This window comes from Mytilus galloprovincialis, chromosome 6, assembly GCF_965363235.1.
Source record: "Mytilus galloprovincialis chromosome 6, xbMytGall1.hap1.1, whole genome shotgun sequence".
NCBI lineage: Eukaryota > Metazoa > Mollusca > Bivalvia > Mytilida > Mytilidae > Mytilus > Mytilus galloprovincialis.
The window spans coordinates 58,278,529-58,350,617 of record NC_134843.1 but is presented as its reverse complement, the minus strand read 5'-3'; the positions used below and the strand labels follow the sequence as shown (position 1 = coordinate 58,350,617).

The 72,089-nt window shown below is 31.0% G+C and overlaps 1 protein-coding gene and 1 pseudogene across 4 annotated transcripts; one reads left to right on the top strand and one right to left on the bottom strand.

Moving 5' to 3' along the window:
* Window positions 1-8,766: 8,766 nt before the first annotated feature.
* Window positions 8,767-12,922, bottom strand: LOC143078631 (uncharacterized; annotated as a pseudogene).
* An 11,637-nt stretch (window positions 12,923-24,559) lies between these two features.
* LOC143079974 (uncharacterized) lies at window positions 24,560-61,407 on the top strand. Of its 4 annotated transcripts, none has more exons than XM_076255604.1 (4): window positions 24,560-24,736; window positions 51,144-52,257; window positions 57,993-58,135; window positions 60,636-61,407. In XM_076255604.1, exons 2-4 carry the CDS (start codon window positions 51,157-51,159, stop codon window positions 60,772-60,774), a joined length of 1,383 nt encoding a protein of 460 aa, XP_076111719.1. In that variant the 5' UTR covers window positions 24,560-24,736; window positions 51,144-51,156; the 3' UTR covers window positions 60,775-61,407. The 4 variants fall into 4 exon arrangements, with proteins under 4 accessions (XP_076111719.1, XP_076111718.1, XP_076111721.1 ...); XM_076255603.1 differs by lacking the exon at window positions 24,560-24,736 and adding an exon at window positions 50,562-50,645; XM_076255605.1 differs by lacking the exon at window positions 24,560-24,736 and adding an exon at window positions 50,806-50,957.
* The last annotated feature ends 10,682 nt before the right edge of the window (window positions 61,408-72,089 follow it).

Here is a 72,089-nt window from a genome sequence, read left to right as displayed (position 1 = left end):
GCTAACATAAAGTTATTTCTGATTTTAAAAGGATAAGACTATGAAGATTATATAGCTGGTTTTGTTAAATTTAATTACAAATTAAGTAAAACATGAAAATCTTTATACATGAAATTAAGAAAGTAAAAATATCTTTAACTTCTAAATGTCATTCAAATAACGTAATGCATTGTATAATGGTAGTCACAAGGGAAATTTCTAAGATTCGGAATATTGGAATTTTTTACTTTAATAAAAATTAATGGAGACCCATCTGAGTTTGTCAGATCGACTGTCATGGTTATTTTTTAGTTTTCTATGTTTTGTCATGTGTACTATTGGTTGTCTGTTAGTCTTTTCCATTTTAAGCTATGGCGTTGTCAGTTTATTTTCGATTTATGAGTTTGATTGCCCCTTTGGTATCTTTCGTCCTTCTTTTGACACGAATAACGGTTGTGTGACTTCATGAACACGAGACGGAAAAAAAAAGCAAACAAGGAAAAAATAAAAATAAAAATGATTAAACTACAAAAGGAAAATAAAGCAGGCAGTAATTGTGATTAGTTGCTATTTGTATACACAAGCTGTAAAAACCGTTTGAATGCCATGCACTTGTTATATGAATCAAATGGATGTTTACCATTAATAAAATCCTGTAATGATAACTATTTAAAAATACAACTCTCAAGCTAGATTCCATGGTTTTAACGACCAATTACAAAAAAATTATCTTATTTAACATGATATATAATAGGCAACCACGACATCAAATATGCAGGAATCCCCGGGCTTATTAAGTCTATAGGGTAGTTGTGTCTTATCAACTAGATAGCACAAGTCATGAGTAGGAATAAATTTATTATCTGGAGTTAAAAAAAAAAATTATGCTACTGAATATTTTATGTATTTTGTTCTTTGTCTAAAGTGCGCATGATGAAGGTACATAACAAACATGTAAAATAATTTACATACAGAGACATGGTATCACCTGTCAAAATGTGAAATAATTCAGGATAAAACCAACTTCTTTGTATAAGATACAAACCGATGGCTTATGCTAAAACCGTTGAACGAGAAACGAACACCTTAACATACAGCAACCAAATACATCAATTCTTGTCATTTAATTTTTTTTTTGATAATATTCATATATGAAACTGTTCATATGGGGAATGAACCGAAAGGTGTCATTGCAGAAAAAAAGAGGAACGAAAGATACCAAAGGGACACTCAAACTCAGAACCTATTTCCGTCACTTGTAAAACTGACAGCGTGTTAAATTGTTGACTGATACTGTACGATACTTTAAACGTTTCGTTAAATCAATTGTAACATACAGTAGAGATTAAAATTAAGTTATTCAATCTTAATTACTAATAGTAATGTACGTGTAATACTATCATATATCACTTGGTTTAGTAATAATAAGGAATTTCATAAATTAGAAGAAAAAAATACGTGTTTGCACATGAAAGTTTCACATAAGAATCCAGTGTTATTAAAATACAAAAAAAGTATTTTTTTACATAACGCAAACTCCAGAGAAATGTTGTAATATCGTCTCTCGATGCTGGATAAGCCAATCAAAATTAACGCAGTTATCGTACGAGAAATGTCATCATGGAAGAAACATAGGTAACATACCACAATCATAAAAGCATATTCATTTGAAGTTATTTGGATTTTTGTATGGCTTTAATGTATCTAAACTTATTGGTATATGGAGTGCATCTGATTAAATGACTACGGACAACAAAGATATGCACCTTCTTGAAAATTCAAATGTAGAAACTGGATTTTTAAGCAAAAAGAAATGCATTAAAATTGTTCAAAATTGTATTGAAAAGATATTTTTAAAGCGAATATTATAACCAGTGTTCTCTTATAATGTATCAGAGATAAAATCGTGACCTTAATTCTGATCTAAGTGGATTGAATTATTTATTCTCCCTAAACACCGGCACTTGTCTCTGATAAACACAATACCTATTAACCTTATATAGATATAGGAAGATGTGATGTGAGTGCCAATGAGACAACTCTCCATCCAAATAACAATTTAAAAAAAGTTAAACCATTATAGGTAAATGTACGGCCTTCAACACTGAGCCTTGGCTCACACCGAATAACAAGCTATAAAGGGCCCCAAAATTACAAGTGTAAAACCATTTAAACGGGAAAACCATGCTAAGGTATACATTAGGTATTTTGTTTACCAGATAGCAAGTACCCAGGTCATGAATGAGTCAGACAAATAAAATATGTTGTTGATGTACCATTATTGTAGATGTTTAAAATTGATAGTCTGTATAAGTTTTCAACATTGTTTAACATGTGGTGATTTAGGGCGTGACTCGTTGCGTTGTTGTTTTCTCTCGTTTTCACATGTTATATTGGTGGACACTGTATGTTTAATTTTAAAGGTTGGTGTCACTTTAAAATATACCCGACATTTTCATCCATTTATAATATGATTGTCAAACCTTTTTTATCTACTTGATAACTAACTACTTTCTTTCGTCATCATATCGATAGCACATATTTTTTATTTACTTTGTTTTTCCCAACTTTTACCGTAACTCAAATGACTTATGTCTCAGGTGGTACTAACCTACATGTATCAGTTGATCAAAGCGGCAATTAACATGTTTAATGACATATCGTATTTAAGTCTTCCTTATGTTTGATGAGCAAAATCACCATTCTCAGGTAACGTCAAACAATTGTGTTATTATTTACAAATATTTATTTGCAGTTAACACTTTATTACCGATTAAGGTAGGCTTTCTGAGAGAAATCAACTCATTTTGTCGCTATGTCATTAACAGATGTCCCCTATCATTCCAATTTTGACCCCTGAGTCCTCATTCATTTAGTACATGTATGAGAATATCGCAATTAATTCATATATTTAGATACAGTTATTTCGTTTTGAAATTGTTCTGATTGTGGACATCTTCGATTACAATACTTAATTACATCCAAGAATCTACACTCATTACAATGTCATAATTTCTTTTGATGTGAAGACAGGTAAGCGGTTGTTATTACACAGCGGAAATTGAATCTTTGACATTTTCAAGATTGTGGTTTCATGTGTCAAGGTAATCTGTTCACTTTACATATTGTACTGGAGCTTACACATACGTTAAACTTTAGACTTGCATTGCATTCATAAAGTACCTACGGAAGTTTATGAACTGATAACAGACAAACACATGTTTATCTAGGATTGAACTGTTGGTCAATCATCATCACGGTAAGTTTTTACCAATTTCTACAGTATGTTATGTATTGCCACCTAAAAATAGCAGTAATAATGTTACATCTGAGCGAACAAATGAATGCCTGAAATCTAATATTGTTTCACCCGTTTCATTTTATGTTGTAAACAATATCTTATTTGGTTAATAAATATTTATTGAGGGGACATAGATATTCTATGGGAAATAGGATTTCATTTTACGAATCAAGCTTTAATTTGTTAATACTGAAAGAAATTTGATCAATGATAAATGTTGTACACTTATGTATATGGAACATGTCTATCATAGTAATATGCATTTAAATTGATGTTGACCTTCAGATTATTTCTTTTCGAATTTAACATTTTTTAAATGATTTAATATTTTCTACCTTAGGCATAGATTACCTTAGCTGGATTTGGCAAAACTGTTAGGAATTTTGGTCCTCAATGCTTTTCAACTTCGTTTTTTATTTGGCCTTTTAACTTTATTGGATACGAGCGTCACTTATGAGTCTTTTGTAGACGAAACGCGCGTCTAGCGTATATAAAAAAAATAGTCCTGGTATCTATGATGAGTTTATTTTTATTTCAAAGACAAAATTATTGATTCTATAAAGACAACATTATATTGGTTTTGTTCTGTCACTGTCATCCTGACATTTATAGTTTAATACTTTCTCTGATGATATCGCAGTGCGCTGCATACAAATGAACACCATTTATATCTAGCTTATGGACATAATCGTTTTGTGAAATTGGTGTCAATTCTCGAAAGATAAGCTCTGCAGTATTTGAAAGGCCGTTCAACTGTCTACGAATAAATGATTTAAGATAATAAGTAGATGGTATATATATATTATTGTTTGTTGCTTAACATCCACTGACAATTTTTTTTTGCATAGTCAGGACAAAAGAAAGCGTTTACACAAGATCGAGTTCGAGGCCATAAAAATCTGTGGTACTCAGAGAAAAACAACATGATTTAGAAAGATGTTATTTAGAAACAGGAATATAATATTAGAAAAAAACATGCAACGAATAATCAAAATGATCTATTCTTCAACTGCATTGATAATATTCCAAAACGTGCCATGTGTTTAACTATTCCGATTCCACAATTTTTTTTTAAGTTAACTCAATCTTTTAAAAAGTATCACCATTGCATGTGTCTTACTTCCGTAGACATACTGGTGTACCCGGCTACCATAGAGTCATAGGACATTAAAAAACTTAAAATCAAACTTCTGAATAGTTTTTATTTTGCGTCTACCAACGTAGGTAGAGGCCTCGGTGGCCAAGTATCTAAGATGTCGAACAACATGTACGGTATGACCAGCTTGTCGACGCTGAAGTTGTAACTACAAATCCCGTATGCAGCAAGTGCGCCCAACTCCTGTCCTAATTAACTATGATGATCAGTTTTCTTACCGAAAGCGGTATGTTTTCTCCGGAAAGACCTGCATCCTTCGCAAATATGAACTGACCATCATGAAGTAGTAGACTAGTGCTGTAAGTGGCCTTTAAACCATTTAATTAATCAGTCAAATGAGGAAACCGTTTTGACGAGTTTTAATTGTGCAATTAAACATTTTTTGATTACTTAATACTTTTTTTCAATTTTTGCCCGACAAACTTATAAATTGTAACGATTTCAATAATTTGTTTCGAATAAAATCAGTCAATACCCTGTCAAAATTGATACACGACGGGTTGTCGCAATGTTCCGGAGAGAACGCATTCGTTCTTCGTGTGATTTTTTCCTCTTTGCACTTACAAATTCTGTTACGTTTGGTGATGTCACTAGAAAAGAAAAATTTCGATGGGATGAATTTAAGTTACAATTTTGAAACTTAATACAATAGAATCCTTGAAAACAGAAACCTTTTTAAAATGTATAATTGTAGAAATCGCCAATACTGTTATATCGTCTGAAAAACATGAATTTCTACTGCGTCTCAATAAAAAGAGGGTATGTTGCAATTGAATAAAGAACAACGTGTTGTCCTTTTAACATGTCCCTCTGCTTTGAAATATTACAGTTGTTGCACGATTCTCTAAAGTTCATTGGGACCATAGTGATCCGTTAATGCGGTATCGGATGTCGCAGAATTAACACAGCCAAACAGACACCCTTCTTGAGCATACGTTCAACAGCTGAGCAATTGAAACAAGATGCATATCAGCTTTCTTTAATATATTTTATACGTAAAAAGTATTATTCTAGAAATGATAATACAACAATTTAATCAATGTGAGAGTAGTGTGTCAGCAATTATATATATATAAAAAGTTATTTATTTTAAAGTTACATCCTTGTTGAAGTAGAAGAAGACATATAGAATTAAGATTATTTGATCCCTTGAGCAGAAAGGAAGTACAAATTTAATCTTCACAAAGAATAAATACTATTGTTAAATGAGGGCAATAGACAAGAAACCAAATAAAAAAATATACTGAAAATGAAGATATATTATTTTATTTAAAACTCATTTATATTCATATAATGTAATTCCAGCTGTCAGTTTTTAAAATATTTATTTTATTCTCTTTGTTGACCTTTTGATCATTATTTCATGAATCATTTATTCATTCATGATTATATCACAAATTTAAACTTAAGAATTTTTTTATAATATTGATCTCGCCAGCTGTCAACATGTATTTTCACTTTTCAAATCTATGTAGTTTGTCTATTCGAAATATATAAGGCAGATTTTAAGAAAGTATAACGTGTTCTTTAATAGCATACCATCAGCTAAACTATAGTAAAACCATGGATGTTTAAATTTATAATAAATACTATTTGAAAATAAAATTGCTAGTTGAACGTTAATTTTCTATTGGAAGAAATTCACTTCAGATAATTATATACTTATTGATTTGTATTCAATTTTTATCTTTTTTTTTTTTAAACAAAAACTCAAATTGCTCTTATTCAACTGTTAAGAATTGAAAGTCAAGGATCTAAATATTTTAAGCAACTTTATAGATACAAGAGTAAGTAAGCTTTGTTAAAAATACGTTATTGTTGTGAAGTTTTATTCTAGAAGCTTTTTCTGTCATTTGTAAAACTAACAATGTGTTAAATTGTTAATGTATCTGACGTTACATGTACTTGTATAAGTAAAAACACAACGTTAAATAATTTCATGCGTCTGAAGAGCTTTTCTTGATTTACTTTCAACATGAAAGATCAAAGCCGAATATTTGAAAGCCAATAATTTATAAGACCCGAACCAGTTGAAAAGCTATGTGACAGAAAAATTCATTAAAGAAAAGCAAAATCCATATAACATGTTTAAGGTCAATTTTGCCTGAGGAATTTGGGACCTAATTTCAAAATTAATAAACGTAAAAATTTCCGAAAGGCTTGTTATAAATCATGTTAGTGCCGACGAATTCCACCAGAAGAGGTTTAAACCAACTACTGTATTAAAATAATTAAAACAACAAAGATCATTTAGATCAATTGTACTTAACTATCAAGATTTAAATCAATTTTATCAATCCAAATTGCTTGAAGTATTGTAATTCTATCATATCTTGCTGTGTTGATAAATTGCTGATGAATTTCAAAAAATGGAAAATACTACATGTATGTGATGGCGTCAGATTCCACCCAGCTCCTAAAATTGCAAACAAATCTCTGACAAATATTGTTCGAAATATAGATTTCAGCCAAATAAATCGTTGACTTAGTCGATGAAAAATGTGTTGACATAAAAATGAACATGTTCCATTTCCATTGGTTATCTACCAAAAAGTAACATTGCTAAAGTCTAGTTTCATATAAAGTGGTATTGTTCTTACCTCATATAAAGGATTCAATTAAGTAATACATTTGTTGTATTCTTCATCAGGATACATGTTCCTCGGATATTTATTTTTTAAATCATATTGAAATTTCCGCCCATGAACATGATGAACCTTATAAAAAGTAGTTTCTATATATGATGTAAAGAGGAAAAACAAAAAAAAAAAAACACAAACAAATAATTACTAGTTATTTCAAGAATTTGATTGTTTTCAGGTTGAAACCTATTTGTATTAATCTAAAATGTGTTAGCTACCAAGAAAAACATAATTCTTATTGAACAAGTCCTACAAATAAATTATGTTGATGATGAACAATCATGGCATATCTTTCAAATTGATTTTATCTTTGAATTCCCACGATTGTTTAAGGTGGCTCGGGTGTCTTCCTCCATCTTGGATTTTGAAGAAGCAGATAACTTTGGTCTAGATATTTGATGAACTGTTCAACATTTGAGAGTTTTAAGAAATTTATGTAAAAGACTTTTGATATAAATATAGGAAATTGTGTGTTTTATCATAATTACAGCTATAATTTCTCAAAAACATTTTTTTTGTGTTTGATTAGATTTTCAACCTTGCCAAATAAGGTGAGATAACTCAGATAAAGTAATCTTTACAATAGAAAGTGTTATGAATTTACTTATTTTAATATATAGCAAGAAAACAAGTTCGGTGACCTCAATTTATTCTTTTTCTTATCTGAAAGCATGTTAAAAGAGCAATCGTCTCACAATTTATCTTAAAGTTCTGATAGTACGTTTTCTTTTTATCACAAAACAATTGATCATCAATGCATAATCTATACAGCCTGTAGCGTGAAAAAAAGGTCCGGTGCCCCATACTTTTTTATATATTTTTGAACAAAGCATGATCAAAACTTCATTTTGACAAGTTGTGAAAATATTCCATCAATTTTAATTAAGACTCCCTAGCCACCTTAAAATTGTTTGGTATTAAAGTGTGATTTTTTGTATTTGTCGCCGTTCTTTTTGGGGACGATAATTTATTAATTATATTTGTGCTGATGCAATGCTCTCATTTTGACGTATACCCTACGTCTTCGTTTTTCGTTCGAAAATCAATAAACATGTGTTATTTTACCTGCGTGATCTTAAATTACTTTCTTGCATCATCATGTCAATATCACATTCTGTTTAATGACTTTGTTTTCCAAACGTTTACCATAACTTAAATGACTTATGTCTCAGGTGGCCATAGATAAAAACGGTATTTAATGACATCTTGTATGGCAGTCTTGCTAACGTTTGATGAGCGAACTCATTATTTTCAGGTAACGTCATACAAATTTATTTAAGGAATGACTGTAATATATTTTCTGTCTATGAAGAAATAACATAACAAAATTGGTGCACACTGAATAACGCGCGTAGCCATGGTAGCGGGTGGTTATTTAACGTGTGCACCGCATTTTTTATGGTTTTTTTTTCAAATAGACAGATAAATATTACAGTCATTTCTTATAATTTAATTCCAAATTCCATTTCAAACCGTAGAAAAACATGAAAAAACGTTGATGACGTCACGGTCACATGTCTAAATTGTGTCTATGGGCTGAAAACAAAATAACGTCAGCCAATCAGAAGACGCGTTACATCCAAAAATAAATTATTATCATTTAAAAGCATTTATTTACAATAAACACATGTTTATTGAAACTAAATTTATTTTTTTGTAATATATATTTTATTATTTTCATATCATTTTCAAATCTCATCTACAAATAAAGATGCACAAACAGATTATTCTGCTATAACTCTTAAGCATATAGTTAACCATACTTGTTACAAATTATAAAATACAAAGTCAATAACAGAATGCAGAATACATCTGCATTGAGCTCTATTTCTTAATAATATTATCAATGTTTGACCATTTTTCTTTTATTTTTTTTGCTTTATTGGTAGAGCACAAACTCATAGAGACCATGTCAACCCTATAATATTAGTTAAGCCATTAAATTGCTTCAGCAACAGATGGGACTGTAAATCTAACTCTACATAAATAAACATATCTCTTCAATATCAGAATACATGTATTAAGAATATCTTTAAATAGATGATATTTAACACCCAAGATTATACTTGATAAGGTTGGGAGAAAGCTTACATTACATACATCTTCTGACTTTTGAAAAAATTTAGCCAGAATGTTCGAATATATCTACATTCAAAAAAGAGATGTATGTATGTTTCTTTAGTTTCTGTACAAAAAGTGCATAGTTCTGTTTCACTATATTTACACTTCATAAGTAAAATATTTGTTCCTAGAATTCGATGGAGTAATCTGTATTGAAATGCCCTTAATGTGGGATCTTCAGTTATAAGTAAAGGAAGGCTAAAAAAATAATTCCATTCTTCGGCCACACAATCTATTCCCAATTTTATTTTCCATTTTTCCTGTATGCGTGATGGGGTTTCCTTTATTTTATCTAGAAAAATTTTATACAAATGTTTTGATACTTTATCAACTGTTTTTATGGCGGTAACAATTTTGTGACCGACAGTATTAAGTTTGAGAAATACTTGAGAATGAATAACATTCTTCCATTCCTTTGGAAGTGCCAAGATTAGTCCATAGATCTCTAGGAAAGTTGTTTTTATATTATAATTTCTAATAAATTCATCATAATTGTAAAATTCTCCATTTTCCTTAATGAGATCATTTATGAAAAATACATTGTTCTGTATCCAACTTTTAAAAAAGCTGTTTTTCCATCAATAATAATATTTTCATTTAAAAATAATGATTGAGACAAGATGTCACTTGGGGCTGTGGTCAGAGGTTCACACAGTGAGGCCCATGATGAGATTACATTTTGCCAAAAAGGGTTACATTCTTCTTTAATTTTATTGAGTGTTGATTTTGATAAATGCCAAATATTTTCTCCACCATTCATTTCAAGGTGATCTGCCAAAAGAACCTTCCATGATGAATAGTTTGTGGGGTCTAAAACTTTTTTAACCCAGGATAACTTAAGTGATTTTATAAATGATTCAATATGTGGCATTTTTACACCACCATCCTCGTAATTTGAGATACGTATATTTCTTTTAATTTTGTCCCCTTTACCGTCCCACACAAACCTGTATAGCATACATGTAGCTTGTATCTGCTTTAATATATCTGGGGATGGATCTGGTAAAACAGTAAAACATTGAATTAGAATTGGTAGGGCAAGAGTTTTCACAACTACAATTTTCCCATTTATAGTAATATTTCTGAATGACCAATCACTTAAAAGATTTTTTACTTTTTGATTTTTTTCTAAATAATTATCAACACATATATCAACTTTTGACAAACAATATTGAATGCCTAGGAGTTTGAAATTTCCTGAATGGTTCCATATTATTTTTTTATTTGTGTTTAGCTCCTCACCACAGCCACTTTTTGCCCCAATCCATATATCTTGGTTTTTTTTCAAAATTAGCCTTCAGACCAGAGCATGAGTAAAACAAGTCTATCTTATTTAGAGCACTATTGAGAGATTCTTCACTATCATCCAGGATCAAAGTCGAATCATCAGCATACTGGCTGAGTAAAAATTCAGAATTTTTAATCTTTATACCATTAAGGTTGTTGTCATATTTTATTGATGCACTAAGCAGTTCCAAACATAAAATAAAAAGATAGGGAGACAATGTATCCCCTTGTCGAACCCCCCCTCTCTATTACAAAAAAATCAGATATATAGCCATTATTTTGAATGCAGCTTTTTGAATTGTAGTAAAGGGTTGTGAACCATTTCACTATTGTGTCACCAAAACCTAGAAATTTCAAGGTTTCGGATATAAAGTTCCACTCAAGAGAGTCGAAAGCTTTTTCAAAGTCAAACAAGACAAGCAAGCCAGGAATATCTTCGTAATCTACTTTTTTCAAGAGGTCATATATAAGCCGTGTACACTCACCAATATATCTGCCTTTCATAAAACTAGTTTGAGTTTCACTAATTAGGTGATCAAGGACTTTTTTTAATTCTATTTGCAATACATGTTGATACTATTTTATAAGCTACATTAAGTAGTGAAATAGGTCGCCAATTTTTTAGAAAATGTTTTGGTTTACCATCTTTGGGTAGACAGGTGATAACACCTAGTGTTTGTGAAATTGATAATTTACCTTCTTGAAATGTTTCTTTGAAAGAACGCAGTAGGAAAGGATTAATGTCGTGCCAATTTTTTTTTTATAAAACTCAGTTGTAAACCTATCCAGACCAGGAGATTTGCCATTTTTCATATTTTTTAATGCATTATGAATTTCTGAGCTTTTTAGTTCCCCTTCTAAATTAATATTTTGTTCATCAGAGAGAATTTTGATAAATGGGTTTTCCAGAGAAAAGAAATTAGCTCTGTGTGTATTATTTATAAGTGTTTTCTTGGATGAATATAGATTCTCATAATATAACTTTTGTTCTGCACGAATTTTTGCTTGATCAGTGATAGTTTCCCCATTATCTAAAGTTAATTTTTGTATCACTTTTTCAATATAATTTCTTTTCTCTAGATTACAGAAATATTTCGTACTTCTCTCTCCTTCAATTTGCCATTTTGCTTTTGCTCTCATTATTGCCCCTTTTATTCTAGATTCTCTTAACGACCTTAACTGAAGTTCAATACGTGTAATTTCTTCCCTTTTATCATTGATGTTTTCATTATTGTTCAAATTGTTCAATTGACTTTCTAGTTCTGCTTCTTCCCTACTGCGTTGTTTCTTTTTAAAAGATGAATAAGATATTGTTTTTCCTCTTATCATCAGTTTTAATGTTTCCCAAAACAGTTGGTCTGAAATGGAAAATTCTATTTCTTCCTTATTTTCAGAACCAACTATTTTATATTGATCAATACAATCAGCAATACAAGTTTTAGTATTAGCAATAAATTCTTTGTCGTATAATAAAGCATTGTTAAATTTCCACGTCCCTTTGCCTTTGTCATTTGTATTTAATTGAATGGACAGAAATACGGGTGAGTGATCAGACCTATATGCAACACCAATATCACACGAGGTTATCATTGGTTGAAAATCAGATGAGACAAGAAAGTAGTCCAGTCTTGCCTGCTTTTTGTTAGGTCCTCTCCATGAAAACCTCTTTTTCTCTGGGTATAATTCCCTATACACATCAACCAGATCTATTTCTGACATCATTTCATTAACCTTTTTTTGAGCTTTAGGATTATTTTTATGCAAATAATTTAAAGTATCCATATCATAATTTTGTGGTAAATTCCAATCACCCCCCCCCCCCACTATTACTGAAGTATTACCAAACTTTTCAATGTCTCTTTGGAGTATTTCATAAAAAAAACTGGTTTGTCCTCATTGGGTCCATATATCACTGCTATTGTCATTCTATGATTAAATTTTTTTATATCTAGAACTGCTTAGTTCCCGTCTTGATCCACTTTCTGTCCAAAAATTTCAAAAGAAAAAGTGCTTCTAAACAAGATAACCACACCCCTACTGCGCGTGGTATGCGACCCAAATATTATTTTATACCCCCATTCTGCCTGCCAGTACTTTTCAAGTTCTTTTTAACAGTGAGTATCTACCAAGAAAACCATATCATAATTTTCTCTACATTTACTAAATATATCTCTTCTTTTTATTTTATCAGAAGACTAAATTTAGGTTTTCTGTAAAAAAAACTTTTTTTTTCGGTCGCTATGTCACGAAAAGGTGCATTCTTCTATTTTCGTATTGGCAAAGAGTCCGCATTCATCCGTTACATATATGAAAATATCACATTAAGTTCCTATATTTAGAAATAAGTGTTTTATTTCAAAATTGCCCTGATTGTGACATATTCGATTAAAATAATATAATAAGTTCCAAGAAACCACACTGCAATTACAAAGCCATAATATCTTTGGAAGATTAATATATGATTAGAAATTCATATACAATTATCTCGATTATACTGTTAATCAATGTTCCTCACGGAAAGTTTGTTCCAGTTTCTACTGTAGCTTATTTTTAACATAAAAAAGAGCATCAACAATGTCACATCTCAACGTACAGATGCTGTGAAATACATTTGATTTCTTTTTTCAGATAATATCATGATTGTAATTACTAAATAATTATTCACATGACATTAATATTTTATGGAAGATATGATTTCATTTTACGAGTTAATCGTCATTTCAACATGTCAAATAACTCCAGTTAAGTAGTACTGAATGAAAGTTGATAAAACAAATGCTATGTATAGGACGTGCCTTACCTACAAATTGCTATAACAGTTGCGTTGACTTTGCATTATAGTTTTAAATGAATCAATATTCATACGTCAGAATTACTGATCCTAGTTTTATAAAATTACATTGTTTTTGTTGTGTCACTCACTGTTATTCTGACTATAGTTTGATACTTTTTTCTGCTCAAGCTGCACAGTGCGCTGCATACTAACAAACAATTTTGATCAAACTGAGAATAGAATGTATATACTCAAGTTTAATCATTATATGAGAAGAAGGGGATGTATGGCATTGCATTTTGTTTTTATCCCTTGAGCACAAATGAAGTACAACTTGTGCTGAACCATGGATAAATATTATTGTTGAATGTGAGCAATAGACACGAAACTAAATATTGAAAATTGAAAATGAAGATATGTTATTTGAAACTTATGCATGTGTTCAAATATCTGAAATTGCAGCTGTCAATTTTCAAAATATTTATTTAATTTTCTCCTTACTTGAACTTTCGATCGTTATGATCATTAATTATTTAATAATTCTATCACAAAATTACACTTGAGAGTATGATATTTTACAGTATCGATCTGGCGATTTGTGAATATGTATTCCGTCTTCTCACTTCTTCCTAGTTGGATTATTCCAAATATATGAAGGGGATTTCTATAAAGTACATTGTAGTCTCTAATACCAGATCATCAGTTTGAACAATAGTAAAAACATGGATGTGCAATGTTTTAAAGCATAATATTGGAAATCAAAATTGTGAGTGGAATATAAATATTTATATCTGAAGAAAATCACTAAGTATATTAATTAGTATTTTTTTTTTAATATTTATTATGCATCACCTACAGTGACGAATCAAAACGGGGGCAGGGATTAAGTGAGTAAAATCGAATGTATGTAACGTAACTTTTTACCCGATTCATTTTTACGGATTCGGAATCTATATAATGAAGGTTGCTTGATGTTTAAAAATAAGGTATAACTCTGATAAAATGTATAAATTTCTTTAAACATCATACATAAGTGCATTTAGTCTTATAAACAAGAAGATAGGCAAGTTTGTATCTACAAATCAATTATGAGTTACAGTATTCCTCAAAATGTATCTTATCTTTTCATTAGCTAATAAAACGCTATACATTCTGTATGTATCTGCCTGTCCTAAGTCAGGAGCCTGTAATTCAATTGTTGACGTTTGTTGATGTGTTACATATTTGTTTTTGTTCATTTGTTGTACATAAATAAGGCCGTTAAATTTCTCGTTTGAATTGTTTGATATTTGTCATTTCGGGGCCTTTTATACATCTTATAGCTGACTATGCACTATGGTTTGTGCTCATTGTTGAAGGTCGTACGGTGACCTGTAGTTGTAAATTTCTTTGTTATTTAGTCTCTTGTGGAGAGTTGTCTCATGGGCAATCATACCACATCTTTTTTTTATATAAGGAATACTTTCTACGATGTATTCAAATCATGGAAATAATAGCTTCTGTCTAGAAAAGGGGCATCGATACATAATGCACTTAATTGGCGATTAAAACTACTGCAAGGTGTTAGAGAAAACAAACATTCAATTAAAATTTCATATACCAAATAAGGCATGTGCATACTTTATTCATAATAGACGCTTTTATTTACTCATTAATCTTTGGTTATAGTTTATCACTGTCACTGATAAGTCTAATCAACTTAGTCATATTATGTCTAAAATTGGTATTGGCATTATATGTCTATAGCAGTATTCGTAATAAGATTACAGATAAGAGGAGTTGCGATGTGACAAGAACAGGACTGACGGACAGACGGACGGGTCAAAAATATTATACCTTCCGCAAATTCGTTGCAAGAGGTATAATACATAAAATGTAGTGATTATTCAAAAGATGTACATTTATAAAAAAAAAATCTTATGTTTTAACATCCATATATCTACATGTATGTTTTAAAAAGTAATGGAATATACGTTACTTTAATAGCGATAATAAAACCAGAAAGACCTCATACTCTTAATTCTATTGTTAGTAGGCATTGATCAGCAATTTTTATGCTTTAAAAACTTTTACATTCTAGTTAAAACGCTTTTGAATGTTTGTTCAGAATCTTAGTGGGATTTTTTTCTTAGATTAAACGCAGTTATATTTCTCTCTATGTATAATCTATGTTAAAAAATTTAAACGCTTGATCCCGCCATTTTGTCCTCAAACAATTCCATCAAATTACATTATGATTCTTGTGAATCCCGAGTGTGTATTGTTACTGTTAATGTCTATATTTTTTTTGTAATGGTCTGAATAATTTAAAACATTTTAGTACATTTTATTGAATCAATAATATTACAGAGATACTTATTATACTAAGCTGCTCAAACAAGAAGATTCAGTGTCATTGCATTTACTGAATTTATTTAGTTTAAACATATTTTATTTGTTCAAATACAAATTGGATAAGACACAAGTCAAACAGACTTATGAAGTCTTCTCCATTTAACACTTATCGCAATATAATACAAGAATATATGTATGAGCATTCATATATAGAATGGTATATCTATTTAATATATGTATATATAAATATGGATCAAAAGACGGAAAATTGAAGAAAAAATAATATAATAATAATACAGAAAAAAAATATGAAGATTTAGAAAACAAACACAAAAATAAAATTTAAAATTTAAAAAAAAACCGAAAAGAATTTTACTTAGATGATGATGTGTGTGCGATCAAGGTTAAACTTGCTATCTAGACAATTTGAAATCTTTCCGAACATTTAATAAACTGCGAAGACATTTTTGAAAATGGTTTGATTTTGCTCTAGAGAAAAAAGACAACTTCCCGAGGTTAGTAGTTCTATGTTAATTTTACAATCATTTGGAAGTCAGCGAAGCCTTTCAAACATTTTATTTCGTATGTCTGAATATAATATAAATTTAAAACAGAAATGATAGGAATCTTCACGATTAACACCACAGCGACAAAAAGGGTCAGAAATTATATTGACCCTTTATATATCATACAGTAGTTTAAGGATGATGCAAAACATCGAAGTTGGTTGAGAATTATATTTAATTTTCGAATTCCAAATTCATATTGCTTCGGTATAAATATGTTACTCTGAGGATAACGGTCTTTTAGTTAAGTTTTGAATTTATTTATTGATTCCACATCACGAGTTGAATCATAAAGATTATTCCAAAGACGTATGGTTGATGGAATAAAAGAATCATTAGTTAATGTTAGTCTTCAGAATGGAACATTGATGTTATTTTCATTACGTAGAGGATAGACCGTCATACTTTGTATTTTTTGGGGAATTAAATGTGACAAATATTCTCAGACTGGAACATTATTATTTTGAATATTATAAAACATTTGGATTTTTCTTCTCTCTCTTCTTTCAGCTAATGTTTCCCATCAAAAGTCTTCATAAATAACCCTTGAGCTAGTGAATATAGGTAACCCCGTAACTATTCTAGCAGCTTGGAGCTGTAATTGCTCCAGTTTTTTTTACATAACCTACCCCAATATTATCCCAAACTGCACTTGCATACTCAAATAAAGTCCTTATAAAAACTAAATAGAGTTTTTCTAATTTTTTCCTGCTCAGTTTATATTTCAACTTCCTTAGCATATCTATATGTTTAGACGTACTTAGGATAATATTATCAGCGTGGGCATTTCATTTTAGCTTCAGTTCTAAATTTAACCCCTAAATGTTTATGAATATTTGTAATTGGTATATGTTTATCATTGAGTATAAAGTTCATTCATGTTATTTGCATCTATATAAAAAAAGTCGTATTTTAATGGTAACTATGTTTATTTTAGCGAAATCAGGGAAACGCCAATATGTTATTATGGGTATTGTGTGTACCAAAGAATGAGAATTTTGTTGTAGAAACCGGTTTCAATCTCCGAATCTCTTAATAAAAAAGTAAATTCACAAAAATGATAAAATTATAATCATGTTATGCAAATATCGTACTTTTAGTAGCATTTTTAACTTTTTATTCCAGCGTCGATGATGAGTCTTTTTTTAATCAAAACGCTGGCAAACGTGATTTTAATTCGTGTATATAGATGAGTTTAATGTGTTACAAACTGAAATTAAATTGCAAAATGAAGCGATTTCTAGACAAAGGTCCACAATACATTCTTGATAGTTGCTTTACCATGCATTCAGTTTCGTTACACTATGTAAATAATCTATAAGATTATTAAAAGTGCAGTGTAATTGTTTACGATGAATAGAAAAGTATTGGTAATATGACACATTGCAAATGTAATAATTCACGAAAGTAATCATTACAAATATTTTTTGCTAATAATACATGATATTTACTGTGAATTAAATTGGCAAAGCAAATAAAATTCGAAAGTTAATGATTATTTCGTGGACCATAATTAAAGTTCTGCACTCAAGTTAAATTTAACCAATAAACTACTACTAACTGCATTTAACAGTTTAGAAAAGGTTCGTGCGTGAGAGATTTGCATGTGAAAAATGTAATGCATTGATTTTTAAGTAGCTTGGAAATCAAAGCACTTAGACATGTACGCACCTTGGATAGGGTGTGTTAAAATTTTTCACCGCTTTAACAATTTAAAACTTTGAAAGTTAATGCCACTACAAGGCGACATTCGCACTTAAAAAAGTGGAAAGGGATTATTATAAGTTGTTACTAGAACACACGTGAAATCGCTGGTCCGTGACAGAATTAAAGTATATAACTTTAAGTAAGCCTTATTTTAGCCTTGATATTTAGTACTGATATTGTCATCTAAATAAGTCATGCTGATTATAAGATGCACAGTTTTCTCTACTTTCAAAATCTTTCTGTTTGAAACCGTCGATCTGGAACTTATCAATTATTGGTTATATTAATTATTTGAAAAACAATAGGTCCTGGAATGGAGTAATTTTTTATCAACAGCATTGTCTAATATTAGTAATAAACAAAGTTGATTTGTTTCTCTGTTTTGCGTCATGTCGGCTAACAAATTGGACACTGTACCTATACGCCTTATTTTAAAAAAAGTCTAGATTTTTAGTTATCGTATTGTCATCTTTTAAAGTCATACTGATTAAATTACTACAATAAGAAACAATGTGACAATGGTAGAATTAAGTAATGTCATCCCTGTGATTATGACCCATGTAAATAGCAAATCCTAAATACACCATTTGTTGGTGCACCTGTCAGATGCGGAACGTACAGATAAGGTATATGTATCATGTGAATATACAATGTACTATTGGTATCGGTATCGGATTCGACCCGGAACTTGTTAATTATTGGCAATATTAATTATAGGGAAAACAAAAGGGTCTGGAGTGGTGAAATGTTTAATCAACACCATTGTCCTATATTAGCTATATATAAAGTTGAATTCTTTGATTTGTCATTTTACCCCGTGACGGCTCACGGACCTCGTTATTTTAGTATTGATAACTTGTCTCAATCAACTTTAAAAAAAATTGTTTACACTAAACGTTGATGAAGTTATCATCGTGACAAAGTTGTCAGTACATAATTTATGAGTTATATTTTCAATGTTGTATTTACGGAGTTTATTGAAGTGTTTAAATTAGGCCTTTCAGGTACAACTACCCTCTTTGTGGGTGAGTTGGGTAAGTTAATGCATCAATACACTCTTTCAAGTAACGTTTATAACGATAGATGTATTGTAGATAGGCAATTCGGCTGTCTTGAAAAAAGACATTTGTCAACTTTCTGACCACCAGAGGATTGTTGAATAATGGAAAAGATATCATCGAGACAAATTCACACTATAACCCAGACATATTAAAATACAGATTTAATACCTTGAGTGTAAATGGAACTATTATGTGGGGTGATATGTTTTCTGAATGTTAGGTGTCTTCGTGTTTGGGAACTTTATTGGTTCAATTCTTTTTTGTTTTATCTTTAATTTAAGAATACATTGCACTGCATATTAACAATAAACTGGTCTCAAAAAGACAATTGATGTGATACGAATCTAGAAAATTCAAAAACGAAAAATAGATTCATGAAATATCTGCATTGATACTAACGACATAACTTGTGTACATAGTTTTAGTCAATATATGTACGTTTATACTTAACGGAAAAGTTTGTTGACCATCTTTTTGTCCTGCTCTTCGGGTCGATAGTATAACTGCAATTATATCGTTAAACAGAATTGCTAATACATTGTAGTCGCCGTGTCTTAATCTAACAATCAGAAGGAATAGCATTAATCATACCATTTACTTACTTCATTACTGATTGAAGACTTTTATTTGACAGCGGCTTCCTCTTAAACGGCTGAAGTTATCTACATGTATAATAGTTTTTTTTCTAAATAAAACGAACACAAAGGTTGTTTTACAATGTGTCATTTTTTATTAGTAACTAATAACTAAGATGATTTATTTCTTCCATCCTTTCTTATCAGACATTACACTTTACGTGAGATATTAAGTTCATGAAATGTATTTGAAAATTAAGAATAGTTATGAAGATTTATACCATAGTTAATTTTAAATAATATCAACATATACAGAAAACTATGTTGCTTAATGTTGCTAGGTTGTCTTCCTTCATCTTGGATTTTGAAGTAACAGATAACAAATTGGGGTACATTTTTAATGACTTATTAACATTTGTTGAGTAGTTTTATCAAATTTGGAGTAGGTCCGGTAAGGGCCGATTTTGGCCTCAAATTTCAGGTTCATCTTACGAAAGATTTTCAACACTTTTTAAACACTTCAGTGTCTATTTCAACTGATTCAATCAGTTTATGTGAAAGATTTTAACTGATATAGTCATTACATTTCAATATTATGAATGAACACAAATGTGGCCACTTTAATTTAAGACGGAAACCGTCTAACATTTAACTAAAATGCTAAAATTGTGAAGATTTCAGTAATCTAGCATGACTTAATGATGCTAGTATCCGATATATGTGCATTGTATTGCCAAAAACAACCCATATTTTTGTAGCAGAAGCATTCTACTTTCCAGTAAATAGCTAAAAGATTACATTTTCACGATTTTGTAAATCTGCTATATTTTGGGCCAAAAAGGGGTCTTACTGAACCTATTTCTTTACGGGTGTACAGAATATTTCTGTTTCATTCACTTTTTTCAACTTTGTCACACGAGGGCAGATACATATATATAATAAAAAGTGTTGTGAATTTACCTTTTTAATGCAGCAAGAAAAAAAGTCCGGTGACCCCTTTTTGTCTTTTCTTTTCTGAAAGCATTTTATAAGAGCTATTTTTTTCACATTTTATCTTGAAATTCTATTGTGTAGTTTCTTTTTATCACACAAAATTGGATTTTCCATGCATAATCTATACACAGTTTGGTAATACCTGTAGCGTGAAAAGATCTGGTGACCAGTGCTATATTTGGAAAAACAGATGATGAAAACTACCTTATGACAAATTATTAAAATATTCTGTGGGATTTAAATTAAGATCCCCATCCACCTTAATGTAGATATTCATCTATCTATAATGTATCCAAAATAATTATGATGCACTCATGGTGATCTGGTCAGGCATGTGGCATTTAGGACTGGTTGGCTCGGTGTCCAGCTTAGCGTGTCGGTCCTGTACAAGGCACTGTCTATATTTATATCACTTTTTTTATGATCTCGTCTTGAATATGCATTTAATTTGCAAGTGGACGTCCAATCACGACCAAAGTGCACTTGTTTTTCTTAGTATTTCACATTAAATCAGTTGAAAAAACATAATAAATGGTAAGTAATGCTTGTGCCGAGGGATGCACATTTCTTGGATCACAATATCTTTTTCAATTAATGACCATAAAAGTCAACTATTTTTTTCTTTTACCCGTACTTATCAAATGTTATCATAATGCTTGGTTTGATGAAATTCAATCTCGGAATTGCAGTCTTCAACAAAACTTAAAGTCTTGTCAATATGTCATGTTCTAAAATCGTCCCGATATATTATAGGCTGTGAATAATCTTAAAAGAAATCTTCGAAGATCTGTATTATACCGATGTCTCCAAATAACTATTAACATTAGCATATGAGTCGCTACAACTACTGACTAGGTTATACGCATAATAATGATATCACGGTCAATGTTACACGATAGCACTAAGGAAATAGTAAAATTGGCAAAAAGAGCATTGGTGAATGCTCTTACTGCTCTTACTGAAAATCTTTTGTACCTTACAGAACAATCGCTAAATAATGAGCGTGTTTACAGCATCTGACTTAAATGTTCAAAAGAAAATCAAGTTAAACGAGTACGACTCAAAATGTAGAATAAATTTCATATAAATCCTTTTATTATCGTTTGCTAACATAAAGTTAATTCTGATTTTAAAAAGATAAGGTTATAAAGATTATACAGCTAGTTTTGTTTACTTTAATTACGAATAAAGTACAGCATAAAAATCTTTATACATGAAAAAAAATCTTTAATTTCTAAATGTCATTCAAAAAACGTAATGTATTGTATAATGGTATTCACAAGGGAAATTTCTAAGATACGGAATATTGGAATTTTCGACTTTGATAAAAATTAATGGAGACCAATCTTTGTTTGTTAGATCGACTGTCATGTTAAATTTTATTAGTAAGATTTCTTTTTTCTTTCCAAATGAAAATGCAAATAACAGTGTATAACATGAAAAGAAAAAGCAAAAATCGAAAAATGGCTAAACTTTTTTTTTTAATAAAAGCAGGTACATGTAGTGATTAATATTATTTGTATATTTACGGCATTCTGGTTGTGTTACTTTGTATAGACTGAATGGCAGACATGTTAAATAATCAAAATAGAAATATTTCAGTAACAAATTGCTGTCATAACCGTATTCCTACTCGTAACTGGTGTTATCTAATTGCTATAATAAAAGAATACTTTTAATGAGCCTAGGAATTCCTGCTTATATGATATCGTTTATGCATCTTTAATACCTTTATAAGATATTGGATTCGTTTAAACTTCTATAAATTTTTTGATTTTATATCTACGTATATTTTATGTATTTGATTCCTGGAGCTTGTTTCTAGTGCGCATGATGAAGGTAAATCACAAACACGTGATTTAATTTACAGATTGAAATTTGCTATCGCATGTCAAAATGTAAAATAATTCACAATAATGATTATGTGTGTGTCATGTGTGTGTTTATCGTCCGTCTATCCTGTCTAGATATTGCGGACTAATGTTCCTATTTAGAGATTTGGATCTGTCTGTTTTTTTGCTTTCATCTTAATTCGACTGCGGTGTTGTGGCTGGTACAGAGTATGCGGCAGCTCTGCCAGGATGGCTGCTTGCATTGCCTCTTTGGATTCTATGCTGACGGGCGATGTATGTGTTGGTGTGGTCAATAGGTCAGGGTCGTTGATGTCGAACCCTTTATCGAAGTCGATCCTACTGCGCTTGCCTGTGTCTGTTCAAGGTTTAGTATATCAGGCGATGACATGCCTTACTTTAATTAAAAATAAAACCATCTTCCTTGTATTCATATAAAACCAACGGCTTGTGCTAAAACCAAGGAACAAGAAACAAATACCTCGACATACAGCATGTACAGCAATCATAGATATTTTTTCAAGTCTGGAAGACTATTCAACAGACACGTGTCATACCACTGAAATTGATATTGTATGCTGATGAATCGACAAGATTTTAAATCTTGTTGATAGGTTTAAAATATAAAACTATCTATTTCGAAGATTTTATCGAATGGTTTTATTTTCAGAAGTTATTTCTATCACTTGTAAAACTGACAGGGTGTTAAACTGTTGCCTGCTATTCTATGATACATTCATTTGTGCTAAATAGTAAAGATTAAAATTAATTTTATCAATCTTAATTACTTACACATGTTACAGTATTGTACATGTAATCCTATCATGGGTTACTTGGTTTAATTAAAATATGGAATTGTTTGAAATAGAAAATACTACATGTACTGGATAATATCACAGTTTCTAGTATACATAAATGCAATATGAAATAAAAATAAAATAAGTTATTGACTTAATCAATAAAATAAGTTTGGACAAACACTGAGGTAGCTCTTTTTCTCAATTTCAGCGGTTTCCTACCAATAATTTACATTCTAACAAATATTTTAACATGAAAAAAAAATAATGTGTTCAAAGTACACGGATGCCCCACTCGCAATATCATTTTCTATATTTAGTGGAGTTACAACGCCGCGTTTTACCTAATATATCTAGGGTTGACGTCAGTGCAGGACGTAGCCTTACCATTCAGAATATATATGAAGTAAACATGACACAATTGTATTTTTTATCTGCTATTTAAACTACGGTAATTGATTTAGACCCGATCGTCTGATGTCTCTTTCGGTATGATAAAACACTTACTGACTGGATATTCGTGAAATACTCTTCGCATCAGGGCAATAGTTCCACCTCGGGACAATAAACTTCCTTTTGCACTCATACCCAGTTAATAAGTATACAATATACTAGGTAATTCATATTAACTAGGTTCTAAATGAATACAACTTAAATGTTAGTCGATGGAGCATATGTGTAGATCTTTAAATTGATGGGCTGTATGAGTTAATGTATTTTTTTTTAAATTGTGATGATTTACAGCATGACTAGCTGGTTTATTTGCTTTGTTTTCACATGTTTTATCTCTAAACACTGTTTGTGTCGAAAGATTGCTGTCACTTGAAGTATGCTCGACGTTTTCATTTATTCACAATACGTTTTGAAACATATTTTTATCTGCTTGATCACTAATTAGTTTCTAACGTCATCATATCAATATGACATTTTATTTACTGACTTTGTTTTCCCAAAAGTTTACCGTAACTCAAATGACTTGTGTCTCAGGTACTTACTTACATGTTACAGTTGATAAAAGCGGCATTTAACATGTTTAATGACATATTGTATTTTAGTCTTCCGACCGTTTGATTAGCAAATCATTATTCTCATTTAACGTCATACAACATGTATCTACAGTTAACACATTATTATCCGAACTTCATTTAAGCTTTCTTGAAGAAATTTACTCATTTGGTCGCTGTGTCAGTACTATATGTCCCTATTATTTCAATTTTGACCCCTGAGTCTTCATTCATCCCATTTATGACAATATCGCAATTAATTCATTTATATATAGACATAGTTATTTCGTTTCAAAATTGTTCTAATTGTTGACATCTTCGATTAAAATATTTATTAGATCCAAGAATCGACACTCATTACAATGTCATAATTTCTTTTGATATGAAGACAGGTAAGCGATTGTCACCAAACAACGGAAATTGAATCTTAGACATGTTCATGATTGCAGCCTCCCATGTTAATGTAATCTGTTCAGTTTACAAATTGTACTGGAACTGGCACAAACAGTAGACTTGCATCGCATTTATACAATACTTCCGGAGGTTTAATAACTGATACATGTGATAGTAGGCAAACAATAATCCTCACAGTAAGTTTTTATGATTTTCTACTGCCATTTATTGATATCCAACATAAGCAGTAATAATGTTACATCTGAGAGAACAAATGAATGCCGGGAAATATAATAGTGTCTCTCTTGTTTCATTTATTTTCTAAACAATATTTTATTTGATAAATAAATAATTATTCAAGGGGACATATATACTCTACATTTTTGTTCTATGGAAGATATAATTTCATTTTACGAGTTAAGCTCTAGTTCAGCATGACAAATAGCTTCACTACAGTAATATTGAACGCAATTTGATCATAAATAAATGCTGTACAATAATGTATATGGAACATGTTTAACATACTAATATGCTTTTAAATTGATGTTAAAGGATTAATGTTCGAATCTAACATTTTTTAAATGATACAATATTCATATTTCAAAGACAGAATAACTGATTCTATACCGATACAATTATATTGGTCTTGTTATGTTTCTGTCATCCTGACATTAGTTTATTACTACTCTTTGAGGATATTGCATTGTGCTGCATACTAATGAACACTATGTAGGGAGTTTATGGACGTAATCGTTTTGTGAAATTGGTGTCAATTCTCGAAAGAGAAGTTTTGCAGTATCAGAAAGGCCGTTCAACTGTTTCCAAATAAATGATATTATAATTCAGTAGGTGGTATGAATATTTATTTTTTGTTGCGTAACCACTGACAAACATCTTTTGCATAATCAGGACAAGAGAAAACGTTTACACAAGATCGGAATCAAGAACTTAAAGTCTGTGGTTCAGAGAAAAAAAAACATGAATCAAAAAAATGTTACTTGGAAACAGGAATATACTATTAAAAAAACAACACATGCAACGAATAACTCAAAATGATTAATGACCTATATTTGACTGCATTGATAATATTCCAAAACGTGCCACGTTTTTAACCAATCCGATTCCACAACAAATTTTAAAGTAATTCAATCTTTTACAAAGTTTCACCTTTCCATGTGTCTTACTTTCGACTTGGAGAAAGCAAAGTAGACATACTCGTGTTCCCGGCTACCATAAAATCATAGGATATTCGAAAAATTAAAATCAAACTGTTGAAACACATTATACGAAAATGCGAAAAAAACAAGTTAGAGTAGTTTTGCAATTTTAATGTAAATAGGGACGTCGGTGGGCGAGTATCTAAAATGTCGAGCTACACGTACTGTATCACTAGCCTGTCGACACTGGGGTTGTCAGTACGATTCCCGGATGTGATAACTGCGCACAACTCATTTTCTAATTGACAAGGATTATCAGCTTTCTAACCGCAAGTTAGAGGTTTTCTCTGGTCACGTCAGCTTCCTTCACCAATAAAAAATGACCATCAGTAATGAGCACAATAGAGCAGTAAGTGGCCTTTCAATCCATTTAAATAATGAGTCCATCCAACGTAAGCATGTGAAACCGTTTTGGCGAGTTTTAACTGAGCCAATTATATTTGTCCCCGACACACTAATACATCGTCGAGATTTCAATAACGGATCATTTGTAAGAAGTACAGTTTGTTTAAAAGTTAAAACTTCCTCACCTTCATTCTGCTTATGATAATGAACTTATTTGCTGCATAAAGAAAAGGCATCATGCAAAGAAAAAGAATGCATGTTAGTAACTCAATATAAAATGTTCAGCAGAACAAATCAATCCTCAAAAGCTTAATGAATTCTTGATATAGCTCACGTTTCTTCCTACAAACACTAAGCATATTCTATGAAATAACATTTGTCACTTTGTAATAACACTACATAAATTGGATTTACATTTTAAAAGGATGGTACAGAATATTTTATATTGATCTATATTTGATTTCAATTGCAATTTATTTTAAAGTTTGCTTTATTGAAAACACTATACCTGAAACAAAAGTAAGATTTTCACTTAGTACTAAATCATCCCATGACATCTGTGAACTTATATTCACAAGGTATAAACAATACAATGTATTCATTCATTTTTTAATGATATGAAATGACGAAACTTGTTTTTATTTAAGACATTTGAAGGAATACATTTTGTGAAAGATGGACGGGTTCGTTATTGTTTTCTGAACATACGATACCAATGGTATTATTTCATGCGTATTCAAGACGAAAAAAAATCGGATTCGGACGAGAAACAGTTTATTTCAATACTATTAAAGACAAAACGCAATCCACAAAACCTATATTTATTAATTTCTGTGTCATTTTGGTCTGTAGTGGAGAGTTGTCTAATTGGCAATCATACCACATCTTCTTTTTTACAGCACTAAATATTAAGCAATACAAAAGACTAAAACTCGATGGCGGTATTCCTAATTATAAATTGGTAAATATTTCTAGCTCCATAGTATTCATAATGGCAAGTAAATATTTTGTTCAAGTTATTTTAGGAAAACAGGAAAGTGGCTATGGTCTAAATGTCGGATGAAGGTCACGTTTCTCGTAGCTTTGTAATATTACATGTACACTGTTGCATCTTACATCATGCAGTATAGGATTTAACAACATGACACAGCTACCTATACTCTTCTGTAGCAAAAGTTGACTGATATAAGATAATGAGATAAGATCAGGAAAGTGTGATTCTAGCAACAATAATACCACTTGTTTAATCAATGTGAGGATAAGCTGTCATCACTAAATGAGTTAGTTATTTACATGTTAAATCTTTATTAAATTAGAAGAAGAAGTTCATGTGATCCCTTGTGCACAAAGGTATTACAATTTTTCTTTACCATGAATATATATTATTGTTAAGTATAAGCAATAGACACGAAACCAAATACTGAAAATGAGGATACATAATGGTATTGGATTAATTCATATTCATTTGATGTAATTGGTGTTTTCAAATATTTATTCTTTTCTTTTCATCGTTGAGCGCTCGATTGTTATTCTCGTTAACTATTATATATTCTATCACAAAATTAAGTATGACATTTTTCACTGATGTAGCCGTCAATTTACATTTATCTACTCTCCCACTTCTTCCTAGTTGGGTTATTTCAAATATATGAAGCGGATTCAAAGAAGTTCTTAATTAGCAGATAATAAGTATAAACAATAGTTAAAACATGGGTGTGTATTTTTACAAATAAAAATATGTTGGTGTAATATTAATATTTCTATTCCAAGAATATCACTAAGTATGTATTAAATTTTCATTTTGTATATAAGTTATGTTTTTGCTTTATGCATCATATTTTATGCATGTGGTCCTTCAAATTTCACAAGTAGCAAGATGAATATTAAATAGAAACAAGTAATTTACAAACTGAAGTTTGGTAACGCATGTACTAATTTTTAACGTTTTACCATAACTATTCTTCGTGATTTCCGATGTTTCTATTCGCCGAAGCCCCATAAGCAATACTAAATGAATATACAACTAAGATGATGTGGTATAGTTGTCAATGAGAAAACTATCCACCCGACCACTTAGTCAAAAATCAATAACCTTGTTAATGCTTAAACCAATACACGTGAAACAAGCATCATGACAGACACCAACAGAGGACAGCCTTAAATGCTACTAGTAGTAGAAAGACAAGTGTGGTGCCACAGAAATTGGTATAATACAGTGATGTTTAAACAAAAATTTGAATCTTATTTACAGTTTTCAAGATATCAAAATTCCTAGTTCGTCAAATATATCGAATGGTTTCATTGCAGAAGATGATTCCATCACTTGTAAACTGACAGCGTGTTGAATTGAATCTGCTATTTATAATACTTTTAAAACACTTGTGAGATCAGTTGTACTCAACAGTAAAGATTACAATTAATATAATCAATCTTAATTACGAACGGTATTGTAATCCAATTATAGATCACTAGGTTTAGTTTCATAGAATCGAAAATACTAAATTTGTGCGATTTAGAATTAAAACAAGTATCAGATAGTGTTTTTAAACAAAAATCATTCAGGCAAATAAATCATCGACTTCATCGATATGTTGTAAAACAAAAATGTATAAACATGCAATTCTGTTCCAAATTGATATCGCTTACCAAACCATTTTACAATTGCCACATTTGTTATTTGAAAGTCCATAATGTTCTGACCAGCAATGTATCGTTCAATGTAGTAAGATTCGTTTTCGTGATTTCTCAGAATTGATATTCGTACATAAACCACATGTAATGGAGTTACTGCTTGGGGGTCCGGGGGGACTTATATACTTACCTGATAGGAGGTGCCAATGGGGTTTTGTTAACCTACCCTTTTCATATAAATTAGATTTTGAAAATGTACACCTTTTCATATATTGCGTATGTAACAATGTTATATTTCCCCATATTGTTTGGGTTTCGTGTTAAAAGTGGAATACGAATACGTCAAAACAGAGAAAATGTTTTTATAAAAACAGAGCCAGATTGGGAAACATCAACAACGATGACAGACGAAGAGGAAATGGGAACTTTATTGACCTTATCATATATTTCTGATAGTTTCCCGACTTATTCATATATTTTTTAAACTTGAAAAGGTGACCTACTCCACGTCTTATCCCCTTGTATACAGGAAGTGGATCCCCCCTAGTGTTACTGTAATGTGATACAAGACGACGAAATGAAATACATTGTATGTATTTATAAATAGGATGGTTGTTGATGTGTATTTATCCAATTGTATACACTTATTCTAGGTTTAACGACTGATGTCTCAGGTAGTATAAGATAAAAGCGGTCTTGACATATCGCATTTTAGTCTTATGAAATTTTAAAAATGTCATGCAATTTCATTACCATTTTAAAGCATTTGTTTGCAATTTACACTATTCAATTCGAGTTGATTTGAGTTTATGAAAGAAAGTCAACATAAGCTGCCCCAGATGTCTTCTTTGTTCTCATTTTTACTCCAGAGTACTCATTCATTTGTTTTATAATATATAAAATTGGCATAATTATATATAATATTTTCTCGTTTCGTCTTTCTTGTAAAAGATATTGGTATGTCTCTGATGAATAATATATTATTCAAAGGACATTGATACTTATGGAAGATATGGTTTCATTCAAATACGACAAATAGCTTCAGTCTGAAAATACTGAATAACATATGATCATAAATAAGTGCTATGCATGAAACATGGATGCCATTTGGTTATAATTAATAATATTGAAAATAAAATTATGAGTGAAACGTTAATATTTTTATTGGAAGTAAATCACTTCGAGTATTAAATACTTATTGGTTTTTTTTTTTTATTCAATATTTATCTTTTTTCAAACATGAACGAAAATTTGTCTTCTTCAACGGTTAAGAATTAAAAGTCAAGGATCTACATTTGGTTTCAATTGATTGATATTTTAAGCAACTTTATAGATGTTGTAATCCCTGCATTTATAGGTACAAAAGTAAGTAAGCTTTGTTAAAAATACGTTATTGCTGTGAGGTTTAATTCTAGAAGCTTTTTTTATCATTTGTAAAACTCACAACGTGTTAAACTGTTTACTGCTATCTGACATACTTGTTTAAGTGAAAACAACACGTTAAATAATTTCATGCGTCTGAAGCGGTTTTCTGGATTTGATTTCACCATGAAATATTCAAGCCGAATATTTGAAAGCCAAGAATTTAAAAGAACCGAACCGGTTGCAATTTCATTAAAGAACAGTTGAAACCTTTGTTTTATAGTAATTTCAATATTAACAAACTTAAATATTTCAGAAAGGTTTATTACTAATTATGCCAGTGCCAACGTACACCATCAGAAGAGGTGTACACCCACTGCTGTAAATAATTTAAAAAAACAAAGATCATTTAGATCAATTGTACTTAACTATAAAGATTAGAATTAATTTTATCAATCCAAATTGCTTGAGTGTAATTCTATTATAGATCACTTGGTTGATAAATTTCTGGTGAATTTCAAAAAATGGGAAATACTACATCTATGTGATGGCGTCACATTCCATCCAGCCCCTTACATTGCAAACAAATTTCCGACAAATAAATTGTTAACTTAGTCCACGAAAGAGGGACGAAAGATACCAAAGAGACAGTCAAACTCATCAATTGAAAATTAACTGACAATGCCATGGCTATATATGAAAAAGACAAACAGACAAACAATAGTACATATGACACAACATAGAAAACTTAAGAATAAGCAACACGAACCCCAACAGAAACTAGGGGTTTTCTCATGTGCTCAAGGGTAAGCAAATCCTGCTCCACATGTGGCACCCGTCGTGTTGCTCATGTTAAAACAAATCCGGGAAATAGTCTTAATTCGGTAGGTCACATTCATGAAAGGGAAGGGGTTGTAGTTACGACGTAAGGAACATATTCGATATCATTTGTTAAACGGTCTCGAGATGAAACATGTGTTGACATAAAAATGAAAATGCTCCATTTTCATTGGTAATCTACCAATAAGTAACAGTGCCACACTTTAGTTTCATATGAAGTGGTAGTGCTGTAACTTCATATAAAGGATTCAATTAAGTAATACATTTGTTGTATTTTTTATCATGATACATGTACCTCGGATATTTATTTTTAAATCATATTAAACTTTCCGCGCATAAACCTTACAGAATGTAGTCTCTATATATAATGCAAGAGGAAAAACAAAATAAAGCACATACATACAATTACTAGTAATTTGAAGTATTTGAGTATTTTTTATGTGTTTTCGGGTTTAAACCTATTGTATTAATCTGAAATGTGTTAGCTACCAAGGGAAAACAGAATTCTTCTTGATCAAGTCCTATAATTAAATTATGTTAATGAAAAACAATCATGGCATATTTTTCAACTTGATGTCATCTTTGAATTCCCATAATTGCTTAAAGTTGTGTGACTTTTCGTATTTGTTTCCTTTCTTTTTGATGACGACAATTTAGTATATGATGTTTGTGCCGATGAAATGCTCTCATTTTGACGTATACCCGACGTCTTCGTGTTACGTTTAGAAATCAATAAACATGTGTTAGTTTTACCTGCATGATCACTAATTACTTTCTAGCATCATCATGTCAATATCACATTCTGTTTAATGACTTTGTTTCCCAAATGTTTACCATAACTTAAATGACTTATGTCTCAGGTGGCAATAGATAAAAGCGGTATTTAATTATATCTCGTATGTCAGTCTTTGATAACGTTTGATGAGTAAACTCATTATTTTCAGATAACGTCATACCAATTTATTATCATTTATAAACATTTATTTGCAATTAACACGTTTCTTTTAACTTAATTTAAGCTTTTAGAAATAAATACATTTTTTGAGGTCGCTATGTCACGAACAGGTGCATTGTTTTATTCTCGTATTGGCAAAGAGTCCGCATTCATCCATTACATGTATGACAATATCACATTAAATTCCTATATTCAGAAATAAGTGTTTTGTTTCAAAATTGCCCTGATTGTGACATATTCGATTAAAATAATATAATAAGTTCCAAGAATCGACCCTGTCATTACAAAGCCATAATATCTTCCGATATTGAGACAAGCTTGAAACAACGGAAATTGGATCTACAACATTTCATAATTGTTGTCTCTTGTATCGAGATAAACAATTCATTTTACTTGTTGTACTTGAACATGCACATAAGTGATGCGCAACCAGACAACTAACACCCCTTTAAGAAATAACTTCGGAAGATTAATATATGATTAGAAATTCATATACATTTATCTAGATTATACTGGTAATCAATGTTCCTCACGGTAAGTGTGTTCCAGTTTCTACTGTAGCTTAATTTTTACATAAAAAAGAGCACCAATAATGTCACATCTCAACGTACAGATGCTGTGAAATACATTTGATTTCTTTTTTCAGATATTGTCATGATTGTAATGACTTAATAATTATTCACATGCCATTAATATTTTATTGAAGATATGATTTCATGTTACATGTTTTACGAGTTAATCTTCATTTCAACATGACAAATAACTCCAGTTAAGTAGTACTGAATGAAAGTTGATAAAACAAATGCTATGTATTGGACGTGCCTTACCTACAAATTGCTATAACAGTTGCGTTGACTTTGCATTATATTTTTGAATGAATCAATATTCATAGTTTAAAGTCAGAATTACTGATCCTAGGTTTATAAAATTACATTGTTTTTGTTATGTCACTCACTGTTATTCTGACTATAGTTTGATACTTTTTTCTGCTCAAGCTGCACAATGCGCTGCATACTAACAAACAATTTGTACACGAAGCTTATGAACGTATTTGTGTTGTGTGATGAATATCGATTTCTAAAAAGATAAGTTCTGTGCATGTAATATTTTAAAGGTTGTTCATCCATTCATGAATAAATGTTTCAGTTATTAAGTAGTTTGTATACATATGTATCATTTGTTGCGTAAAGTACAACTTACAAAAATATCATGCATAAACAGGACCAGAAAATATTCACACGAGATTACATCAAAGGGCACGAAAATCTGTGGAACAGAGAAAAATCGTGTATCAAATAGAATATCACTGGAAAACAGGATAACTCAAAATGGTTAATGATGGATTTTTTTAGCTGCAGTTGGCGCTAACATTTGCAAAGTATAGATTTTACAAATATTGGACGTTAGAACATCATTTTCCCCTTACTCGAAAAATCAATGCAAAAGTCCACAAAAAATAAGTAGAACGAATGAATATATATATATATATTTTTTTTTTTTTGCAATTCCATTTAAGTATGTTCAATTTCTTTTCTCGACCGTTTCAATCTTTTCAAATCGACTATTATTCGATAGATTAATACGACTGTTTCGATTCTTTTTTTTTTTGGACAAAATGCGATTAACGACAGATTACAGAAATAGACAAGTTTGAGTGGTAACGTGTGTAGTTTCATTCAAAAGTTATCGTTTCGTCCCTTTCCGTCTAAATATTTATATGAAATGGCTAAAATCATGCAGAAGAGAAGTCATAGTGTTAAGGGATTGTGGTAAGTTAATCAATTCAGAAATGTATAACAGAACAAGACTTAAAAGTGTCAAGATTTTTAATGTAAAAAAATGTATCACTTACGTTTCTTCTAACTAATGCAATGCATACTTGTATTCTACTAATTTATTTATTATAGTAAATTGCATTTGTAACTTGTAAAATCACTTAACTTGTCAATGAATTAGTAATTTAAAAGAATTTCGAAATAATCGTCAAGAATTGAACTGAATGTTTGACATTGCTTTCTTTTAATTGCACTTGTTTTTGTAAAGGTACGGTCTATTGAAAACACGATACATAAAAAATAAAAGATTTTAACATAAAATGAGAACATTTCCAGATATCTTTGAACTGTGAACTTATATTCACAACATTGTTTTGAAAATTTAAATCCTTATTTTTTTTTTTTTTTTTTTTTTTTGATATGTTTAAAAACGAACTCTATACTTGTTTTGATTTAAAATTTTAAATTGAAATGAAATCAATTCAGTCAAAGACTTGATTAAATTTTGCTTAGTGTATACAATGGTTATATCTGATTCATATGTAGTACTGAAAAAAACATTGGTTATGAAAAGAAGGAATTGTTTACGACATAACTTAATCAGATTATGTTTTGAATGTTTCTGTATTCTGAAGAAAAAAAAAACATAACTGCAAATGACGTAAGGCAGATTTACTGCCTAAAATTACCAGCTATGCCGTAGCGAATTTTTCAAAAACTAAAAAAAAAAAAAAAATTGAATTCTTGGTTGATATATGATACAAGTGGCTATGTGTAGATTACAAATAATTCATCACTGAACATATAAATAGACTTAATTTTTTTTTATATAGGAAAACGATTAATTTACTACATTTTGTAATAAAGTATTGTCTTTTTGAATGCATTAGTTACTGTCGTTCAATTTTGACAAGAATTGTTTTAATCAGTTGTATAATGTTAATGTACCTACATGTATAAACATAGTCTTACATGACTGATTTAAGGAGGTAGACCTAGGTTAAGGGAACTAACTCTTAAAATCATCAGTACGTTTGTGTCAACCATTTTCAAAAACATATTCTAAGTTTCTAGGTTACATAGATTATTTTCAATCTATTTCAGGTAAATGCTTAAAATACATTGGTGAACTTGACTTTTGGTGTAACACCACTAATTCGGGCTCGGCCAGAAAGCACATACAAGAAAGTAGTACATATTTAACACAAAATAGTTCCTACGCATGAGTGTAACTTTCAAAATATGTAGAATATTTAGGTATTTTTGGTATCAAATGAAAGCTGAAGGACTGATGATCATTGTAAAACACTTTTGGACTTTTAATTTTGAATATTAAAAAAACTGCACCAAATTTTAAAAAGAGGGTACATTTTGTCTGTTTGTCAGTTCTGAAGTACCTGTACATCCTAAGTTCTGGGAACCAGTTCTTTTTTATATGCCATTAAAGGTATGTTGATTTTTTCAGTACAAGACACTATGAAGTGTTGCTTTGCAATGCAATGATTGCCACTTTATTTGAACTTAAAACAAAAGAGGTGTGCCTGCTTGAAACGGAGGAATTTAACATAGAAAGAAATGGGACCATGAATTAGTGGTGTACTTTCTATTACAGAGAATCATCAGAAATCCAATTTTTAGAAGTTGTACCTATTCCAATGAAAATAAGTCAAATATGATGTTAGTAATCATCATCATTTTTGGTGAACCTTCCTGTTTATGGCAAAGGTTACCTCTTAAATTGGCATACTCGAGTATTTTAGCCTTTTATGGTCATACAACATGCATGCAGTTAAGACTTGGCTCTAAGTTCTTATTTTTGCATTTTTTATGATTGGAATCAATAAAACATGTATTTTATGACTTGCATATGGTACAACATAGCTCTTGGTCATAATTATTCAATGATTTTTCAAGTTTTATTGTGTTTCTTATGGTAGCCTTTTACAATCTAGGCACATGGTAAACACTCATTTAAGAATTCTAAAATCTCACTATACATGCAATTTTGAACCAGTTTAGCAAGTTATCTAGAGGGGGATATATAAATTACTCTTGATAATCTATTTTTTACCACAGAATTATTGTTTATACAAAACAAAAGCCCTTTTCCAATTTAAAGAAAAAAGGGGGGACAATTTTTTCAGTTATGTCTTAAGTTTGGACTAATATATTTTTATTTGATGAAGAACCTCTTATAAAAATATAACTATTGGTACGCACACAGCTTTCCTAATAGAAATTAATAAATAAAAAAATGATATTGAGAATAAAAAAAGTAAATTGGCCATTTGTAATATCAATATGCAGTTTTCTTTGAATAACCCATATGTTACTACTAGTCCAATTTGAGCTTAAAATTAGTAAAATGGTATTTGGACTAAAGCTTTATGTGTTTTTATTGCTTGAAATAGATCATAGAATGAAATAAAGTAATGCTAAAGTCAATATAGCAAGTTTGGTTCTGCTATAGGTGTAACACCACTAATTCGGGCTCGGCCAGAAAGCACATACCAGAAAGTAGTACATATTTAACACAAAATAGTTCCTACGCATGAGTGTAACTTTCAAAATATGTAGAATATTTAGGTATTTTTTGTATCAAATGAAAGCTGAAGGACTGGTGATCATTGTAGAACACTTTTGGACTTTTAATTTTGAATATTAAAAAACCTGCACCAAATTTTAAAAAGAGGTTACATTTTGTCTGTTTGTCAGATCTGAAGTACCTGTTTGGGTACATCCGAAGTTCTGGGAACCAGTTCTTTCTTATATGCCATTAAAGGTATGTTGATTTTTTCAGTACAAGACACTATGAAGTGTTGCTTTGCAATGCAATGATTGCCACTTTATTTGAACTTAAAACAAAAGAGGTGTGCCTGCTTGAAACGGAGGAACTTAACATAGAAAGCAATGGGATCATGAATTAGGGGTGTACTTCCTTTTACAAACGCTTTACTGATTTAAAGAGTTATCTCCCTGAACCAAGGTCTACCCCTTAAATTTGAAAACATTTGATTGAATGTTGTTTGCGAGACAGATAAAACATAGGTGGTGGGGTTCGCCCGTTCCCTTTATCCTTTTGGTCGACAAATATAATTATTGGCTAAAATAGGCGTGTCAACATCTATTTTGTTCGCTACTTAATGGTTTAAAACATTTGAAGAATTGATAGAAGATACATATCGGCTTTTTTAAAATTTTGTCAGAAAAAATAGGGAATTCTAGCGTCAATAATACCACAATGTTGATCAAAGTGAGAATAGAATGTCTATACTCAAGTTTAATCATTATATAAGAAGAAGGGGATTCATAGCATTGTATTATTTTTTATCCCTTGACGCAAATGAAGTACAACTTTTGCTGAACCATGGATAAATATTATTGTTGAATGTGAGCAATAGACGCGAAACCAAATATTGAAAATGAAGATATGTTATTTGAAACTAATGCATGTGTTCAATTATCTGAAATTGCAGCTGTCAATTTTCAAAATATTTATTTAATTTTCTCCTTACTTGAACTTTCGATCGTTATGATCATTAATTATTTAATAATTCTATCACAAAATTACACTTGAGAGTATGATATTTTACAATATCGATCTGGCAATCTGTAAATATGTATTCCGTCTTCTCACTTCTTCCTAGTTGGATTATTCCAAATATATAAAGGGGATTTCTATAAAGTACATTGTAGTCTCTAATACCAGATCATCAGTTTGAACAATAGTTAAAACATGGATGTGCAATGTTTTAAAGCATAATATTGGAAATCACAATTGTGAGTGGAATATAAATATTTCTATCTGAAGAAAATCACTAAGTATATTAACTAGTATTTTTTTTTTAATATTTATCATGCATCATCTACAGTGACGGTTCAAAACGGGGGCAAGGATTGGACCCTCCACCTTTTTTTTTTACCACAAATGCATTTGAATGCGAACATATAGTTGGACCCCTGCCTGTAATTCTGTGCGGGGGATTCTATTTAGAAAATGGCTGGCGATACTTTTAATGCTATGTTTTCATACTGTTTGTCAGTATGCCATCGAATTGTGAGTTGGAATATTCTTTTTGGAATGTTCCGCTTCCGTCACGTGAACACATAAAAAAAAATTATGGAGAAATTGATGTATTTGTTGTATATGTCAGAATAACTAGTATTCATCTACAACGTTTGCTACAAACATTTTAACATTTAAAGTAGTGTTTATATTTAGGATGAATCGCTAACAATATGATTAAATGAGTAAAATCGAATGTATGTAACGCAACTTTTTATCCGATTCATTTTTACGCATTCGGAATCTATATAATAAAGGTTGTTTAATGTTTAAAAATAATGTATAACTCTGATAAAATGTATTAACCTCTTTAAACATCATACATAAGTGCATTTAGTCTTATAAACAAGAAAATAGGCAAGTTTGTATCTTCGAACCAATTATGAATTACAGTATTCCTCAAAATGTATCTTATCTTTTCATTACTTAATAAAACGCTATAAATTCTGTGTGTATGTGCCTGTCCCAAATCAGTAGCCTGTAATTCAGTTGTTGTCGTTTGTTGATGTGTTACATATTTGTTTTTGTTCATTTATTGTACATAAATAAGGCCGTTAGTTTTCTCGTTTGAATTGTTTTACATTTGTCATTTCGGGGCCTTTTATACATCTTATAGCTTACTATGCAGTATGGTTCATTGTTGAAGGTCGTACAGTGACCTGTAGTTGTAAATTTCTTTTTCATTTAGTCTCTTGTGGAGAGTTGTCACATTGACAGTCATACCACATCTTCTTTTTTATATACGGAATACTTTCTACGATGTATTCAAATCATGGAAATAATAGCTTCTGTCATGAAAAGTGGCATCGATACATAATGCACTTAATTGGCGAATAAAACTACTGCAAGGTGTAAGAGAAAAAACTCATTCAGTTAAATTCCATATACCAAATAAGCATTCATGGAAGGCGAAATCATGTGCATACTTCATTCATACTAGACGATTTTATTTACTCGTTAATCTTTCGTTATAGTTTATCACTGTCACTGATAAGTCTAATCAACTTAGTCATATTATGTATAAAATTGGTATTGGCATTATATGTCTATAGCAGTATTCGTAATTAGTTTACAGACTAAAGCAATGCAATGAAATGTCTTATAAGGAAATTATAAACTGTATACGTAAATTATGCCAAAACAATATCAATAACCAGTGATTTGCTTTAGAAATATGTATATAGCCGAATACATTCTACTTTTATGACTCTGAAATAAGTGATAAATACCACTTTTTTAATCACATTCACAATTGAGATACGGTTGGTTTTTGTTTTTAACTGATACAAAAGAAATGCTGGCTGTATCCGACCAACCATATTAGTGTGAAAAACACATAACACACCAGCCAGCAAATATATGTATCCTCTTTGTCCTGTGGTACCTGGCACGATTACAGTGATGTCTTTATTTTCAAACTTGAAAATTTTACAGAGATGAGCAGAAAATAATTAAATGTTGGAATTCAAATCAGTATGTATACTTCGAGTATGGTCCTCCATTCTGTCGATACTATTCACTTATGTTTTAGCCGTCATGTTTTTTAAAACTGTTGTTTCATTTAATAATGGAAAATATAAATGTGAACAAGCTATCTGTTACGGTAACTGCGAATTGTTTTTATACAAGAGCCTTTGTAAGCTGATTTTATAATATAAATTTGTTGATAGCCGTATATATATATACTAAGTACATGTAGTTGCTTAATTCCATGTCATTTGGATTCTACTGAGTGTTGTCTCATTGTCGTTCAAACAGTGAACCACATCTCCTCATAAAAGAAAAACAATACAAACATCCCTTTAACATGGCCGCAAACATGATGTTCAATAATCATTTAGATTAATTGCGAATGAAAATGTGCTATTTCAATTATTTGAAAATATGCAAAATCTTTGCGTCAGTATTTGTCACCAACACCTTTTATATAGTTAATTCTCCGTCAAAAAATAGTTCAAAGTTAAATTAACAAAAGGAACAGATTTGTTTTATATTAATTTTTCACTGATGAATAATTTATGTTTCAAATTGACATGTTTTGTTTTGAAAAGAGAGAATTACGGTGATACCAGTGTTATATACAAGGCAATCATTTGCTTTACATGCTATATGTACATGTACAGTACGTCTTTTAGGAACAGGTATAAAACTACCATATTTTAGTTCTATATCAAGAAGTGGATTAATTAAAACAATTATGTTGTCCATTTACAGATACAGACACATCTTTTACACTGTCCCTTTTATTATTATTATCAACATCCTAGAGAGTTATCTGCCTTATAGAAATTAGGTTAACTGGATTTTTTCCAATGTCGCAGTACTGTTTGTTTGTAATTGCAGTTTAAAATATGAACAAACGTTTGACGTGTGTCTACCTATATTTGTATCTAAGTTAAACAACCCTTATAGTAAATCTTTCAGGTGGTCTAATGCAAGCCAAATTGTCAGCCCCAATCCAAAATAGCCTACACTTCTACGGAAGGTCTCCAAATTTCCAATCCTTCACCTCAGTTCACCCACTCTGAATAACCTATCCATAAGATCAATTATTAATTGTTTTCGTTTTGAATATGCATGACATATTTGCAATTGCAAACAATAAGCAATCATTTAATTGACTCTATTGAAGTATGATCGATGAACGCTAACCTGAATCCACCTAATTGCGAGAGACCTCTATTATTAATTTTTCTATTATATTTTATCCTTTTACAATAAGAAATGAATTAATATTTGGACATAAACATTTCCCCGTAGATATCTGTGTTTCATATAATGTCATGTTTTCTTCGACACAGACTGAATAATTTAAAAGTTTCTAGTGCATATTAAATGAATCGATATTAATACAAAAAATACTTATAATGGGATATTAGTATCGACTAGCTGGTACAGACCTTCTAAAATTCAAACTGACCATTATTCCGTGCGTTCATCGTGTATCGTGCGTGTTGCGTGCGTGCATCGTGCGTGTATCGTGCGTGTACCAATCGTGCGTTCATCATTCATCGTTCCGTGTATTTTCCGTGTAACGTGCATGTATCGTGTATTCTTAATCGTGTATCGTGCGCTCATCAATCATTCATTCTTAACCGTGTATCGTGCGTGTATCGTGCGTTCATCAATCATTCATTCTTATAACCGTGTATCGTGCGTTCGTCAATCGTGTATAATTGTGTAGATCAGAAAACATGCATTTGTGAAACGTTCATCTCTAATTGTGTAACGTTCATACATTGCGGTTTTTATATGATAGTCGGTTATAGAGCTCACCAAAGCTTATATTTTTTCTCACGGTTAAAGTATATGCATATAAATAATTTAAATAAAATGTACAGTCATACTTACTTTCTTGTAGACACTTAATTCACTTCATCGTACATAACGTTCATACAGATTCATGACTTTTTGTGTAAATATTTTATCATCTGTAAATATTTTGTGGTTATTCGGTGAATCTTGGCTGGGACTGACACATTTTTATATAACGATACATGTTGTACGTACAAACAATAACATGATATTGACATTTCTACGACAGAAGAGCTAAAATTGGAATTTCTATTCAACTGAGCGAAAATGGACTTAAAAATATACTGTTGGCCAACTGTTATTTGTTAAAAATATTCTGTCAATTAAAAACAAATGTGTTTTTGCAAAATTTAAATGTGGGGTACCTCCACTAAAAAATTAGAAACTGGAAAGTATGAAACAAAAGTAGTCCACGAGATGACATGTGTTGTAGCTCTACTATTGAAGATGAACTTCATGTCATTCTTAAATGCCCATTATATGTAGTTTTAAGACAAATATAATACATTTTAATGAACATTTTAACCCGCGGCTATAATTATCAGATAGCGAAAACTTTATATTTTTATTTAATAACGGCAATGTTGCTGCTATAGTCGCCAAAAACACCAACAATATTTTATTGAAAAGAAACTATACAAATCCTTGGTTGTAAATCCTGATAGATTATAATTCTTCGCTTGTTTGGCAAATTCCTATGCTGCTAAGACATTTTCAAATATTTAAGTTTTGATAAATACCATTATAAATATCATTTTTGTCTTAGTTTCTGATGGTCACATGCACGTTATGTTATTTCATTGAGAAAATACAATATACAAGATTGTCGGGTAAATGTGGATTGCGGATTAAAATGTTAAATGTCAAATATGAATTAACAAATTAAACTGAGGCGAATTAACACGAATATGTATATTCTCTTCAACAGTGTTTGAATTCTCTTTTCTGAATTTCATTTAAACTAAGCTAAAATGTTTTATGGAAAATTGAATAAAAATAAACATTATATGTATTTGAAGGCATTATTTTAATTAAACAAATATAAGATCACGCAAATACATCATGTATTATTTTAAATTGAGGAACTTTTAAAACTTGAAATTGGATTTACAAGTTTAGGATATAACTTGTTTTGTTTATTTTGTTTTTTTTATAAATTAGTTAAATATATCGTATTATCATAACAAGTCTTTACTTGAATGGAATAAACATGGAACACTTTCACGGATTCATTTTTTATTGTGTTCATGGTTGCCTATCAATGACACCGTTTTTAATGTATGTCTGAAAGATTATTATCCGAAAAATAATTTACAATAGTACGTTGTTACTGACTAGGTTGGTCCCCTCCGTAAAACATTCAGTATGCATTCGGAACATACATATATTAAGGTATTGTCAAGAATTTCAATAACGGTCGGGAAACAGACTAGTTGTTAACCTTCTATGATTATTAAAGAATGACGGATGTTTTTTTTTTATCGGTACGTCTAAACACTGCTAAGGAATCCTTAGTGCACTAAGACTTTGACTATACAATGCCGCTAAGAACTAGAAGGAGTGCTGTTATATGTATTATTTTTATATATCATGTTAGAGATTGATATTTAATGCATAAATTTCAAATTTTACAGAAAAATAATCATAAATAAACGAAATGTTCAACATTATTTAGACACGTGCCGGTTTTTCTTTGATATGCCGAAAATCAATGAACCGTTTGACACGTGCAAAATAACATATATATATAGCAACTGATTAAACAATGACGATCCATTTTAATTTAAGTAATTTAAACCAATTGTATCGAAAAGATTTATGCTTCAAATATTTATAATTAAATGTGTTGTTCTTATTTAAAATGATGAAAAGGACAAATAATTTTGCTGTTGTTTTATTTCTTTTGCAACAAAATTGTTTGCCATAGGAGCACGACTTTGATGTGCGCCAACTTATAAATAAGAGTGTGGTCAGCTTGTTAAAATGTTTATGTAAGATATACGGAGACAAAAGAAATATATATATTTATAAGTGTTTTGTTTTTATTTTAATTCCGACAAAGATGCGTGTAAATACAAATGGTTTCACTAAAAATATGAGTAAATTCCGAAAACCATCATAAGAAACAACTATGTTAAGTTTCATGAAATGGATAAGCGGTTCTCAAGTTACAGTGCGACATGCGGACGGACGGACGCCGGACATTTGTATACCATAAAACGTCCCGTCAAAATGTTGACGGGCGTATAAAAAAGCCTAGTGCGCCCGTATGTCAAAAGAAATCTGATTTGTATGTTTTTTTGTCGAGTCTTCGACTTTAGTCGAAAAAGCGAGACTAAGCGATCCTACATTCCGTCGGCGTCTTTGAAATTTTAATGACCGTTTCTTAAACTATCCTGGATTTCTATAAAACTTGGACAGAAGCTTGTTAATAATCATAAGATAGTATCAGGAAGTTTTAAAACATTTATTAGATTCATAAACTGTCCTGGGTTTTTACCAAACTTGGACAGAAGCTTTTTTCAATCAAAAGATAGTATCAACAGGAATATTTTATTGATTTATTTCCTCATTGTTGTTGAGCATGCGATTAACAGAAAGAATAGGCGAGAAACTGGGTTCCGCGGAACCTTTACGATTTTTTTTTAACAAATTGTCTGTTTAACATATTGTATGAGATAATTTATGAAATAATTACTGTGGTGTGTTCATTACTCACTGTTGAAGGCCGTGGGGTGACTTATGGTGAAAACTTCTGTGTCATTTTATTTCTTGCGATGAGTTGTCTCATCCCAAATCATACCACATCTTTTTCTTGTTATCAAAAATTCAACATGTATTTTCAAAAACTTTAAGAACGATTGTACGAATATGTATTGAAACCTCGTAACCAGCTTCAACATGTTCATGTGTGGACAAGTATCATTTGCAAATCTATAAAACACGTATTCAAAATGGCGATTAACTGGAAACAACAAAGTATACCACAATTTGTGAAAACGCTCCACGAAGAAGTCAAGCTGACGACGGACGACGACAAAGTGATACCAATATACGAACGCAAAATTTGTATGCGGTCTTTTAAAAACCGACATTAGATATATTACTCTGTTGACAAATTCATCATTTACTTGAAATGATTTCAAAATACACTTGAGAAAATACTTCTTCGTTCTGATTTTTTTTCAAGAATTATTCATTTATAAGTATCCAACTTTACCGATCTTGTCGATTAAACGTTAAGACATCAGATAGGAGGATTCCCGTGTAATCAGTAACTAATTTGACACGTGTAAGACGGTTCATTGATTTTCGGCATATCAAAGAAAAACAGGCGCGTGTCTTGATAATGTTGAATATCTTGTTTATTTATTATTACTTTTCTATAAAATTTGAAATTTATGCATTAAATATCGATATATACCATAATATGAAAAGAAATTACATGTAACAGAATCCCATCTAGTCCTTAGTGGCATGTTATAAGTTCTTAGTGCACTAAGGACTCCTTTAGACGCACCCCTGGTTTTTTTTTTACCATGGGGTGTTTTTTGTTCTGTTACTGAGGAGATTTTTTGTCCTTTATGAATACATATGACAAAGACTCCAATAAGGATAAATTTTGTTTCATAGAAAAATCGGTAGTTTTTATCCAATTTTTGTTCATTTGTATCGGATATAATAAAATACAAACAATTAATTGAAGTTTCGTATTCATCTATCGAGACCAAGCAATTTTTGACTAGTATAAAGGGTTGCCTTTGTTTTATAGCTCAAACCGGTATTATTCGTTTTGCGTTACATTGGGTTGAATAATGAAATAATAGCTCAGCACACTTCGGCGCAGACCAGCGGACTTTGGCGCAATGGAGTGCGATGTTTTATAAAACGCGGGATATCTTGATTAAAGTCTACATATGTGCAATTATTATGAGCAGTATATTTGTTTCAATGTCAGTATATAAAGCATTTACTATAGTGTTATTGCCTATGGATGTTATAGTTTAAGTTGCTGCGTTCTTATTGAGAGATCGTCCTATTTGATGTTTTGCAAGTGGAAATTATTCTTGCTTCTACATGTATCGTTACTTAATTTGTTCCTCTAATGAGATCCTCATTTACCATTATATAATCATAAGAATAGTTTGCGGACCCGTATGTATTTAGGGAATGATACTCAATCGTACGTATAAAAACAAATCTTTCGTGTATTTCCCGTTTCACAGTCCTACATGTATATTGAATTTTACTCACAACTCAGTAAGTTGATATCAGCGCGGGGTACATGTATGCTTAAACCTCTTATTCTTCGATTGCTGTCTGATTGACGAATACCCGTCATTTTATATATTTAGATTTTTTTTAATTTGTTTTTGAGGGATGCACCCAGTTGCACCTTTTCATTTAAAATATATTTCCGTGACGTAACCTCGAAAGATTAGTCACACCACTAAAAGCAATAAGGGAAATGAAACTTCTTCTCGCATGTTGCACTTTGGGTAATAGTTCTCTTCGACAAAATACTGCCTTGAACTCAAATTTGGTATAAATATAAAGAAGCCACAATTTGGTTCTGAAATGTATATTTTTGTAAACACCAAAAGCTATGTAGCATATCCCTTAATTGATACAGGCTCTTAAATTCGACAATGTTTAGAGACAGTGCTAGGGCTGTTAGCAAGTCAAGGTCACTAAACTCTCATTATCCGTTTAGAGATTTTCTGAAAATACAATGGCTTTTGCCTTATTCGAAACTAAAACATTAGCAAATATAACTGGTGGCCTTCGGCTGTCAATTGTTCTTTTCGGGTTGTTGTCTCTTTGACACATTCCCGATTTTCATTCTTAGTTTTAAAATAACTAAAAATACTATTTACAATTGTCAGTTCAAAATACATTTAAGAAGTCAGTGCGATGATACATGTTATATTCTACTGAATTTACTATATCCGTTATTATTACGTAATATATATATTATATAAGGCCTGTGTCCAGGTGGAAATAACGGGCCGTATTAACAATATGTGATTTGTATGTCAGGTGAAAGTGACAACGGGTGGTATGTATACTAAAATGTTTATCGTCTTCCATTATACATGAGGGTGTGAATGGAGGTTTATAGAAGGAAACTATAGACAAAAAAAAAAAAAAAATACAAAAAATAACTAGACAAATAGAAAAGAAAATGATGAGGTACTAGAATATATGGAATAAAGATTGATCGGCAAAAGGTAAAACGAATTATAAAACAAATTGCCTAAAAATATAGAACACAGAAATACTGAATCCCCATCCAGACCCTCATGATCTAACATTTAAAGCTTTAGGACATTTATGGGCATGCGATACAGTTTTAGACCACCGACAGAGATTTTTTTTACAAAATCAATTTGTACATGTGTATATGTGCTTAAAATTATATCTTCATGTGCTAAATTTAAAAGACAACTGGGTTTGAATTATTCGACATTTACTTAATATTTCGGTTTCTTGGACATTTCTGTCCTTTGAGCAGACACCCTTAACATTTTATGTTTCAAAATATAAAGATATGCAGATTTCGGTAAAGAGATAAGGAATATCTTCGTTACAAAATAGGGTTCTTACTACATTTGTGTAACAATTCTTTGTTAATAATTGACTTTTTTTAAAGAAATTGATTTAAGAAAAAACGGTATTTTTGTTGAATATTTATCTATTTAAAAAAAGTCTTTAATTTCTTATAATAGTTGGAACAAAAATCTCCATACGGTATCAAGCCAAATTTCTAAAAAGAAGGGACATATGCTCTTAAGCTAATGGTTAAATCTCGAAAAAATGTTAGAATGCTAAAAGTTTTTAGAAGAAAGAGTTTAATGTCTACTATTTGAGATTAATTCTGCGAATTGTTTTTGTCTGCAAAAACATAAAACAGAGAGATAAAGAGAATTACAACTAATTGAATAAAATGGAGGATTGAAATGAAGAATGTGTCAAAGAGACAACAATCCAACCAAAGAGCAGAAAATGGTGCGTCTAAACACGGCTAAGGACTCCTAAGTGCACTAATATGTTATAATATGCTACTAAGGACTAAAAGAGTGATGTGCAATGTAAACAAATTTCTTATCTAGATAGAGATTGATATTTAATGCATACATTCAAATTTAATCAATAAAAGATCACTGATAATAATTGAACAATGACTGTGCCGGTTTTCGTTAATTTTTCCGAAAATCACTGAACTATAAGACACGTGTCAAATTACATAACTGATAACACTATTACCTTAAAAAATGAACAAAATAATTATTTAGAGAGGAAAGTTACCCAGACATTTTTACCTGTACATATATATATCATAAATATTAATGATTACTATATATGTATTCTTATTTTTGCCCCAAAAGGTATCACATGTTAGGAGATATTTCACCATAAAGACGAGTTTCGGAAGAGAATTAAATGACTTAAGCAGCATTAGACAGTCAATGTACAGAGAGAGAATAAAACTTATTGCTTTGCTTAACAAAGATATCCCAATATAGAAAATAGAAGTTTTTGCTCTTAATGTTTTAGCCACAAATGTTGATGACACAGAGCTTTGTTCCCACCATGCGTATGGGCTTTATTATTATTATGAACTATTATTAACTATTTTATGGATTTCATCCTTCAATGTTTGTGTTTTTGGACAATAAAAAGAAGTTAAAAGCTACTACATACATTAAATTGGGAAGTACCCATGCAGCAGCAGTAATAAAAACATATGTTTCAGAAAAGGAAACATGTGCCGTGTTACACTGCCGGTTCCAAGTCCGAATAAAGGAGTAAGGAAGTAATTTTCTTTTAACTGGCGCAATCGTATGTTTTATTTTTGGCGCAAATGAAACCATCTAATTTTAAAACATGTGGCGCAAACGTAGCATTTGAGAAAAAAAGTTGTGGCGCAAAAGGACGCATTTTTGGCGCAAACGGATCTCTCCCTTTCTTACATACTTGACATTGTATAAGGAATATAAACACATTCAGTATGTTTACTGTACAAACAAACAACAGACACCAATTGTGTCTTATATTGTTTAAGTCATTTTTACTGAGAGCAAAATTTGATAAATTGATTATTCAGTGGTTGTTTAAACGTCCAGTGGCAAAAATTTCATGCATATTCAGGACGAAAAGTCGTTTCAGAAGTATATAATGAAGTATTTGGTATTACAAATGTTTAAATTTTCTAATTATTTAGTAAATGTCATTTTCTTAGGTAGTTCTAATTAATTTGTACGAATCAAATTTTTCTGACAAAATAATATCTTTTGCTCTCAATTAACACATACGATTCTGATAACAATGGATAATACAAGGAACTTTGTAACTTACATTAAAAAAAGAAATTATGATTGTTTAATCAGATGTCAGTTCGCTCGTGTCAGTCGGATCACTGATTTTCGGCAACATCAAGGAAAAACCGACACGTTCTAAAGATTGTTCAACTACTCATTTATTGGTGAAATTATAACCTAATATGTCATGTTGATAAGTATATATGTACAGAACTACAAAAATTTGCAGTGAATGTTAACATAAAAGAATCAAATAATTTCTGCTATGCTTGTAGTGAATACGAAAACAGCTTACAATGTTTTTTTTAGATATATACATATATAATCGTTTATAAAATGTATCCGTCAAAGTGAAAAAATATATAACATGAAAATAAAAATACATAGATCATTCATTTATTGCAATGAATTATATCAGCATGTTAGTTGAAATAATTTCTAGAACCAGTCACTCTCTGTAGATATAATGCGTCGGACATTGCATGCATAAAAATAAAATTTAGATTTTTAACTGTATGAAATAAAATTAGTAAGGGTTTCACGGAACACAATGTCTCGCCTTCGTTTGCCGTAAACTTGAACTCTCAGGGTGAGGCTGAACAAAATCAAGACACTATATTTTGATTGTTATGAGCTTCTGTCCAAGTTCACAAATATTTCCGGTGCCTATAAAATTGTAATCATAACTTTGGTAAATCATATTAACATCAATTCTTGTGTATGTTTATGGATTTATTCAGTATGAAAAAAAAAGGAAAAAACAAACTCGTTTTCTTACTGGCACAGAGTGTCAACCCAATCCAAAATATAATGTGATATATCCAAATAATAGATTTATGTAGATTTAAAATCGTGGCGCATCGAACACTTATATTTAAACACCTCCATGTCAAAACGCGTTTTAATTAAAGTCGTGTCGACATGTGCACAACAAGTAGATTATAAATTTTGGACACCAGAGACACATTAAGACCCTTTGCATATATTGCATGGCTGTTTTTGTGAATAATGTGTGAAATTATAATCTTTTGAATAAGTCTTAATTTTTTCACTGTTGTATGCTGACTGGTACAATTTTGTAATACATTTTAAATTTTTTTTTTTTGGAAGTATATTGGTTTTTTATTTAACCTAGGACTTTGAAATAAAGAATCAAAATTGATAGTAGGCTCTCGATCGATTATTTTTATACATGTTGTAGTATTGTATAATTTTGATTTGTCAGATACTTGCATCGTCCCAACGTATTACATTTTTATGGACACATAATAGCTTGGTATCTTTATTGTTTTCTATTTGAGTTTGAAATCAATGACTGAAAGGAAAAATCAAAGCAATATGCAATAACCAATAAACATTATTAATGCATGATTATTCGCCTAAACCTACACTTGACATAATCAATATTTATTTTAATTCATATTCCCCAAGTTGAAATTTCAAAATATCCTTTAAGGTTTATTCCGTCACCGGATATTACAAAAAAATGTGTGTTTATGATGTTCGTAAACATAAAGTTGACGTAAGGCTAACAAGCTCACAAATTACTAATATACCATCCGTTGCTTTGTCAGTGGTTTGCTTAGGGCAAATCTACACAATAATTCAATTAAACAAAATATTAGTAGATGCATAGTCGTACATTTTTCTTTAAAGTTTATGGTGACAAGTTGCAATGAATCGATGGAACGAGAGGCGGATATAAAGCAAACTTATGCTTGTGAAGAATATAATATCGAAATGTTACATCTGGATATAATGTATACCGTATTTATAATTAAACTTTCCGATTGCATATGACTATTTAAGAAATGCGCTACATTACCAAACACAAGTATCTTTCAATGCAAAAGTAATTAAGAAATTGAACAAAACCAACTACATTTTATGAACTATAGTATTTTATCTAGAACAATGTATTTCTCACGGCTGAGAGATTGATCAAAGAACTATAATACCGAAGCCTCTAAGGTGTTTTTCTGTTTAATGTACGTAAGTTATATAACCATTTGAATCGTATTCATAACGATGTACAGAAGCTGCTATACAATATAAACACACGAAAAGTAGGTCCGTTGAGATCTCCAGAAAACTGATATATTCCCAAAGTACCCAGTTGTCGATAATAAACATTGGTATTCTGGATATTTTTATTCGTTAATAACTTTCTATAATTCACACAGAATGAAGTTGTGTTGATTCGAGAAACATTGTTATTTGATCATAAACCATTCCTAAATTAATATATAGAACAGCCGAACAAAAAACCTATATGAAAGTGAGTTCGTTCAATGAACTAGTTTTATCATGAAATAAGGATTTATGTTAAGAAATCGTGTTATTTGTCAGAACAATCACACATAGGAAATTGCATAATTCAAAAGACAGACGCAATATTAGTCAGGGATAAAATTCGAGATCAAATGTTCCAAGGTCTAGACATTCTTTTTTCACATTCTAAAAGTGATTGTTCGGGGACATTTATTGTATAGGGAATTCTCTTGTCACGCGCATTGATAAATGGTTTTATTTCTGTTTGACTTAAGTGGTCGTTAATTGAATTTCTGTTAAAAGTACGGCTGAAATTGAAGTAAGTAATAATCAACTTTTGTGAATTTGTAGTTTATCGAATCGACTGTTTTGAAATAGGAAAGTTTGTCATTTTTAGGATCGGTGTACCTTTACTTTCCCTTATACAATATTCATCAGTAATATTGATGCTTTTTTCATACAATTATTTGTGGATAATGTAGATATTTGTTTTGTGTTATTTCAGTTTTAGAGGAAAGATGGCAAAACTTTGTAGATTAGTCAAGCTCAACGACAGTTTCAATACACAAGTTTTTACCTTTATGCTACCTAACAAGGTTTTAAGAGAATTTTCGCAGGATATTTACGCCAAAGACATGGTTTATGGTCACCATAAATGGACTGTTAGTTTTATAAAAAGCGAAAAACATATGGGTGCGTACATAAAACTTCAATCAACATCGACAGGGATGGTCAGCAAGCTGGACTTCTCCTTCACAATGCTAAACAACGATCATTTTACGAAAAACGAGTCTTTCATGGAGAAAGAAGGTGAATTTACATATGATGAAAACGTCAAAGGCAGAAAAACATTCGTTCCGCTAGAAGACATGGCAAAACGTGGCTTTATGCAAGGCAACGGGGAATTCTTAGTGGAACTTGAACTAAGAAATATTATATCTTCTTTTGAATGCTACCTCCGGATTCCAAAAGAAAATAACTCACGACATTCATACGGTCCAAAAATGGAAACACCTTATTTTTCATTCGGTCTCTCTGACTGGAGTGTTTCGTTATTTCCAAACGCTTGCACGGTTGAAACTGAAGATAACATCACAGTGCAACTAGTGCGCCACACAAATTTTGACCATATATGTGATGTTAAGTATCAGCTATCACTCGGAGACCAAAATGCCTATGAATCTGGTCCAGTCGACCAGCTACTAGACGCAACCGGAAACAGCGAACCATTTACAGTTGGAGCGTCTCTAATGAAACTGTCTCGAGGACGTTCTTCTTTGAAGGTTAGGATTGAAATGCAAAACGTTGTTTCCGTAAGTGAAGTTTCTATAAATGTTCTTAGTAGAAACCGCAATCGAGCACACCTTTATGACAAAGACAAACAAGCATGGATGTTAGAAGCTGATGCCAGCGGTAAATATCTGGCTTTTAAATTGTATTATACGGATATCAAGCATGTGCCACGAAAGAACAGTCGGTATGTAGCTTTCAATTTGGGAATAGTTCCATATAGCGGGAATCAGTATGTCCGGGCTATCAATGGACCCTTTCTTAAGTATTATGTTCAAGACGATCACGATGATGGATACTTGATTCACACAGATATTCCGATTGAAGAGGTGAGGTTTCCCTTTAAGAGAAATGTGGAATTTTTAAAATTACATTTTTTAACTTTCCGAACTTCAAGTCAACATAAACTAATAATGATAGACTAAATCAAAAATATTTCTCTTTCAGGCCTTTTGCAATATTTTTTTTTTATAAGAATAGTAAAATGAAATATTGAGTATTGATTGCTTAAACGTCCAGGGGCAAATATTTCACATATGTTCAGGACGATAAAAATATATGAATACAAAATGAATACATAACATAACTTAAATTATCAAAGAGCACATTGAAATAAAAGAAATATGTATTTCAATATAAAAAAAGACATGATAGATGTACAAGAAAGATGAGGGCGAGGATAGAAAATTCAGGTAGTCTATGATATGATGAAGACATAATCGTTCAATCAGTTTAATTGAAGTCTGGAGCTGGCATGTTAGTTAACTGCTAGTAGTCTGTTGTTATTTCTGTATTATTGTCATTTTGTTTATTTTCTTTTGTTACATCTTCTGACATCAGACTCGGACTTCTCTTGAACTGAATTTTAATGTGCATATTGTTATGCGTTTACTTTTCTACATTTACTAGAGGTAAAGGGGGAGGGTTGAGATCTCATAAACATGTTTAACCCCGCCGCATTTTTGCGCCTGTCCCAAGTCAGATGCCTCTGGCCTTTGTTAGTCTTGTATTATTTTTGATTTGGGTATCTTGTGTATATAATTTGGAGTTTAGTATGGCGTTCATTATCACTGAACTAGTATATATATTTCGGCCAGCTGAAGGACGCCTCCAGGAGCGGGAATTTCTCGCTGCATTGGAGACCTAGTTGGTGACCTTCTGCTGTTCTATGATCTGGTAGTTGTTATTACACATTAACCATTTCCATTCTCAATTTTACAGTTTAACACTTAAAACCACGCATGTGTCTGTCCAACGCTCTAGTCACGAACCTCGTTATGGGTTGTCTAATTTGTCAAATTGTCATATCTTAAAGTTTTTCTTTTTAAAATTTAATGTTGAAGGCAAACCATTGATAGTTTCTCTTTATTCTCAGGTTTTTATAAACTCGACAATATTTAGAGCAAAGCTGCTTAACATAATGGTATATAAGATAGAAAAACGTAGATGTGGTACATGCACAATGTACAACAGCCAATGAGACAACTATCCAAGTAAAAACAGAATGGATGTAAGCAATTATAAGCAACCGTTCGGCCTTGAGAGAGAAAAAACATACCGTAGAGTCGGCTATAAACGCCCCCCCCCCCTTTTCCCCCGACATAACACATATAGAATTCCATAAAGAAAACAAACAGCATAATTTATAAAGTTAAGAATTGTTGCTTTGTATAATACTGTCTTTTAGTTATTTGTGTCTCCTTAGGGTTGTTGTCCGTTAGCTCACATAATTCATACTCCCTCATTTTGTTGGAAAGACTTAAAATTTCTTTCGTTGCAATTTTTTTATAACCAAAATAATTAAAACTATATTTTTTCATATACTTCCATCTGTCGGGTGATATAATCATTTGTTCATGCAGTTAAAACATTAATTATACATACATTATAGTCACTTATTCTCAACTTAGTAAACATTTTCTTGCAGAAAAGTCATTAGAAGCTCGACTTTTTATATAAACTCCCTTCTGATTAAAAGAATGAAATTTGCTTTTCCTATGCTATGGGACTTTTATTGTCAGATATGAGGCAATTTATGAACGCTATTTTATACAATCCTGCAAGTTTTTCAGCAGGATTTTTAATATCACTTCTGATTTAATGCTTCATAACAATTTACCGTTATTTGGTGCCCCATTCACAAAATGTGTACATGTAGCTGTTTATTTTCAATTTTGTATTATTTAAAATTAATGTTTTAATATGGGGAAAAGGGAAAAGATGAATATACATACCACTGTACAAATAAATTTCTGAAGTTATTTTTAGATAAGCCATCCTCCATTTTTAGGGCTCTAGTGCAAGAAAATTATTTACGACTTTCTGTTAATTAATGTTTTACACAGTATGTATTGACCAAATTACATTCAGAAAGCTACTCTAAGACTTCTGAACCTCTTTGACATCTCATATCAAGCTTGACCTAAGCTTAAATTCAGCCATCCGGGTAATTTATATTGCGTTGGAATACTGCTTTCCTGGTCAGTTATTAAGGTTCTTCCGAGTGTCATTATATCGTCAGTATTATATCAATACATTTACGTTCAAAAACTCATCTTACAATGTAGGTAACAGGCATATAATTTTGTTCGCCAGAAGTGCTTTTTGACTGACTACATTGGAATTATTGAATCTAAACAGATGGATAGAACGTCATAATGACAAAATTCCTAGAATTATCATTATTGTTAAACTACTTGCCACTGAACGTTATACCCGATGTCTTCTATAAGAAATTCTGCCAAGTTTAATATATTTATTACTTACAAAATACTCAACATCTTGTAAGTAGACAAATGGTATAGGCTTCTAGCCCTTCTTCATCCTACTCTTAATGAAACACAACAACTTTCAAAAACTAGCACTTTTCAGAAATGTATTAAAATTAATGTTTGCATTCATCATACTTAAAGCAATCAATTCTATACCTTTGCTTTAATTTTTGTTTAAAGAAAAATAATTTAATTTTGGATGTAACGCATTTTCTTATTTTGTTATCAGCCCATAGACATAATTTAGTCATCTGACCGTGACATCATCAACGTTTTTTTCATGGTTTTCTACGGTTTAAACTGGAATTTAGAATTAGATTATAAGAAATGACTGTAATATTTTTTCTGTCTATTCGAAATAACATAAAAATTGTGGTGCACACTGTTAAATAACCCGCTACGCGCGTTGTTCAGTGTGCACCAAATTTTTTATGTCATTCTTCATAGACAGTAAAAATATTTCAGTTATTCCTTAAATAAAAATGTAAACGTAAATATACATTTGTGAAATTATATCTGGCTAGTAAATATAAGTAAAATTTCCCACAATATGCCACTCAGACGTTGAGTTTAATAGCGTTACACTAAAGCATGACAATTCGAGAGATAGATGTGATTAATGAAACGTCTGTTTAAATATATGTCAAATTGAAAAACCCAAGTTCTTAAGCCAGTTACATTGTAGACAAATGTCTCTTAAACTGACATTAATCAAGTAAGTCACGACCAAGATGCTACAAATAAAACACTCATTTGCATTTATTTCATTAATTACTCGAAAGTTTTTGTCTATAAAGCAATTCATCGTTTTATTTGGGAAGATTGCTCTTCACATACTGAAAATCTTGAATCGCATCGGAACTATTAAAGACATGTTGACATACTTTCAATAATGATATATATGCTGAAATAGCACAACTGACATTGTGTTCCCGGTATCTAGTTGCATCAAGCTAACTAAAATTGTATATATTTAACTCGCGTACTGGTGCATATAAGAATAACGATATCTAATTAGATTGCTTGTTAGATTAAAAAAAAAAACATTGTTCTAAATGACAAATGGATCATATACATGTGAATTTTACAACTCAGTAAAATTATAGTTTGTTGCATCTTTTATTATTGCATTATATATATACTCTTTGTGAAAATATTGTTACTATTAAAAAGGAAATGTGGTATGATTGCCAAGGAGACAATTCTTCACAAGAGACCAAATGACACAGAAAGTAACACCTATTAGTCATCGTACGGCCTCCAACAATGAGCAAAGCCCATACCGAATAGCATAGTCAGCTATAAAAAGCCCCGAAATGATGAATGTAAAACAATTAATGAATTGGCATAATTGCGAATGAGACAACTATACAAAGAATGACGTTAATGTATTAAGCAACTATATAGGTCACAATATGGCTTTTAACAATGAGGAAACCCGTTACTGTATAGTCGACTATAAAGGGCTTAAACATAAGACAACGTGTCGGACTACTAATACAGAGGTTCCTGGTTCGATTCCCAGTCTGGGATGAAAATTTCAGGGACTGAATGTTCGGCTCTCCCTTGACACTATTTGCAAGTATGGTGTTGGGGAAACGATGATAGTCCGTCGGAAGGGGACGATAAATGACTGACCCGTGAGCCGTATCTCTTGCACGTTAAAGACATCCTTGTAGATTTCGAAAAAGAGCAGGCTAATTCCGCTACAAGGCAGCACTCTCACCCACAAAGTGGAAAGGGATTAATATAAGTTGCAAAACTTGTTTCCCAATCCACTATAAATAAATATGTTTAAACTAGATCAAACTAAGACAACGTGGGTAAAACTTATTTTAACAATTGTATGTCATGGTGCATGTCCCTTCAACAGTTAAGTCTTACAATTTTCTACATCTAAATGTTCCTCGTTTGGTTTGATTTAACGGTGTAAAGTTATTATGAATGTTGGTGTCGTTTAGAAAGAAATGAAAACTGTGGTATTATTAATTATCGCAGGTTTTAGACTTTCTGTATTTACTCCGAACGTTCTTCTAGACAGTAACAATGAAGAGTACTTCAACAGTGTGCCAGTATATCGGTCATTGTTACTGCATACATATATTTTGTTTATTAATAAAGCAATCCAACACAATAAGAAAATACAAAAATGCATAAAGAGGTCAACACATGTTCTTATAAAAAATAATTATATACGATTGTCAATATTACTATGTTTCGGAATTCAGAAAAATGAACAATCATTCTGATAAATCTTAGCTGATAATAGTTTTTTTAGAAACTCATTAAGTTTTAACTATCACGAAATAGACGTTTTCCATTCTTCTAAAAATATTTGCTTGTTTTAATTAATTCCCATTCTTCATATTATCATAGACTAGTATATTTGTGTATGAGTGATTTTGAAGGAAAAAGGCAAATAAAAAAAAAAAAAATGATTACACAAAATGATTTTTTTGTTTGCTCATATCTAGAATGTTAGTGGTTAAACAATCATAGAAATTCAAATTGTAAAGAGATCAAGCATTGTTGTAACTATTTTGATTTTGAAACGTCAAGAGTCGAAAATTCTTTAAAGGAAAAACATTTCCCTTAACTTTAGCGTCAAATATTTCAAACTTGTCAACACGACGAGTACTACTATTGGAACAGGATCTGCTTACTCCTCCGACGCACCAGTTTCAATGTATCCATCGTAGCATATTTTATTCTACAACAAGACAAAAAAAAAAAAATAAAACATAAAACATAGAAAAATATATTTTAAATATTTCATTTTCTTTAAAATCAAATTACTGCCTGAATTATCATCAAGTTAGTAACACTTAAACATAAGGTCCAAGTCAGTCCTAGATAGTTGAAATACATGTATAAATATAAAAAAGAAGATGTGGTATGTTTGCCAAAGTGACAACTCTCCACAAGAGACCAAATGACACAGAAATTAACAACTATAGGTAACCCTACGGCCTTCAACAATGAGTAAATCTCATACATAAATTATAAAGTAAGTACATGTATGCATGCTTTATCTGTATATTCATTGCAGTAGACAATTTACTTGGGTACAGTGAAACCTGATTAAACCGAACCCTGAATAAACCGGAAACCTGTCTAATCCAAACTTGTTCTGAAGACCAATCATATCACATGTTATGCATTGTGAACCTGATGAAACCGAATACCTGCCAAAACCGAACAAAATCTCGAAGTCCCGAAAGGGTTTGGTTTAGTCAGGTTTCACTGTATTTTGATATTTACATTTGTGATACTTATTGCTGAATTGATTTCAGATAAGCAGTCCTGATAATGATTGGGTGAGCACAGAGGACCAACATATCACCGTACATGTAGAATGGATAGATTCGCAACTATTAATTTACCCAACATACCATAGGTTAGACGATGTTGCAAGAGTTCACAAACAACAAATGATGTAAGAAACAAATAACAGTGTCTCTTACTAGTTAAAAAATGTAGTTTTTTCAAAAAACTTGTTAGTTTAGAATAGTTTAGACATATTTATTTATAGTGAATTGGGAAAAAATAATTTGCAACTTATATTTATCCCTTTCCACGTTGCAGGTGTGAGTGCTGCCTTATAGCGGCATTAGCCTGCTCTTTTCAAAATCTACAAGGGTGTCTTTTACGTGCAATAATATTACCGGTACCAATTTTCCTGCACCAGAGGCGCATTTCGACAATACATGCCTCTTCAGTGATGCTCGTGGCCAAAATATTTGAAATCCAATTTAAAGCTTATAGAAAAGATGAAGAGCTATAATCCAAAAGGTCCAAAAAGTATAGCCAAATCCGAAAAAGGAATCAGAGCTTTGCATGAGGGAGATACATTACTTAACTTATAATAATTTCTAACATTTTGTAACAGCAAATTTTGATAACACAAAAAATCCGTATTTTCATGCCAGTACAGAAGCACTGGCTACTGGGCTGGTGATACCCCCGGGGACTAACAGTCCCGTGACCAGTGGTAGTAGTAACATTAACGGTACCAATTTTCCTGCACAATACATGTCTCTTCAGTGATGCTCGTGGCCAAAATATTTGTGAAATCCAAAGTCCAAAAAGTATAGCCAAATCCGAAAAAGGAATCAGAGCTTTGCATGAGGGAGATACATTCCAGAGATATGGTCTGATCGTTCCTTTTGAATGCAAATCGAATAAAGAGATTCAGACGCATACAATTTATAGAGTTCACGTGACACCTAATCCAAATATCCACCGTTTGATTGTATTTAATGATATATAGACAATATTGACTAGAATCAAGTGTTAATATTGTGTCGACGTTAGATGGAAGCTTGATCCGCTTTAAGGTGTCAACTTTATTGTCGAAGACCTCAAGCGAATTCGAAAATGGAGAATAGCAATGAATGCTGTATATTTGCTCAACTGGTTTGAATATAGCCTTTCATCTGATTTTGTCTCAATAACATGTAGCCAATATAACTTATTTTATTAAAGCATATGATATTAACGTTTGTCTCACTCGTAAAAACTCTTTAAAGAAATGCCGTTCGCTAAAAACAATTAATTAATTGTGTCAAGGCTAAACTATATTACAGAAATCATGAAGTATTCCTATAAGAATCGAGCAATTATATTATGCGTCTTCTTTTTTGTAATATTCATAATGAAAGCTACACATATCTATTTTTATTTATTAGGTTGAAGGTTATAAATTATGAGAATAAGTAATATCTACAGAATATACATTTGTATATCGTCTAACAGGACAAATAATTGGCGTGCCTTAGATAATATAACTTGAGTTATCTCTCTTAGCATAAGTTTTATAATGCATTATCTCATTTGATAAAGATCCATATTAAATATTGTAAAATAAAACTATATTAATTAATATGGATTTTAACATACTCCCAAATACGATATACATGAACCAAAACAAAGTGTTTGTATACTTTGCATCCATGAACCACATTTGCCATGATTATTAAAAGAACCATCTCGTAACTATTTTAATGATTTGGTATAATCTCGATTCGACTGAGTTTAGCTATTTTTATAGCCATATAGTAGTCCGATCAATCTGGTTTATTTCAGGTTGCCGACTTTCTTAAGGTCAATATTAATTCAAACAGTTTCAGGCCTTGTTTTGTGACGGACAGCCTGTATGTACATATATACGTTTTATATATACATGTATTTTGGTTCTGAGAGTACTTTACTTCGGAAATAGACTTTTATGCAACTACATTGGCATACTTTCATAATGTTATACACAATAAACGACAGTTTCTAATTTACTCGAACACCTGCATAACCTTACTAACTCAATCGTTTATTTACCGTGCACCTGATATTTTTCGATACATCCAAACACACGTTTCGAATACATTTGATTTACGTAAGTGATGGACAAAATGTACATTTTTACGTTTTAAATTTTAATATTCATATTTGTATATTCATTTTACAAAATATGCTACGATTCACTTTAATGTAACCTTTTTAATACATTAAATCAGAAAGACATTTTGTTTTTTTTTTTTGTTTTGTATTTTAATAGTTTTCAACCTCAAGGAATGATTGTGTAACATGTACAAATGCAACTGTCTTTTTATTGTCTGTTCTATGGTCGGGTTGTTGTCTCTTTGACACATTCCCCATTTCCATTCTCAATTTTACTATGATTAAAGTAACTGCATGTATCAATTAAAGAACAAAATGTGTTTTTTTTTTTTTAATCTTGGTTATTCTAATTATACGCCAATCTCAAAACCAAAAATTCATAATAGTCTCTTCATTCTCAATGTTATCTAGAATCTCTTAACATAGTATAATAAATTTTAAAATGTATGTTTTTATAGGCTTTAAGGTTTTCAGCAACCCCTTTTAAACTTCTTTTGTACTACAAGTACTATTGTGCAATATGATTTGATTTTATATTTTAGACGAGAGATACTCGCTTTACAATCAGAAAATTATGCCTTAGAGAAACAACTCTATAGTTACCAACAATCAATTGCAAAGACAAATTCTAAACCACGTTCTCTTAGTGAAGATAGAGGAAATTCATACAGAAGACAGTGAACAAAAGACGACGGAAGACTATAAAATCACGGACAATGGAATGATGTCTCTAGCTGCTTCCATTTTTTTATTTTTTTTTTTTATCTTTATTCAATTAAATGATTATCTCTAATTTTTACAATCCAATAAAAGAACCGGTTACGGTGATAACTAATGATTATATTGTTGTGTCGTTGGAAATCTGTTTTCAATGTACATGTAAATCATAGAATCTAAAATATTTTTTTTACAAAGTTAACGCTATAGTATATTTTGGTGCGTCTTCATTCATCCATTCTATAATTTGCTTGATAAAAAATGTATATTGGAAACACACAATTTACAAACCTTGCATATTGCTTTTGGATACAATATTATGTATGATAGGTAAAATAACAGCTGCAAACAAATATTGTGTAAGAAAACTGAAATTATTTTATAAGATTGATTGATGGCCGTTTAACACTCAGTGGCAAATATTACAGGGCGATCACATTTTAATAAGATATGAATACACATTTGTTTTTGTAGCAAAATAGACACTATTAGGTGTAATACCACCATTGATTTTCCCCTATTAGTCTTTGTTTAATTTGCACTTTTCAAAAAAATGTGCAGAATTTATCTTTGTTTCAAATAAAGAAATACTTGGCATGAGTAAAGTTTTATCCTGTCCAGTTCTATAGAAAAAAAATCACATAATATTTCATTGCATATAAGAAAATAACCATCATTGGAAGTTAACCAATCAAATTTCTCCCCTTATTTTATCTGTGTACAAGGTTTAGTCACCATGTAACCTCAAGATTACAAAATTTTCTATAGAAATCCCAAATAAAAATAATGGTGTTTTGAAATACCCAAGACATATGTTTATGACACAGAAATGGTTTTACTGCAATAAAATGTAGGATTAATAACCTACAACTGTCAAATTCAAGGGAATATTTTTTTTCAACCTACGTTCGTATACAACCGGATGTGATGTACCATGATTTGGTGGTATTACACCTATAACAACGACATCCTTGGACTTCTTTCTTCCGCCTTTGAATTGACAGTTTTGGCGGACGTAAACATGTTGGGTAGCAGGTTAAAATCATATAGTTGTGCTTCATTCTATGTGTGAACTCAGAATTCTTTTCTTCGTATTCTACATGCAATTTTAATAGATCGGATACAGTTTTATACAACAAAACTTCAATACTCTTATCGCAATCTATACTATTAAACGAGAAGACCTCATTTTTGGTGTCGCTTCTCTTCTTTCCACAATAAATTAATTAACACGCCTCTGTGTCCTATAGGTACAGTGCATAGTCGCATTTGTCATCCATTCATATGATTATTCAGATTGAGTTATTTTAGGAGAAAAACGAGAAAAAAGGCATCCGGGTATTGTCCCGTCATTGTACGAAATTTTAAGTCAGATTAGACTTCCGGTTTGCGTTTTTCTGTATACTTTGAACATACATATACTACGAATAAAGTGTATTTTCAGAATTTTATCTGCTATCATTTTCAAGTTTACTATCCACGGCAGTCACAGAGTTTATTAAATAGAGAGGGTCTGTATACTATATCAATGATCACCATGGATCGATAAACTTAGAATTGAAAGTAAATACGCTTTATTTATATAATAATGAATGTTCATAATATACAGATAAGAGCTAAAATTATTCATGTGAACTTTTGATACTTTTTCTGAAATTCTCCAGTCATTAAATCTTTTACAAAATTCATTGATTACAAAAAAAAAAGAAGATGTGGTATGATTGCCATGTTGAGACAACTCTCCACAAGAGACCAAAATGACACAGAAATTAACAATTATAGGTTACCGTACGGCCTTCAACAAAGAGAAAAGCCCATACCGCATACTAAGCTTCAAAAGGCCCCGAAATGACAATGTAAAACAATGCAAACGAGAAAACTAGCGGCCTTATTTATGTACAAAAAATGAACGAAACTAAACAAATATGTAACACATAAACAAACGACAACCACTGAATTACAGGCTCCTTACTTCAATAAATGTTCATAACATACTAAATGTATGTTCATATTGAAATTGATAGAAAACCAAAAATTGGGAACTTTGGAAATAAAGGTGGAGGGTAAAAAAAAACATTTTCCTGTCCCCAATAACCTATGACTTATGATACTTTTGCTGAAATTCTCCAGTCATTCTGTATTTAACAAAATTCTTCCAACAACACTTTACATACCGATACTTTAAACTACGCTCTGAATGCCCGCGATTTCGCGGGTGTCTTCTAGTATAAATAAAACTTCAAAACCACACATTAACGTGCGCGTGAAATCACACGCAAACAGTAAGCAAAATCACACAAACTGCACCATGTTCTCTGTGGAACTGTAATAATTACTTTTTTTAGTTACCGTTGCAGAAATAATGTGAGTGGTATGTTTGTCAATGAAACAACTATCAACACAGTGACGTAAATGCACATACTTTGAATATTAGCCGACAAAAATTTCAACTCCGCAACATGTACCACTCCCAAGTCAGGAGCTTATTTCAGTTGATGTGGTTTTTTGATATATAATCATAATTATATGAGTTTCATTCATTTTTTTTTTGTATATAAATCAGGCCGCTATTTTTCTTGTTTGAATTGGTTTACATTTACGAGGGTCTTATAAACCGTATAATGCAGTACGGGTTTTGCTCTTTGTTGAAGGACGTAGGGATATTTATAGCTGGCCAAGTCTAAGAAATTGGTTTTTGGTGGAGAGTCATTTCATTGGCAATAACGCCAAATCTTCTTATCTGCTTCCTTGTTTAAATCTGTACTAGGGAGAAGATAGTGCAAGGCCACTTAAAAAGTATCAAGAATCTTCGAAATCTATTACATCCTTCAAATGATTCTAATTACTTAATAAATTCTGCCAAACGGCAGTACAGACATATTTTTTAGTTTAAAATGTCACATGACGCTTCAAACTTCTTTCATTCAAAATAAACTACAAAAAAACTGCTAAAATATACATGTAGGCTCATTTTGAGGTCTTCTTATTAGTATTTTAATTATGAGCGGCCCAGCCAACTTGAATATTTAAAAAGTTAGGGTTGGTTGAAAACAAAACTTAACTACTAAATGGATAATTTCAGCCTTCATTCACATTGTAAACTTTCCATTTCTATGTCGAAGCATACAGGGGATGCCTGCGCATGGGTTATCTCCTATTTGAAATGATATTCAAGTGCTTGCATTTCAGACGCCATCACGATTCAGTTGACCGTAATGGATTATCTTTTTCAAGGATGATGACGGATGTTCAAATTGTCGTTACCACAATTATGTCCTCGTTTCTTCGAATACTACATCACCGATTACACTTATCACCAATTTTATAAGTACATGAGCACATGGATATATAACACATGAATTTGCCTTCCCATTAGAAGTGACTGAGATCACCTTTGGTCGGGTTGCTCAGTCTTTAGCGTACAAGAGGTCTTTTGGTGTGGTTTTTTTTTTTTTGCCATTGTGTTGTCAATTTCTGACAGACTAATGAGTTTGAATATTCATATGGCACCTCCCAGCTCTTTTTTATTTCACCATAGAGACCTCGTATATAACTTATCAGGACGAAATGGTCCAGATTATATCAAATTTTTAATTTATAAGTAAACATGAACACATAATTTTGAAAAGCTCTCATTGTAATTTATGATTTTTCCATAAATTCACGGGCCAAAAGGGGCTCTTTTTTAAAATCTCATTCTTTTATTTGAAATCTTGAATCTCACTACCGACAACGCGAGGATTGAATATTTGTAAAACTTAAGTAAATTAAAACTTTATGATTAACTCATTTCGCCATCACTATTGCATTAACCCAGCGTTCTCATGTGTCCTCGAGTTATTATACTTTCAAAAAGTCAATTTTGATATTGCATTGCGGTTCACACTAAACATGCCTTCAAAGGTAATGTGATGGAAAATTGTTACAGTATTCACAGTGAGATGAGACATTGAAACATAATTTCGGTGAGATGTTATCAATGAATTTTAATAAAAGATGGGGATATTATGAACACTGCAGCACAATTTTTAATACAGAAAATGGAGAACAAAAACGGCTTAGAAAAAAAGATAGTTACTAAGAATTATTTCTTAACTTTTTTATATTTTTTAAGGTATTTAGTTTTGATTTTAGTCTTAAAAAATCGTATAGATTAAATTATAATACTCTTTCATTAGAAACGATCTTGAATGTTTTTGTAACTCTCAATGGTTCTTAGATATAAGAAGATATGGTATGAGTGCCAATAAGACAACTCTCCATCCAAGTCACAAGTTGTAAACGTAAACCATTATAGGTCAAATTACGGTTTTCAACAAGGAGCCTAGGCTCACACCGAACAGCAAGCTATAAAGGGCCCCAAATATTACTTGACGTGTAAAACCATTCAAACGGGAGAACCAACGGTCTAACCTATATAAAAAACGAGAAACGAGAACACTTATTAACCACAACAACAAACGACAACTAATCATCAGCTGATTCATAACTTAGGACAGGTGCAAACAATTGCATTGTATTAAAACGTTTTAATGGTACCAAATTTTTACCCATATCTTAAACAATATAGTGTAACATCAAAACATAAAAAAACACACTATAAAATATCAATTGAAATCGCTTAACTCTATAAAAAGACATATTAACACAAGTAAAAATACAGTGAACGAATAAATTTGATCTATAATAGTACAATGTTCAAATCTAAATACAAAATCAATAAAATAAGGGATGAATAATTAACATAACAGTATTATACCGCTATGAAATGTTTAACAATTTCAGAAAATCAATAATAAACTTGGACACATGATTCGCTTACAGAGGACTAAGGCTAAAAAATCTATTAAAAGGATGAAGGAATAGAACTTGTGTTGTTATTGAAATCAAGAAACTTTGTAATATTTTAACATATTGATTTGTACAGGAATTATTGTCATATGTACAGATTTAAACACTCTGCAACTTCTCATTCAGTCTTTTGTTGATTTCTACCAGCGAATGGACCATTCTTTCTTTGCATTGGCATTTTTGGCACGGTTTGGCGTTTTCTATCACCCGAAAAGTCGAGTATAAACTGCTTCGGAGGACATACTTTCTTATGTACATTCATTGCATTTTGTCCGCTCGTGTGGTTTATTGAAACCTGTACATGCTCCGCTGTAGTAATATTGACAGTCGGTTCTGGCTCATATTTATCGCCCCCGTTCTTGGTCATTAAAGAAGTCATTTGGGACATTATTTTTCCGTTTGGCATGACTGTTGTTCAAACTGTCTCTGCATTTCAGCTTTGAGATCTTTTAATTGTTGTCCAACAATACAATCTTGGAATTTTTGTTCGTGCTTCAGATTCTTTAATTCACTTTCGACCCATGCTAGCTGATTCCTAAGGTTTTTCTATTTCTTCTTTTTGTTTTGTATTTATCTCAGATGATAGTTGCATCTGTTTCTCCAAGTAACCGATTTTATCTGACAATTCTTCTTTTGTCTGTTCAAATTTCCGTTTGTTATCTTGTGCTTTTCTCTTCAGTACTTCAATTTCTTTATCCTTTCTTTCGCTGGCACTGCCTATTCTTTGAATTTGTCTTTCTTGCTCCAAAGTTTTTACAGTTAAATTCTCGTTTTCATTTTCAAGCAATTGATATTTTTTTCCGCCTTCTTCAATAATCATCTTTTTCTCAATTTCGTGTTTATTTTCATCCATTTTTATTTTTATTTTTAAAACTTCCGAGGTTCGTACATGTAGTTCTAAACTTTCCTCGTCGGTATTATCAAAAACTTGATAATCCTGTTTCTCTTCGCCACCTTTGTCAGTTTCACTGTTATAACAAAGTCTAGACAAAGGAGATGTAAACGATTTCGATAGGTATTTCTTTTTGTCCATTGTTTCTTTTTGTGATACGACTGTCATACAAGTGAGAGGTTTAGCTAGCTTTAAAACCAGGGTTAATCCACCATTTTCTACATTTGAAAATGCCTGTACCAAGTCAGGAATATGACAGTTCTTGTCCATTCGTTTTTGATGTGTTTTGTTATTTGATTTTGCCATGTGATTATAGACTTTCCGAATTGATTTTCCTCTGAGTTCAGTATTTTTGTGATTTTTACTTTTTGCATCAATCGTACCTCTTTTTTCCTAAAATAGAATAACTATTTCGTAATAACAAATATATCAATAGCGTAAATTAATCGTAAAGGATTTGGGTAAAAAGCAATTGATTAACTTGACATATCTGCCAGTAGTTGGATACCAAAATGCATGGTAGGCTAAAATAAAAGACTGTCAGATAAAGGGTCCGCTAAGTATTCGACATAAAACTACAGAAAGTAGGAACCTCGCCTTTAAATTCTGATTTTCAATGTTTATTTTCATTTCACCGACAAAAAAAAAAAAAAAAAAAAAATAGGTGACTAAGTAGAATATTAAAAATCAAAATGTTTTGTAATAAGTGAGAAAAAGAAAACGAGGTTAATATACTTGAATTGGAAAACTAACCGAAACAAAATAAACCAAAAGCCATCTGGAAAAGATCTACATTACAAAATTACTAGCAATTACACAATAAAATTTAAATATATTAAAACAATTACGAAAAAGAGGTTCCCGACTTCCAAATGGTACACGTATGACAAGCATAAAGAGTTTTTGTATATCCTGAACCATTCTTCTCTTAATATTGATAGGTGAATCTTAAAAAGTCAATTAATATGTAAGAACATAAAACGATTTTATTTCTTTTTCAATTCGAAGAGAACAAATTATCTTTAGTCACAAACAAGTACATGTACATTGACAACAACACAATAAATCTATATAGTGTGTCTTTCTACACTGTGATGTTACACTATTGGTTCAGGTAATAGTGAAGGTTGTGTAACGGCGACCCTATGTTTTAGAACAGTATTATGTCCCTTTAAAATGGACTGTTGTAAAATTAACATTTAATTACTATTGGTAATATGAATTATTGATAAAAATTGTTGTTTAACATGTTTATATATTTAGTTACATTATGGTGCTATAATTCATTGAATTTATTCTCATATTTTGTTGAATTTGCAACTTATAATTTAGTTATAGAGTGTTTATATTTGAATAGTATTTGTTAAATAACTGATGATTTAAATACTTGTGCTGGGCTTGTTTTCATAAGCTATTTATTTAAACGACCGCTTATTGTAGCTTTTTAGTAAGAGCTTACTGGTGATGCACACCTCGCTGTCTAACTGGTCTTGCACAGACCTCAGTCACTGTCTACAGGTAAGGTCCAGCACAGACTTTGCTGACTAACTGGTCTTGCACAGACCTTGCTCACTGTGTACACGAAAGGTGTTGTCTACACGAAAGGTGTAATGCATTTCACAGCATCTAGACACAATGTCGCTATTGTGTCTAGAATTATAATGCATCTAGACAAAGGTTAAAATGACAGATTAAGCTATGTCACTTTTATGTGAATTTTAACTTGCTTTTTATATTCATGTTTCATGTTTTTATCTTTACAAATTGTTGATATTTGTTGAATTATGTAATTTGCTAATAAACTATGAAAACTTGCTAGTGTTAAGTTTTGCAAAGCCAAATATGAAGGATCAGAGACTCAGGATTCCTATACCTACTCTTTACACGGTCTGGGGTAAAACATGTTAAAGTTGACACAGAAAATACACAACGTAAAAACCCCTCCGGTTACATTTTGGTGGCAGCGGTGGGATCCTGAGGTGAAACATCTGATCTTCTCATTAGACGGCAATGCTATTGATACAGTTAAATATGTTAAGAAAAATTGTCAAATTTTAATAAATGTCATTATGCTTGCTTGATGTTAATTTTGATTTTAAAAGATATTGCCATGTATATGTATGTAATAATGATGAGTAATCATTTCAGTTTAACTTTACAAAGACTGATTTTAGATTGGCACAGAGATAAAGTATGTATTGATAGTTATAGAATGTATAAGCAATTAATTGCATAGATGAAAAAATTCAAATGGTTTAAAGAAAGCTTAACTTAGATTGTTTAGATAGAATGGTATATTTTGATCAAAATTGTCTTACTTAACACATTCAGTAATTACACATAGCTCAAGATGAATGTGTATGAATCGACAGGAACAGCATTGTAAAGTACCTCATTGTTGTATCCTTTAGACCCATGAAAAGGGCTGTCGCTTACATCATTTTATTTTATGCTAACTTGCTTCAAAATTATCATGTTTATGTGGATATAAGCTTGGATGCCAACATAATTGTTTCTGCCCGATTGACGTGTTTTAATCGCTAATGTGAGCCTCTGATTCACGTAATCGCTTTTGGCCTTTTATAATAAAGTGCTGGTTGTTGCATGATTGTTTTATTCTATAGTAAATATCTCTTAAACACATACAGAATATCTAGTACATTTTAGACAGTTACATTATTTCCATAGCATTTGACACAACAGTTTACTGGGTGACGATTCAGTTTAACTATTTGTTTAATTTTGTTATTAAATTTTTCAGCACTTGTTTTCAGTGATGGTGATGATATGAGATAATATATACGAGTGTTATAACTGATATTGGAGATGATATGGCCAGCATTTCTAGTGTTCAATTGATAAAGGAATTGGAATGTGTTACGTGTGCAATATATATGGATGAATATACTGTTTGTATATAATGGAGATTCATACCAGCCTTGTTTTTAAACTTCATGGCTTCAGTTTTTTTATGGAGGGAGGAATGTAACGGCGACCCTATGTTTTAGAACAGTATTATGTCCCTTTAAAATGGACTGTTGTAAAATTAACATTTAATTACTATTGGTAATATGAATTATTGATAAAAATTGTTGTTTAACATGTTTATATATTTAGTTACATTATGGTGCTATAATTCATTGAATTTATTCTCATATTTTGTTGAATTTGCAACTTATAATTTAGTTATAGAGTGTTTATATTTGAATAGTATTTGTTAAATAACTGATGATTTAAATAATTGTACTGGGCTTGTTTTCATAAGCCATTTGGTTGATTAAACGACCGCTTATTTTAGCTTTTTAGTAAGAGCTTACTGGTGTTGCACACCTCGCTGTCTAACTGGTCTTGCACAGACCTCAGTCACTGTCTACACGTAAGGTCCAGCACAGACTTTGCTGACTAACTGGTCTTGCACAGACCTTGCTCACTGTGTACACGAAAGGTGTTGTCTACACGAAAGGTGTAATGCATTTCACAGCATCTAGACACAATGTCGCTATTGTGTCTAGAATTATAATGCATCTAGACAAAGGTTAAAATGACAGATTAAGCTATGTCACTTTTATGTGAATTTTAACTTGCTTTTTATATTCATGTTTCATGTTTTTATCTTTACAAATTGTTGATATTTGTTGAATTATGTAATTTGCTAATAAACTATGAAAACTTGCTAGTGTTAAGTTTTGCAAAGCCAAATATGAAGGATCAGAGACTCAGGATTCCTATACCTACTCTTTACACGGTCTGGGGTAAAACATGTTAAAGTTGACACAGAAAATACACAACGTAAAAACCCCTCCGGTTACAGTTGTTACATATTAAAACTTTTAAACCCGCTGCATTTGTTTGTACCTTTACTTAGTCGGGAAACTGATGTTCAGAGGTTGTCGTTTTTTATGTGGTTCAAAAGTGTTTCTCGTGTCTCGTTTTTTTATATATAGACTAGACCGTTGGTTTTCCTGTTTAAATGGTTTTACACTAGTCATTTTGGGAGCCCCTTATAGCTTGCCGTTCGATGTGAACCGAGGCTCCGTGTTGAAGACCGTGCTTTGGTCTATAATGGTTTACTTTTACAAATTGTGACTTGGAAGGAGAGTTTTCTCATTGACACTAGTACCATACCACATCTTCTTTTTCCATGCATTTATTGTAAGTTTGAATTTTATTTTTTTCTCTATTTCGACAACTTGAAATTGACTAGACAGTATTTTATCAAGGCGTGACTGACTGCTTCTCATACAAAAATAACACGTACTGTGTGTCTTATTTCACAACGTATGAAACTATGTTTGCTTGCGCAATATCAATGGCAGTGTCGTTAAACATCAAAATGTGTTGTCTCAAAGGCAAAATTGAAATAATTTTAACCTAAAGAATCTTGAACGCATATTTGTGTTAGTTCTACTATATATAATAGATCGACAAAAATGTAACCATTTTTTTTAAAGGTATATAAATAGACACTAGACATAAACGTCATTACTCAAAATTGGCATTGCATATGATATTTTCTTTGCATTTATTGAAACTTTAATTTAAATAATTGATTTGCCTTAACATGTAGAACGTATCAACAGACTTGTAAAATTTTTTTTTTTTTTAAATATTATGAAATAATTCTAACTTTGTTTTATTTTAAGAAATGATTCTTATTAATTTGACTTTGTATTAAATGAACAATACGAAAAGGTTCACGTATAAAAAAAAAATTCTGGTATTTCCAATATATTTCACAATTAAAATCTATTTTCCTCGTATACTGTAAATAGACAGTTTTTGTTGTGCCCTCGTTGTGCCTTTCGAATTTACACATTAAAATGTTGAACTTTTATTGATGTCAATGTTTAAATTTTTTCTCCAATATATTATTTGGTTAATTCCATTGTTTATTAATAGGGGAGACATGCCTTACATTTGATCGTTACTGACATTTCAAGTTTTCAATTGCCTTAACTGCGCATGTGAAGTTATATCTTCAAATAAACTTCAAGTAAGAGGTAAAACATGTATGCATTCGACCCTTTTTTGAATTATTGTACTAGAAGAAGAATATGTTTGTTTCTCAATTGATTTGTTTCATTGAACATTGTTCTTGCTAAATCTCTTGTATAAAGTTTTTAAACCTTTCTGTCCTAGTAAGGATCCAGTACTTTCGTTGCTATCGCTGGTTGTGTACTATATCTAATTTGTTAAATGATATTATTAGAAATCAGGTTTTTGTTTCCTCTCTTGAAGTGTTACATATTTTTATAGCTAAATATATATTTTTACGGTATTGATTTTACTCACTGTTTAAGACTATACAGTGAGCTAGTGTGGTATACATTATCCGCCACTAATCTGATGATTATTTTCTCAAAAACAAATATAACACAACTATTTATCTTATTTTGATGTATTCATTAATAGTATATATTTCGAAAGATTTAACAGAAAGAGATCAGTCGACGTTTTTATCGAAATTAAATTAGAATTTTATTTGATTGGTAATGCACTTTCAAAACGCACAAGAACAAATGAAGAAGCTGTCGAC

Excerpts from the sequence above, each read along its gene's own strand:
- LOC143079974 (XM_076255604.1), top strand. The coding sequence starts at position 51,157 with ATGGCAAAACTTTGTAGATTAGTCAAGCTCAACGACAGTTTCAATACA. Across the intron at positions 52,258-57,992 it reads CAGATATTCCGATTGAAGAG|ATAAGCAGTCCTGATAATGA; the intron begins GTGAGGTTTCCC and ends AATTGATTTCAG. Across the intron at positions 58,136-60,635 it reads GTTCACAAACAACAAATGAT|ACGAGAGATACTCGCTTTAC; the intron begins GTAAGAAACAAA and ends TTTATATTTTAG.